This window comes from Acipenser ruthenus, chromosome 26 (assembly GCF_902713425.1).
Source record: "Acipenser ruthenus chromosome 26, fAciRut3.2 maternal haplotype, whole genome shotgun sequence".
In the NCBI taxonomy this organism is placed as follows: domain Eukaryota; kingdom Metazoa; phylum Chordata; class Actinopteri; order Acipenseriformes; family Acipenseridae; genus Acipenser; species Acipenser ruthenus.
Genome location: NC_081214.1, coordinates 15097657 through 15169745, shown reverse-complemented (window position 1 = coordinate 15169745; position 72089 = coordinate 15097657). Strand labels below are relative to the sequence as shown.

Sequence of the window (72089 nt, the reverse complement as noted above, 5' to 3'; positions counted from 1 at the left end):
TTGTATTTGTACAAAAGCACAACTTCAATGTCAATTTAATTCCAGAAGATGCCAATATCACATAAATTACAAAAAGCCTACCGTGCAAAGTGTCTCAGTAGCACTTCATTTTACTGGGAGAAAAGGGAGAAAACTTACTTTTCCTTGTAAACTGTCTTCTAGCATTTTCCTCTGTCTGTCAAATAAAAACACAGAATATTAACAGTTCTTTTATGCATCTGTTGCTCTATTGCTGTATTTCTGCATTTAGCCTGAAACCGTACAAGTCAATTATCAGGTTGTGTGTGGGGTGTCTTTTATGTACACATTCATATTCTACACAGTCTACTTTTTAATGAGTGAGCTGAAGAGAAAGATAGACATGTACAGTACTTACAAATCAGAAAGCTGACGAGTAAGCAATATCTTGTTCACTGTCACCCCTCCTATGGATGTGCATGAAGATGTTACTATCCCTAGAAAATACAAAAATGCATTAGTTTAGTATCCAGATGCTTTCTCTGACAGATATTGAGGGTGGGCATGAATGTAATAATGTGTCTCCCTTTGGTTTACAAAGGCCACTTATGACTTCACATTATCTCAAGTTTAATACAGTCTGAATTTCGCTTATTTATAGACTGACACATTTCTTATTTCTACAGTTCCTACTGAAATAGTATTTGGTTCAATTTGGACTTCAGTGTTGTTAAGTGCAGAAATGAGATATTAAAATGGTATAGTTGTGTATTGTACATGGCTCTTTATCCTTCTTACCTGATGCACAAATTTTAACAGCAGAGGCTTCCTTTCGTTTTTCCACTGCTATCTCCTTGTATGCATGTCTCTGTATGAAGGAAAAAGGATCAACTACTATTATAAAATACCCAACTGAAAACAGCTCAGTGACTAGCAAAGTACAGTGTGTTCCATGGAAACCTCCCACAGTAGCACGGTAAACTTGCGGTACCTCGAGGCACGTCACAGCATACCACGGTTATCGTGCAGGGCACCTTGACGTGTAAAACCAATATTTTTCTTTCTCCAGCAGAGTGTGCCAGAGTGCTTTTAGGAATTTAATGGGCTGCACTTTTGTTCCTTAACAAGATGATTTCTGCTTTAGATTTGTTACTCTCAAGGGTATCGTGTGAGTGTGGCAATGTGCCCCGCCCCTGTGTGCATATTATGTGTTGTATGTTGCGTGCGTGTGTTAATGTTGGTGTATAGTCATTGGTACACGGGATATAAACGGGTCTGTGTTTCACGTGTAGTTAAAAATGTAGATTTATATTTAGGCACGAGGAGGGCACAAATCACTTCACGTGCTGGTTAAATGTAATATGTGAGCACGGGGTTGCACAGAATTAATTCACGTGCTGGGATTCAAGTGAATAATTAATTAGTAATTGAATCCCAGCACAACAGTATATAAAGATGCACATTTCTTTCACTCGGGGTTGGGTGTTCGAGAGTGGAGAATGGGTGAGGAGAAGGAGGAAAGTTTAAGTAGGAAAGGAAATTAAACTAAAATAACCATTTATTTTACTCACCGTGTTTGTTTGTCTCCGTGCACCGTATGTCTGTGTAGTCCGTTTTGTTTGTCTATTTATTTTGGCGTGAAGTGCCGTGTCCTGTTTTGTGCTTGTGTTTTTGTGTTTAAAACCTTTTATTTTCTGTTCTGTTTATTAAACGCGTGATCGCGCTCAGCTTAACCAAAACTCCAAGTCTCTGTGTGTTACTTCCTGGCTCTGGTCTGACGCCACCCACTCCGGCCGTCTTTGTGACAGTGAGTACTGTGTTAACAAGCGTACTACAATTTATTGATTGACAATTAAACTACAAAAGCAAAACAAAATAAAAATATTTAAAAAAAACCTTCTGCATACAAAAGCTATTTAAATGTAAAGGTTGTTAATAGGATTTTTTATTCAGAAAAAGATATACAAGAAAGGGGAAAAATCAATAGATGACGGTATGTTATTTATATGAATAACTACGTTTTCTTTCTGTCAACGATTGGTGCAACGTGATAACAACCCTAAATCTTACCATACTTTATACCATTTTTGCAAATATCCAAATCAATAGATGCAATTGTTTTGGCCAAGTTTCATACTACTTGTTAGTAAAGTGAAATGTACTACAATATGGATGAACATACATTTAAATGTTTTTAAAAACCATATGAGGCTTAGAATTTAACTGGAGATTAAATATAATTGATATATTTGCATGTTGTGCATTCATGCAAGCCCATGAATACACAACATGCAAATATATCAATTATATTTAATCTCCAGTTAAGTTCTAAGCCTCATACGGTTTTTAAAAACATTTAAATGTATGTTGCTTAGATGCCAATTTCTGTAAAATGCACTTTCAGTTTAAATTGTTATTATTTGTATTATTTCAGAGACAGGGTTGTGTGATTTTTAACAGTAATCTTACATGTGATTGTTGTGCAGTTCACGCACAATGATCTCAGATCAGACCTTGGGAAAAATCAATCTCAAGCTTACTATCTGTAAGTAACATCAAAGCATTGAGCCTTTAATTATCTGGCCTTGACTCGCATAAAGGAATTAACAGTTCTATGAAGAACTATGCCTTAATAAATACTATATACTACTCTTAGATACTGTATTAAATAATACTAAAACTGTATTTCTAAAAGTTACTTTTTATTGACAATGAGGCTAGTAATGTATAGGTTAGGCTGTATTGTTTAAAATTGTTATATTGTTACAAAATGTATTTTAAGAACAAGGTTTCTGATCGTATTAAATCTTTGTCTGTTGATTGATCGATCTGTCAAGCTTTTTTACAACAGTAAAGTGCTGCCTTTTTATTGAAATCTATGTGAATGTCAAGGTAACGAGGTGAAAACTGCTGATTTGTGGATTAGTAAGAGCATTACTACAGTATAAGCAGTGTGTTTGTTATTGAAATCTATGTGAATGACAAGAGGTGAAAATAGCTGATTTGTGGATTAATAAGAGCGATTACTACAGTATAAGCAGTGTGTTTGTTATTTACATGTATGTGAATGGCACATAACGAGATCCAAACAGCTGAGTTTGCCCGAAACATACGGCGTGCTTAGCACAGTAAAAACGATGCCTTTGTTATTCAAATCAATGGGAATGGCAAACAGCAAAGCTATTTGTCCGACATAAACGGCTGCCCGAAATAACCCTCTACGGTGTAAGTGGTGGTGAATGTACCAGCGGCTTCAGGCATTATAGTCCTGTCTGTAAATATAGTTCTTCCGTCGGGAGCTATAGTTTCCCACTATAAGCCTCCTCTTCAGTCTTTATTTACCATGTATGTGAGGGAGTTGTTAATTTCACCCTCACGAAAAACCATGAAAGCTAACACTGCCATTTCAGCGTAGTGTGTTTATTGCACTATTTAAGAAGGACTGAACGGTGTTACAAGGACTGATATGAACATTACTGTACTAACTGCTTGTATTTTTTATTTGTAAATGTACATTTAAACTATATGTCATTGGAACAGGGGGTCTTAGTACCTGCTACTTTTGTTGTGGGTGTCGCTGAATGATGAGAGAGACGCAGAGGGATGCAGTTGAGAACGCCACTCAGGCGTCCAGGCTTTATTCAAATACACAAAATTGCAGTGACAGGTGGCTGCCACTAGGGTACCAGCAATGACAGCCATAGTGCAGGAGGACATACACAGACATGGTGTAATCAAAATAATAACTCCGAAAATGAAAAACAAAACACAGTGAGAAAACAGCTAAAAACAAAAGATTGCCAAACACTGGCTTAGCGCTGCTCCCACTAAAAGGGAGGTCCCACTCCGGAACCTACTCTGTGACACACTAAAATAAACTGTTGTGGGATCAAATCCCCTAAATAAATCCCTACACAGTTCACTCACCCTGTCTCTCCACACAGTTGTGAGGCTGTACGTTTGCTAGGCTTAATTAATCATCAATTAGTCAATTAAGCGCCAGCCACATTCCGTAAATGGATTTGGCAGAAATGGATTTAACCCCATCCCTGCCAAACTTAAATTAAAAACTTTTCAACTTGATTTACAACTGCAAAAACCCACCATATCTAGCACGCACTTACTTTCAATATTTTTTAAACTATACATACACAACAATACATTATTTACACTTGTAGGGCTTTTGCTCTACCACAATCATGTTTTGCAAAAGTATGTAAATCAGTGTACTTACTGGTTGGAGGGGGGACTGGTGTTTTTGCCGGGAGACCTGTTAAAAGAAAAAGACAGAAAAGTTAGTAATCTGTGTAAAGACTGCGAAATGCGCATATTCTTTTAATGAAAGGGTGCACACTTTTATTAGACGAATATAGCAGAAGGGTTGTATTTTATAACAGAAAATACACAGTAAAAAGAAAATAACTTACCTTTTGAATTCGGCCATGGTATGTTTGTTTGGGCTGCAGCGAGTGATGCGGTGCGCATGCTGCAAGAGCGAGCGCGTAAGTAGGTGTGCACGCACTTAAAGCTTGTGCATTTATATTGTAGCTAGCAACAGTGAGCTCACTACTCCAATTTAAAGGGGGAGGGGTGCTAATTTAGTGGTTAGGAAAATACCTATGTTAGAAATAATATTAGTAAACGGAAAGAAAAGAAATGAAAAGCTAATGCACATTCTAATGTACGTTATTTGGTTTTATGTAAAGTATGCAAATAAAATGTTTTAGAAAATATTTTTAAATAATGACTCCCTTCTCAGTTGCATGAGCTTAGAGGTGGGGCTGATGATAGTCAAGCTGTATATAAGCTCACCTAGGCAGTAGTGGGGGTGGGTTTTGGTTATTGTAGTTGGCTATCCTGAAGTAGCAGTAGCAGCAGCAGCAGCAGCCAGTAGCTATAAATGTTTAGATGTTTAGAGAGGCTAGAGGCAAGCAAGTTAAAGCCAAGCGTAACTCTGTATTTGGGCTGACTATTAATTATCTATTTTATTTATTTTTTTACTTTTAAAGAGCTCAGTTTTTTTCCACGTTTATCCTTGTCCTTGTTTTTTGGGGTTGTTTTGGTTGCTTATATTTTTGCACCTTCCATCTCGGACTTCCTGTCTTGTTTTCTGTTCACCACTACTGCTGCTGTTCGGCAACCTCACTATAATTATATATATATATATATATATATATATATATATATATATATATATATTAGGGCTTGAGATTTAAAACAATAAACTCAGGTAATCCTGGTTTTAATTGCATATTTAATTGATACAATTACTGCACCCATCTCATTTAAGTGTGTTTTATTACTGATGCTATTATTATTATTATTATTATTATCATGATCCAAATTATCTTTATAGTTTTATATTTATTTACAATCCAGCATTGTTGTTAAATTGTTTGAACCAACTGCTAAGTCACACTGGAGTCAGTTTATTACTCACCTTACTGCATTTACAATTATCAGTTTCCTTTACAGTCTCCTTGACTCATAACCTGATGTTTTTCACTGCCATTTAAATAATAATAATAACAATAATAATTTAAAATTCTCTTTTATTAATAACTTGAAATTGCTTAAATAAAACAAAATATTCACTGAGCGGTAGCGGTTATAGCCTCCATAATTGTAAATAATATTGTTTAAAAATAAATGTGGTTATTGAAATAAAATAAAGCTACAATGTTAACAGGTCTGCAGTCGGTAGCTATCCAACAGCACTGGTTATAGTATCGTACTCAGCTTGATTCATGGGTTTGCAGCGATCCTGAATTTCTAAAAGAGTGCTCTGTCGAAACTGACGGGTTTCATTTGTTGTTGTATTGTTACTGTCTGTAGCAGAAAAACTACTAGAAAGTGTATTTTGTGACGTGAAAGCTACATAATGCGATTCCGTGACTAATTTTATATTCAAACAATGAATACACTCATTCAATCCTGGCATGCAGTAAAATGGTGTCACAGGAAATTAATTACTGTATGCTAAGAGGGACAAGACAGGAGTGTGATTAACGTGCGTTAAAAAAATGAATCTCCCAAAAAATGTACTTGTTAATCGTAGAAGTTAACTGCAATTAATTGACAGCACTAATGTATATATTTTGAGATTGAAATATATATATATATATATATATATATATATATTGTGAGCAAGAGTGCTCTATTTTGTAAGACTCTGACTGAATGTGCTATTCTAAAGACTGAGTTGGAGACAGAAATGGCGAACCAATAGGTGAGATTTTATTTACAAAGAAAACAAAAGTAGAGACAAAACTAAATATAAACACCAAAATAAAAACTAACCCAGGTCTGGGCACTAACTCACTTTTTGGAGCCCTGTCTATTGATTATGGAGTGGCTAATCCAAACCATAATAATAAAGAAGAACTGTACACACAAACATAAGGCAATTAAATCCCATAAAGATTTACTTTAAGTCCACTGGTACATGCACCTTTCCTTTTCAGTCTTTTAATTGTCCACACTTGGTGCACTTAGCCCAGTAAAAAAAAGAAACACAGTATCTCTTTCTTGTTCCCGGGTAACCACGTTGGCTTGCCAGCAACTCCACCAATTGAGTATAGGAATATGTATTCCGGTTGTAGTGCTTGTACTCACAGATTGTTGTAACGTTGCAGGCAAGTTTTTATCCAGTTTCAGAGCAGTTTCTTCAGTATTACTGTTCTGTCCTTTGCGTTGAATTGCGTACACCAAACGCTTATTTTTAAACAGCGCACCTTGCTGTATTTACGTATTTCACCGTCCTTTGAAGACCGTCCCTTACAGCCTCTGCTCGCTGTATAACCGTGCCACCGTTCAGTTTAGTACTAACAATATTTTCCACTCTTTGGTCTAAACAGGCACGCCCTGCTAGGGTTTTTGATAACGCTTAAAAAAACAATCCAACAGTCTTTTAAGCGGCGGCCATTTTAAAACAAACGAAAAAAGAAAATCCCACCTTTTAAAATCTTGTGATAAACAGTACAATTATCGCTGTCCTTTAAATAGAAATCCCTACTATTTCTATCGGGACTAACACCCGATAACCGTCTATTTATCACAATATATATATATATATATATATATATATATATATATATATATATATATATATATATAATGTATATATTTCAATATATATATATATATATACATTCAGTTACTGTTTAAAACATGATACAGTGTTACATGATTTGAAAAGACACCATCTGGTGTACAGTCAGCCAGGGAATTTTTTAAAAAGAAAGATTCTCCAACTCGCAGTTCTTTGGGGGATTTTTCACAAATGTAGTTGATGCATGAGTTTCTAAGGCATCTGACCGGTAACCCACGGCACACAGCAGCATCACATGCCGTGCCTACTGTGGTACAGGGGAAGTTTTCCATGGAACCCACTGTGTATCGAGCAAAATAAAGCAAAATTGTGCATGCAAACCTGACTGCTGTTTTTAAGCAATTGTTGTCGGTTACAAGCCATTGTGAAGCCTACATTTTACAAGTCATCATGAAAACGAATTTTGTATTAATATTGCCGTTAAGGTTTTAAGTTAAACAATACTCTGTTACAATACAATGTTGCTTAACTTTTACTACAGTAAACCCAACTCTTTTTGCACATATGAATAATAAAAATCAGCTTGCGATGCTTTTTTATTACTTACACTTGAAGTCTTCCTGCTGCTTAACTTTTTGTGTGCCTGCTTAACTTCAGGGGACGGTATCAAAGACTCTATAGATGGCTTCTCCCTTTTCCCTTCAAGTAATGCATGACGACTTGCAGGGCTGACAACACTATGTCCTGCAAAGAAAATTGAGGTTTGCATCACTTGTATACTCTACCATTAATCCTAATCCTGACCTGTGTGATGGGGTGCAGCCTATTTTGTGGTGGTTTTGTGGTTTTTGTATTGTTTAGAGTGAGTTTGGGGTGTGGTTCAGTGAGTTTGTGTGAGGAATGTGTGGAATGTGCCTGGGCTAATGAGGTGCGAACTGCCCAATTAGCCCAGGCACCTGTACAAAAGGGAGTGGTTGGGTATGTTAGTTGGTGAGTGTTTGTGAGAGTGAGAAGACCTGTATGAGAAAGTGAGTGGTTATGTTTGGTATAGTTTATTTAGAGCCTGTTTTTGTGTTTGTCTTTTTGGTTGGCCATTGTGCCTTTTGTTTTGTGTATTTTGTTTAATTAAAAGTCTTTTATTTTCCCTGCACATCCTGACTCTGAGTCTCCTTACCCCGGTCAGCCTGTCACATTTGGTGTCAGAAGTGGGATAGCGCCTCTGGAGACTTGGAGCAGGAGTGCAGGATTTTTTTGTTTGTTTTGTTTAAAAAAATTTTAAAAAATAAATAAATAAATAAAAGGAAAAAAAGGAAGAGAGGATGAGGTGGAAGAAGGACCGGGAAGCGAGGGACAGGGAGGAGGAGGAGTACATCAGGGCCAGCTACCCGAGGAGCTGTAGGTCACCACTGTTGTGCCCCCTCTGTAACCAGCAACATCAGTTTGCCGCCTGTCCCTTCCGGTACTATGAGGAGCCTGAACGTCCACAGCCCGAGTGGGAGGAGCCCGAACGTCCACAGCCTGAGTGGGAGGAGCCCGAACGTCCACAACCCGAGTGGGAGGAGTCGTGCGTCCATGGCCCAAGAGGGAGGAGTCGGTGCGTCCATGGCCTGAGAGGAAGGAGTCGGTGCGTCCACGGCCCGAGAGGGAGGATTCGGTGCCACCTCCACCAGCAGGGGAAGATTACCTGCTGTCTCTTCCTCCATTGCCGCCACCAGCAGAGGGAGCATGCCTTCTGGTTCACCTGCTGCTGCCGTCCCGAGAGCTAGAGGGGGAGGAGCCATCGCTGCCGTCCCAAGAGCCAGAAGGGGAGGAGCCATTACTGCCGTCTCCAGGGCCAGAAGGGGAGGAGTTACAGGCTCAACCCCCTGAATTTTTCTGGGGGGGAGAAGGGCAGGATGCTGGTGTCCCCCAGCAGCCTCTATTTTTGCTGCTGAAGGGAGCACGGCGCACACCAGCCCAGCCGCCACGACAGAGGGAGCCAGCACCGCCACAGCCTCCCTCTGAGTGGCCAGCATCAGCCCCATCACCACTGCCGAAGGAGTCGGCAGCCTATCCGCCACCTCCACTGCCAGGAGCAGAGCAGCAGGAGCTGCCTCTGTCTCCGACACCTCCACCGCCAGGAGCAGAGCAGCAGGAGCTGCCTCTGTCTCCGACACCACCACCGCTAGGAGCAAAGCAGCAGGAGCTGTCTCTGTCTCCACCACCGCCAGGAGCAGAGCAGCAGGAGCTGCCTCTGTCTCCACCACCGCCAGGAGCAGAGCAGCAGGAGCTGCCTCTGTCTCCACCACCGCTAGGAGCAGAGCAGCAGGAGCTGTCTCTGTCTCCACCACCGCTAGGAACAGAGCAGCAGGAGCTGTTCCCGCCTCCGCCACCAGAGGGAGACAAGCTGCTGTTCCCGCCTCCGCCCCCAGAGGGAGACGAGCTGCTGTTCCCGCCTCCGCCACCAGAGGGAGACGAGCTGCTGTTCCCGCCTCCGCCATCAGAGGAGCTGGAGCGGGCTCTACCTCCTGTAGCCAACAGGGAAGAGGAACTCTGGCCGCAGGTTCCTGCACTGTTGGCCACGCCCAAGGATGCCTGCCTCGCACCGCCCAAGGATGCCTGCCTCGCACCGCCCAAGGAGGCGTGCCTCGCACCGCCCAAGGAGGTGTGCCTCGCACCGCCCAGGGATGCCACAGCCACTCCGCTCAGGGATACCACGTCTGGATCGCCTGGGGTTGCCTGCTGCTCCGCATCGCCTGGGGTTGCCTGCTGCTCCGCATCGCTTGGGGTTGCCTGCTGCTCCGCATCGCCTGAGTTTTTTTTATTATTATTATTAGTTTATTTAGCAGAAGCCTTTATCCAAGGCGACTTACAGAGACTAGGGTGTGTGAACTATGCATCAGCTTCAGAGTCACTTACAATTATGTCTCACCCGAAAGACGGAGCACAAGGAGGTTAAGTGACTTGCTCAGGGTCACACAATGAGTCAGTGGCTGAGGTGGGATTTGAACCGGGGATCTCCTGGTTACAAGCCCTTTTCTTTAACCACTGGACCACACAGCCTCCTGTGTGGTTTTCGTGTTATATGTCAGGTAAACAGCTTAGCTGTCCTGCATGTTACACAGGGACCTGCATGTGTGTGGTGAGTGCTCAACTATTTCATATGTCCATAAATAATCTCTCTTTTTTAAAAATGTGAATTATATTTTGCAGGAAAAACTACTGTATCAAAGATTTTCTTTAAAAAAAACTGACCTCGAGAAAGTCTTGCCCACTTCTCAGAATTCACATTCCTGTTGTCCACTTTTCTTACTTTCTTGGTAAGTGCTGCAATACAGACATAGAAAAATTAACTAGCTGATATGACATTATTGTTACTGTAATTCAAAGGAGATAATTCCTATGGTCTGATGTCTGAGGAGTTATACTCAAACAGAGACCTACGTCAAAATACAGTCAAAAGCTGTATTTCAAAGTATAGAACAGCCTTGACGTGAGGAAAATGTCCATGGAAATAAACATTTGAAACTTTTCAAATGTCACCCAACATAAGTACAAATCTTGTCTATTGAGAATATAGAACAGAGCTTGAATGAATAAAAAATGCTTAGTTACTTAATGCACCGATGAGTATCAGTCTGTGACTGAATGTCAACCTAAACTGTAAGGTGTATTTTTTTTAACATGAACTGTCCCTTGTATGAGGGGCTGCCATACAAGGAGTTCCAGTGTAAGTATGCGCCCCTGTATAAATATATTTTTAATAAATAAAATGTACCGTATTCCTTCTAATTTAAAATGCACTTTTTAAACCTATTTTTTCTTCTCAAAAATTTGAGTAAAGTGATGCGTGTATTAACATCGCCAACAAAAGACGTGACTGCCCGAATACACAAACGACAAACAAAAACGTTGCTGCCTGATTTTGAGTCACACATGACATCCATGCAGCCATTTTTAAAGAAGCGGGAGTCATTGTCTGGGAGATGTCAAGTAATAAATAGGACTCCTCCAACTCAGAGGATGATGACTAGGAGAGATTTGTTATTGTTACAGGCTTGTTAATTTTCCAGTATACAATATGCTTTACCAGTATGCCTAATAGACCATTTTGTAGCATGTCATTGCAAAAAATGTAATATTCCTTTGTATAAATGGCTCTTAAATGAGTAATCAAGGTTGTCTCTTTTATCAAATTGTGGGTGGGAAATTTGGGCTGCATCTTAAATTCGATGGTGTCTTAAATCCAAAGGATTACGGTAATTTATACAAATATTTCCACTTACCCGTTTTTTTGATCTGTTTAAGCACATGATTAAAAAAAAGGTGTTTTCCAATACTCTCCATCTTTGGTTGTTCAAACTCTACTCTTTGATGTAAAAAGTCTTTGATTTTCTGTTGATGGACGGCAGCTTTCCGTTCAAACATATCGTGACTCTTGACAGAGAATGAGAAGTCTCAATTACAGAACAATTAACCAGTTAATTATAGAATAATACATGAGCTGCAGTGAATTACAAGGTTATAAATTCATCGAAGGGTTCATAGATGTAATTATAACCTGAAGTAATTCACTTCATGCCATTTCTTATTTTTTATAATATATGGATTCCACAACCTTTCATTTTAAAACACAGTAAAACATCACTAAAGATTTGTACTGTGACCCCCTTGTTAAACATACAATACTATCCAAACAGGCTTTGCATTATTTTTCTGGAGGTGGTAGTTCATTCTCTTTTCCGGTGGTGCTGTTGAAATTAAATAGTGGTTTACACTCCCAAGGATACCTCTCACAGTCCTGTCTTATATATTTTTTTGTATAGAGAATACAAATTTGGTTAAACGAACATCGAGCTTCCTAATGCCAATGTCATGTGAGTCTCTAGTCTCTCCTACCTGTTGCATGTATGTTTTCACAAGGTTTATATCGAAGGCAGCTTTCTCTGTTGTGTTTTTGTTTTCTTGGTCTCTGATGCATGATTCTCTGGCTTCTACTGTGAGAATTTCAAAATGGGCTGACATTTTCAGTGCTTGGGATTTTTTAAATAAAAATGACAGCCAGCAGCTTAAAAGACACACAGTGAATTCCAAGAAAAGTAGTTGAGTAAGTCATAAATAGGCAATGTATCGTTAAATCGATTAATTATGACTTTTTGACGTTACCTCGATTATATCTGACCTGTTTTTTGAATAGGGGTTAGAGGTAATTACAGCACTTATCCATATATTATAAAACAATAATATTCTACTGTCACGGAGCTGAGTGGCGTTGTCCCACAGACAACTTCCAATATTTATGAAGGCTAAAAGTTACTTCCTATGGCAGTTTCATGCACAGAGCAGTAGTAATTCAGTCACAAGCTGTATTCAGCTTTGAGTGCTAGTATTGAAAATAAATTCCAGCAAAATAAAGTGCCATAGTGCCATGTTGAAACAAATACATTAGTGTAGAGATTTAAAACAATAAAAAAATCATTAAAAAGTTCTGGGGTTGTCAGCATACTAGACATAAAAGCAAAGAATAGCCTGTTTATGAAACAGATTAATTCCTTTGCTTTTCACATGGTCCACTTTTGTGTGCAGCAGCGGCCATCTTGCCCTCTGACCTCTTAGTTTTATATTTCAGCTCATAATTACACTTGGTTATACACATTAACAAAAATAAACACACAATAAAAATGTGTAAAACAAGTGTGCCAGATATCTATTGCTAAAGACGGGTAAATCCGTTACATCTACATTACTTACCTGTATTAAGGGTGGAATCCTGGATTTAGCAGGAGGTCTGATTTCAATAATTCCAGCACAATCGTTAACTTAAAAGGCTATACAACAAGTCTTGAGAGTTCTAGCTTTGAATAACTTTTTCGTATTCAATGCTACAGAGTGCTTTTTTCTTAAGGGTTCTCGTTTTGGAATCTGTCTTGTAATTATTCAAATCCAAATCATATCATGTTGCTACACAGATGCAGAGTTTGATTCAAGGAAAGAAATTCAACTTAAACATACATTCTTTACTATACATTGTATCTGCTATATCAGAAGAATATTCCATGAATGTCCATGGTGTGCTGTGCTAGTTTCACTCATGAGGATGGCTGTAAACAACTCACCTGGCCTATTTGAGGGATTGTTGTTTATTTGGTCATCCTCATTCGAGGAATAAGTATTGTACTCTATTCAGAGTACCCTCTACCATTTGCATTTTTAGAAAACCTAATTGCACACCTATGAAATCCTATTATGTGTGCTTCTCTATTGCTGTTTCTGCTTAGATCATTACATACTGAAAATTAACTATGGTCTAATACCTTTCTGGCTCTCTCTTCTCTAGCTTCTTTCCTTCTTACTTCCAGTCGAATTTCACGCCTCACATCCGCCTCTATTTTCATCAGAAGGGACCTCTCCTTCGTTTTCCACTCCTGATGGTAGAACATCAAGTTATTTTATATTTTTTTTATTTTATCTTACTGTGCAGAAAACAAATTGTTGTCAGGACCCATCACAGATGGATTGTATATATTAATTCTAAATGATTTTTGTATAATTATTATGGATCCCTGCTGAACGGTGTGTTGTACAGTATGGCAAGATTCGATTTAAAGAGTAATATAATAAGGTCAAATGCTACTGCATTTTTTGCCCTGTACTGAAGGGTAGACTCTTTCCACTGAGTTTAAGTACAGATATCAGTCCTCACCTCTTCCTGTCTGTTACACAGCATGAGCTTCTTTCTCTGCATTTCATGCCTCCTTATCTCCTCCTCTGTGAGTCGCTGGCTGTGCTGCTCTTTTCTTTTTTGTCCTTTCTTTTTTAAATCTTCTTGAGACCCACTAAAGTAACTACATATAGATAGATAGATAGATAGATAGATAGATAGATAGATAGATAGATAGATAGATAGATGGAAAGACAAAGAATACGTGTGTGATTTTCATTTTTTTGGATAAATATGTTTATTGTTTTGTTTTTTTGTTGTTTTTTTTGTTGCAAAAGCGGTATAATACAACATGAAAAGGAAAAGAAAATCTTACACACAAATAAAAATCAAATCAAGTTAAAATAATACAAATACAATACAAATGGTACCCATACATACACATATATACAAATAAACATATGGATTTTATGATACACTATGTAGAAGCTTGGCAAAATGTCTAAAGTAGAAAATTGACAAGACCTGAAACACAAATTAATTTTAAGACTGGTTAATGTATATTACTTATCTAATACATTCAAGGCTTGAGATGGAAGTTCCCAAGAGAGCCTATTTTAAATTCCATACATCAATTTTGTGATTAAGGTACAGTATAACACCACAATATAATATTATAGATCACTCTATGTATTGAAGGTAATTTGGGCTTTTTATCTTGTAGTTTTTCTGTAAGAGTGTGGTTAAACTGTAGACTATGCCCAGTAGTCATTCGTCACAATTTGTTGAAGTTTACTGCAGCCGAAATGTAGCTGTATTCCCTATAAACCACAATAAATCATATATCTTACATCTATGCTAATATAATATATGCTTTGTGTTGTCCTTCACTATCTGTAATGAAGAATCTTTGAGAACAGTGTCTTGAACTATCAGATGATGAGTTGGGCCCCTACAACATCTAAAACTGGAAAAACTAAAAAGGAAAATCGTAGGTCTTTCTTTGTTGCAAGGAAAACACTTTCCTACTTAAAATCAGTTATATGGCTTTCCTATTTATCTTTGTCTTCTGCAGACTGTTCTGCTTTTATTTGTTTTTTTATTTTAGCTATGCTGCACTTGTACCCTAATGGCAATGAGTAGTTTCAAGACAATAATGCCCCCTAGGTGGACTCTATACCATGTCATCTCAAGGGTGTGATCAGGGCAAATGGTGACCGACCCGATATTAATAAAGTGGTCAGACAGTGTACGTTCCGAGTATAAACTGTAAAATGTATTTTTGTAAAAAATGTACAAAGTTTCATGAAATTGTTGCAACCAGTTCCTATAGAACTAATAAACTGAAGAAATAGATCATCATTAACCAAACTTGTGTTTCATCACAATTTGATCGTAGGTAAAGTGAGACTGCACCTCCATTATATCCACGTCTCTAGATATACATCCCTATGAGGGATAATAAGAGGGATAAGACTTGGAGAAAATATACCTGTTTCTCCCAATCCTCTCCATGTCTCTGAGGTGTTTGCAGCCTTCCTCCAAAAGCCACTCTCTTAGCTCAGAGGTTCTGATCCCCTCAGGAAGCTGGTCTTGTTCCTGAAGCTCCAAAAGCTGTTTCACCAGGTTTCGCTGCACAGAAACATATTATTATTATTATTATTATTATTATTATTATTATTATTATTATTATTATTATATTTTATTTTAATGAGAATTGGAATTAGTACATAATACATAAGCAATGGCCCAATAAGGGTTAGAATTTATATAGAGAATAATAGGGCTGCAGTGAATTACAGTGTTGTAATTGCATCGAGGGTTCAATTGCAATTACAATCTAAAGTAATTCACATCCCATTTTCTATTTTTTAAACACAGTAAAATATCACAAAAGATTTGTACTGTGACCCCCTTGTTAAGCATACAATGCAATCCAAACAGGCTTTGCATGTATTTTCCTGGAGGTGGTAGTTCATTCTCTTTTCTAGTGTGCTGTTGAAATTAAATACCGGTAGTGGTCTACACTCCCAAGGAAACCTCTCACAGACCTGTTTTTTTTTTTTTTTTAAATACAAAGTTGGCTAAATGAACATTGAGCTCCCTAATGCCAATGTCATGCAAGTCTCTAGTCTCTTCTCCCTGTTGTAGGGATGTTTTCACAAGGTTTATAACAAAGGGAGTTTGCAGGACCCTCCTTTTAGCGGAGGTAGCGCACGGCCACATGTTTTATTTAGCTGTGTTTCAAACAGTGTTTTGTTTTGCATTTTTGTGATTTATTTTCATGTACACTTGTGTGTATGTCCTCCCACACTAGGACTACCATTGCTGGTACTCTAGTGGTGGCAACCAACCATTGCAACTTAAAATCTTGTCAAAATACTTGGACGGCTGACCGGCATTTCAACGTCAACCTGTGTCTCTCTTGTCAGTCAGAGGATATCCACACAAGTAACACAACACTCCTGTTACAGTCTCCAATTAATAATTATCTGGCTTCTATGGACCAACATTTTCAGTGCTTGGAATTTTTTTTTTATAAAAAACGACAGCCAGCAGTTTTAAATACTTAAAGAGAATTCCAAGAAAAGTAGTTTGGAAAGTCATAAATAGGCAATGTATCGTTGCTTTGATTAATTATGTTGTTGAACGCACCCTAGACTCTGTAAGTTGCCTTGGATAAAGGCATCTGCTAAATAATAATAATAATACAGTATATGGCTAGTTATACAACATGCAAGATTGTTCAGGCCAGTCCCAGCACAGAAAGACATGTGTGTATTATTATGTTATGCTGTACAGTTAGTTGGAACTTACTTGCTCCCTCATATAGTTTTTTTCAAAGTCCAGTTTGATGGTGGTGAGGTATTGTCTGTATTCATTAAAATCTTTTAAAGTGCAGATAATCTGTAAACAATATATCAATATTAAAATACAATTATAAAGCAGATAAACAGTGTATTAATTAATTTTGTCCAAGGGACAAAGTGCTAAAGTAAAAACACTTGACTTGAATAAGTATGGGTCCTTTAAGCCGAACAATCAAAAACCAGAAATCCTAAAATAATAGATAATCATAAGGGATCAATGATACACTCAAGGGATCAATGATACGCTGTTTGAAAAATAAGGCTAGTTTTCAACTAAGCAAATTGTTTTAAAATGTTTCTCTTGCAGTTGCTACAGAAAATTACATGAAAGGTGCCTCCATGTTTCTTGGTCTAAGGGCTTATGTAACACATACAAATAGACCTACACGTGCCTCCACTATATTCCTGTTTTTGAGGATATTCATGCACAGCAAAGGATGAAGAACAACTAAAAAGTCAATACAATTTATTGTTTTAAAATTATAATTTCATGTGTAAATTACTGGACTTTTTCTTATTGTTGCATATTTTAAAACTCAAAAGAGCCTGCTGCACAATGCTTCTGTATGTTTCATACCTTTGTCAGGGGAGCATGTACTTGAAAACAATCAGTGGAGGCATTTATAGGATCTTGATGGCAGCAGCTATTTGAATTTATGTTTATTTTTAATAATAAAATTAAAATATTAATGAATAATGCAAAGTAAACCACAGCATGGTAGTTAACCTTGCTAAATCAAGTTATTGTTACTTGTATTATGGCATGCATCTATAATGAAAAGTAATCTTCCTCAACAGGTATTCATGTTTTTTTTTATGCATGCTATTCTTCTCACATATTTACACTTTAAAAAGTGTCATCAAGGCACGGTCTTACTTTTTTATGTTCAGTGATGAAACCTCCCTTCCTCAGTCTCTTTAGTACATCTTTACGATTATAATATCCACTTAAATGTGGATCATGTAGGCTTTTGTACTTCGACTCCAGCAGGGGACATTTGGAATCGGTGACGGTAAAATCACTGGATGGCTGAAACAGCTGAAACAAGATTTAAAAAAATATATAAATAGATATTGGGCAAGCAAAAAAACTATTTAATGTTCTAACAATAATGAGACACATACTGTTTTTTTTTTTATCTTGATCTTAATTGTATTAATACTTGTACTGTGATTCTTGAAATGTATTTTTGTTTACGACTATAAGAAATAAATTATATATATATATACTGTATATATATATATATATATATATATATATATATATATATATATATATATATATATATATATTTTAGCTCAAATATATTATTATATATTATGGCATGAATATAGAATGTGAATGAAATTGGAAAGTCGTCTTGTCTGCCATCCAAGAGTTAACATATGATGTTATCCAAGTATGATAAAGTAGAACATATTAATAACCTATTCTATATGTATGTCTAAGTTTGCTCAATATTTAAATGAATACAAAGAAAGCTGATTGCCCTTTAAACTAATGTTGATGACTGTGAACATTTATATTACAGCATATATATTACATTCTGGGATCAACATGAATTTTGGAATTTCTCTATTGTGTGCTGCTCTGTACAATATTATGGCTGAGTGAATTGTCTGAATTGTCCAATGAGGAAAGCAAGTATAGACAAAAGACGAAATATGGCCAATAGATATCTTGTTACATCTGCTTTTACCATACATATAAATTTAATCTAAAACTTTACCTTTTCGCCGAGGTTTGTTGTATAGAACATGGCACTGGAGCACTGGTTTGTAGGAAGCTTCGTCCCCAAAGGCATATCAAGGAGCTGATGAGCCCCTGGTGATGAATCTAGACCATATGGGATATCCTATAACAAAGAATAAATAGAAGATGTGGCTACCATTGTTCTCTTTGTAAAAGTGTGTGATCTAGCCTAAATCAGGACTGTGCTCAATTATGAAAAGCATTAAAAACATTTATGCAGCTGAACCCTGCCCAAATTGGTAGCTTTTCCATAATAGTAATATTATCAATTGTATTATGGGGCGGGGGGTTGGCAAGGAGACAAAGGCATGACTATTTTTATTCTGTTGTAAAAGCAGCCATTAACTGAACTTTATGCAAGTACAACCTCTTGGTCTCTTCCATTTGGTGATAATTCTGTATTGGAAAATACATAAGTAGCCTGTTAGTTACATTTTACATTGCTCTATCAACACCTCTTAAACCATCTTTCTGTTTCTGGACTTTTTTTACATTTTAACCCCAAATATCTTGGTTTTTGTTTGTTTGTTTGTTTGTTTTTTTGGAAAATAGCCGTGTAATTGATACTACAAAGTTATATATTTAATTTCAATGTACAAAAATTAGTCTGGGTTGGCAAGTTTTCATAGGCTGATCTGAGAAATTCAGAGACCATTGTCTGCCCCACTTAACCATTAAAGCATAGGCAGCAGAATTGGACTCAGTTAAAAAATATCGTCTAATATATTAATAACTCGATTTAGTAAATACGCAAACATATAAAATTACTCAATACTGTCACTGTAATAGCTTCATATTAGTCCAAAAACTTTGGCATTAATTAAATGTTTTAATTTGTTAACAAGCATAAAAGTTAGTGGGTATAAAAATATAAAATAATGTATTAAAAAAACAAGTCTGTATCTCAAAACAGGCGACAAATGCATTCAAATCAAATTACAACACATAACTGAAAACAACATTTCTATGAACACACATCATACAACCTATCCACTAATTAATATTATTAATAATAATGTATTATTTGTAAATAATAATAATAATAATAATAATAATAATAATAATAATAATAATAATAAAAACATTTCTTACATATTTGTTTTCCATTTTCTCGTTTTTTAAAGGTCAACTCGGCGGACTTCAACTGAAATGTTTCTCGCGCTAGTAGTAACCATTGTGACCAGTGTTGGCGTCACAGTGGGGTGCAATGACGTAACTGCGCGCGGGCACTGCGATTTGTGGCGGCTCATTCGTTTTAGCCGCAGGACGACGTCTCAGTAACACGAACCCCGAGGACATCCTCTCCTAAAGCGAATAAAAACCGTATACCACGATGGATCATTCGATATTATGTTGATACCACAAGCATTACATTTGTAAACGTTTTATGTATTTTACCTGGTGGTTATTTTTACTTTCATTTTTAACAGACTATGCTTCGACGCGGATTAATTTCGGCCGCTGTTTATGGCCTCCGCAGCTGTCTTTTTATACCGAACCGAGCTCAGTCTGTTAGTATGCAGCCAATCTTTTGTTTCCAAAGTTACCGTTACGGTGTTAATGAAGGCCAGGAGCTACGGACTTGGGTAAGTCAGACCCAGGCAGAACAAGCTCTCAAGGAAATAATAATAATAATAATAATAATAATAATAATAATAATAATAATAATAATAATAATAATGTGTTTTATGAATTTCTGTTTATAAAAAAATTAAATAAGGTTTACCAATGTTCAAAATGGATATGGTGAATAACTGAAACAGACTTGATGTGGGCAATTTTGGTAGTCATAGTTACTGCATTAATATCAGTTGTTACAGGTGTTCCAACTTTTATTTTTAGAGCAGCTCAGTGCATGACAGTAAATGCATGCACATGTGTAAATTAATAAGACTTATTTTGTACTGTATGTAGATCCCTGTGTGTCTGCAAACGGAACATACCTTATACTTTCTTGCCTACCGCCTACATGTATTTCATAGTTGCATGAGGGACTTCATAAACGGAACAGTATCTGAATGTACCCCTGCTAGCATGATGGGTTTTTAGGCGGAATTTATTTCAACAGCTCGCTGGACCACTTCTATGGGCCAACCCTAACAATAGTAACTGTAAAATCGTGCTGTTTACATGGAGCAACAGTGCCACCCAGTGGTCACAAAGAATATTTTCATCTGTACTCATTCCATTGTGATCATTCCACCCTATTCTACAGTTTACTTAGTAATAAGCTGAAAAGCTCTTAATTAGTATGTAAGTTACTAAATAAGGTGCAATGCTGGTTAGTATGCATGGTACTGAATTATACGCAACATCATTGTGTGTTTTTTAGTACAAATATACCAAATAAATCGGTAATAAAATCCTCCAATGCCTCAGCCCTATTTTCTGGTAAGATAAAAAAACAACAAAAAAAAGATGGCTAAATTTAAGAAAGCAATTAAATTTGTTGCAGATTTTATGGATCGGACATTTAATGTCCAGAATATTTGTGACTGTAACAAGTGCAAGTGCACTAAAAGATACAGAACCTATTCATGTCCATAGACGTGACTAAGAAGCAAACGGGAAGTGACCATGGCTGCGCATTGCTCTACAGAACCTGTGCTCCAACTGCACACAATGTGTCGTAATGGACTGCGTTCCAATTCCCAGTATGCCGTCCCCCAGGACTTGCACTCATTGCTTTTACTGTAAATAGGGAGAATTTTTATATTGATTATGTTCTCGTTAAATATTACAGAACTAAAGGCAAAGCATTTCAAGTAAAATATTCAGTGCCAAGTCTTTTGTATTGAATGGCACGTTTTCATTTTGTTGATATTGTTAACCCTTTGTTTGTTATTTTTTATTTTTTAAATTTAGTCCTCGCCAATGGATTTTTTGACTCCCTTTTTCCAGGTTTGGAATCGGCAATTGTATGTATTGATCTCGGTCCACCGCTGCAACCCCCGCGCCAACTTTGTGAAACGGAGGCAGACACACGCGTCCTCAAAATCGTGCCTATTGTGCCGGAGGACAACACAGAATGTGCGGTGAATGCGCAGTGAACCGAGGATTACTCTGCCGATCTGAACTACCAGGGCAGCGCGCGGCCAATTGTGCGCCGCCCTTTGGGGTCTCCCGGTCACGGTCGGCAAATGACATAGTCTGGATACGAACTAGTGATGTCCAGGCTATAGGGCGCATCCTGCACTCCACGCGGAGTGCCTTTACTGGATGTGCCACTTGGGAGCCCCCCTTGGTTTGCTTATATTTTCCAAAGGTATGCATGTAAAGTCACATCGGAAAGCACTATTGAAGATATTTTGGCTTATGATTTTTGGCCTTTACATCCGCAATTGGCACCAGGTAATGAGAACCCATCAGAATACGGCTGTGTTCTCAGCTCAGACAGAGTGCTCACTGCTGGTGTGGTGCAGTTCATATGTGGAGGTGGAGCACTATGGTGAGCTTTATGTCATATGCTTGTCTGGTCACTTAGATCACAGGATTTCCTTTCTTCACATACTTCAGTTGAGTAGTATGAAATGTAACCACTATGCTCCTTAATGTAGCTTCATTGACTTTTAACCCTTTAAGGTTTGATGCTTTAACATTGCTTTAACATTGATGCTCCCTTGTGTAAAACTCACTGAAAAACATCATGGATTTTATTTTTGCACAACAGTCAACTTATCAGTTTGATATGGGGATAGGTATTGTGAGCTTTTAATGGTATATGTGTGTGGATAACAGAATATTAAAGTATTTTAATTTTCTTTCTTTTTTTTTAAAGCTGCACATCTTTATAACACATCACTTTTAAATCTGTACCAGTGCTTGTCTGAGGAATCACCAGGGCTAAGCACACAATCTTTCCTGACCAGTTTCTCCAAGGCCTCTGTTGCAAGGGGAAGAGGATGTTTTCTTTATATTCAGTGCTCTGTTTTATTTTGCATAATTCGCTTCTATCTACCTACTAATTCATATGCAACTGGCCTAAACAATGTTTCATTTATAATCAATACAATCCCATTGATTCCTTTTTGTAATACTTTTGAAAATGCATTTCCTTATTATTTTTCACTTTTAGTATGAAATACTGGTCAAAGGTCTGAGCTAGCACCAACAAATCCTTCAACTGACCAGCTTGTGGATAACCCAAAAACACTACAAGCATTCCGAATATATGAAGTAATCAAGTGGTGTACCTGCAAACGCTTTGAGCTTGTCTGAGCTATTTATTGTTCATAATATAGTCATTCCTACACATTTTTTCCTTTGTAGCAGGTATTTGTTGGAAAGCTTTTGTCAAAGGAATGTTTCCGAGAGACTAAACATTTCTGGGGGTGCAGTGCGACAGACGTGATCTTCAGGCAAATAAAGGGACAGTGGTGTAGAGGGCTTTAATAAGCAGTAAGGAAAGCCAGTGCTGTAAAATGTTCAGATAAAATCCGTCCCACTGAGACTGATGAAACCGATCCCTGGTCACCCATGCATCTTTGAAACAACTGAAATGTGCATCCTAAGAGACTATTTCTTTTTTGAAAAAAACATTTAATGGCAACAATACATTGACAATACATGACATGTACATACCGTGGAAGTGATCTACTTTTCATGTTACTGATGGCTCTAATTTTGTATTTAGAGCTGTGGAAGAGTTGAATGTCACTTACATAATTAAAACTGAAATCTCTGATACTGAGTTTAACTATGTCTCAGATTGCAGTATTACTGTCCAAAAAAACATGCGCAAAAAAGGGTTACAACTGCTATATGTGCAGATTGGTTACAAATTTATTTTTGATAGTCACTGAACCTCCTATTGGAATTACTCAGTAGTAAACTGTGCCAAAGCACCTTCAGATTTTGAGAGAAATTGTCATTTCTTTATTCTAACACACAGCACAACATCCCCTCCTCCATTGGTTATTTGATGTAGTGTTTGTGTGTGTTTATTGGTTGATGTGGTAGAAAAAATAAAATCTGATATGCCAAGGAACACCGTGTAGTGGATGGGATTAGTATAATCTCCAGGTCACAGTGTAGGTCGCTAGTAAATTCTGTCACCCACCTGCTATCAGTTTAAAGGATTTCACACGTCACTGCAGGATTAGAATCTGATCGAGTTGCTGTCCAGGGTGCTGAATCTTAACTTTAACGGGTTGTCCCACCTCCCCACCTATTTTAATACAATTATAACATTTCTTTATTCTGAAAACACGTTTTTTTTAAACCACTGGTACATTTGAACGTGAAGTGTACACGTTTTGTATTCTTATTTTCGGGAGTTATACGAGTTCTTTTGGTAACAGCCTTGATTACATTATGAGATTTTCAGGGATTATTTTCTGAAACCCAACACGTCATTAAAGTAAGGAAGAGAAAGCGAATTGCGCGTCTCTCTCGACGAAAATATGGTAAGTAAAACATTATATTCGTTTCTTTAAACGACTATACAAGGCATATTTTTTGTAATAAATTACCTCACAGCTATGGGGAAAAAAGGAAGTGACAGCGAGTATTTAAGATGTTAGATAGTACAGCGTTTTCCAAGTGTTGATTTTAAACAAACAAACAAAAAAAATACAAAATACATAAAAAAAAAACGCCTATATTAAAATATTATTTGGGATATGAACAGTAGCCTATACTAAACTTTTAGTACAGAAAGTGTTTAAAAGATTATCACATAATTTCAGTAAATATAGTGCTAAATTAGTTTTAAGCACAGTTCATTGCAGTTAAGCCGTTCACAACAGTGCATTAGTAGTTAACAAGGCATTTATTATTATTATTATTATTATTATTATTATTATTATTATTATTATTATTATTATTATTATTATTATTAATCCCTTACGTGTAGTATATGTATCTTGATGAACATGCCAATCCCGAGGTTTTGAAGACCCTGCTCACCTCGTCTGTTATTTCCGACTACAATTGATCATGGTATGGACAGGCTCATTATGAAGTCTCCAAATTAAAAAAGAAAAAAAGACCAAGGTCAAAAAAGGTAATAGGACACCAAGGCCTGGGTGTTTCCAGGTAAATTCCAGCGTTAGAATGTAAGGAGTTTTAAAATTCTATCCTCTGCATTGGTCACAGTCCAGCTCCTTTTGTTTTCAGCATACCTGCTCTTTAAATGATACCACTACTGGAGTCCCCCCATTCACCCGCCCCGTGGCTCACACACAATAATGTGCATTTTAACATCGATTCACTTAGCCTAACCCGTTTTCTTCTTTTTGCCAGGGACTTGGTACAGCCGGGGTATGATCATTTGAAGAACACTGAATTGTGAATACATACACTGTATTACACTGCTGGGCTGCGATGCTACATCAGCTTTGTCAGTTTCATGGCTTTGCACTGAGATGGACGAAGAGCAGCCCGCGATGGAGTAAGTCTAAGCACCAGAGGTCCCCAGTCCCGTCATTAATCTCACTGCTGTGCTGGTCTCTATTCGCTGTTCTGTCGCGTCCTTATTTGGTTCATGCGGCAGTTTATAAAGTGGGGGTGGTGGGACCTTGGACGTGTGATCCACTCTTTTCTAAAGCACGCCCGAGAGAGGCGGCCCAGTTAGCTGTTGATCGCATCAACAAAGATCATTCATTAGACCAAGTGGACACTTTTGACTATGTTATACTCAACGAAGACTGCCAAACATCCAAGGCCTTAACGGGATTCCTTGGGTACCACAGACAGGTATCTGGGTTCATTGGACCCACCAATCCCGGGTACTGCGATGCCGCTGCCCTTTTGGGTAAAAACTGGAACAAGGCTGTTTTCTCTTGGGCCTGTATCAATACTGGGCTGGATAATGTGAGGAGCTACCCAACATTCGCAAGGACCTTGCCCTCGCCAGCAAGAGTTCTCCTCAGCGTCATGAAACACTTCCGGTGGGCGCACGCTGGCATTGTCTCCTCTGAGGAGGATGTTTGGGTGGACACGGCTGGCAAAGTGGCCAGTGCTCTTCGGAACCGTGGGCTCCCTGTCGGCATCGTCATCTCCATTGGCCGAGATGATCCAAGTATCAAGGAAGCACTGCGAAAAGTGAAAAAGGTGGAGAACCTGCGCAGTAAGTGCACCTTGTATTGTTCAATGCATGATAAGACTGCTGCCAGCTGTTTATTATCACGGCTCAAGAAAGTTACATATTTCATTGGCCTTAAGTTCTTTGTTTTCGTTGTTTTATTCTCGCGTCAGGGTTAAAGCAAGTTTAGAAGATTATAATTCTGAGCAAATATGATTGGTGGAGTCATGGTTTTTAATGCTCTTAATGCTTTAGTTACCTGCGGCGAGTCCTTATTGATTAGACGGTGTTTGGGGCTTGGCTAAGATATTGGGCATTCTGCCCCCAACACCGTTTTCCTATGACAAGACACATTATACAAGTTAAGAAGGAAAAACTATTACGTGTATAACTCCAAGTGTTTTATAGTTTATTCTAAATTTATTTTACATTCCTCAGAAGACATTGCCTTTAGATGCCAGGGTACGTTCTTGGTTGGCTTTCTAAATAGTTTCCGTCTTATATAGGGGATCTTCTAACTGATGTTCTCATATTTCATGCTCGTAGGGATTTTAAATTGAGATGATGTGAAACCATTCCGAATTGTTTAGTTTGCTGTGGCTTATTCCTATATAAGCAGTAACTTGTAATTCGTGCTACCTCCACAAGGGGTCGTCTTTTGCCTACTCTGATTAGAGATCACTAGCTGGGGAATCTCTGTTCTGTTTGATGTCAGTCTACCTTTGATTGTTGGGTATAGAAATACCGTCGTTCAAGTCTGCATTTGTTCCAGTGGAGGTGTTACTGTGAGATAGGTATCACCAGACCAAGCGTCTCTCTCAGCATGTGACCTTTCTTTATTAGTTAAAGGAATGTAGAGATATTTATTTATTAGTTAACGGAATGTAGAGATATTTATTTATTAGTTAAAGGAATGTAGAGCTCTTTCTTTATTAGTTAAATGAACGTAGTGCTCTTTCTTTATTAGTTAAATGAATGTAGAGATCTTAAGTAAATTCCTGCTAAATAAAGCTGTATGATCTACAGCTTGTAAGCACTTTATTTTGCAGGGGTCTGAAGTCTTGGTTATGATCAATGAGAACTTTATTTCGCAGGAGTCTGAAGTCTTGGTTATGATCAATGAGAACTATTTTGCAGGGGTCTGAAGTCTTGGTTATGATCAATGAGAACTTTATTTTGCAGGGGTCTGAAGTCTTGGTTATGATCAATGAGAACTTTATTTTGCAGGGGTCTGAAGTCTTGGTTATGATCAATGAGAACTTTATTTTGCAGGAGTCTGAAGTCTTGGTTATGATCAATGAGAACTTTATTTTGCAGGGGTCTGAAGTCTTGGTTATGACCAATGAGGGAATGTTATGCAAAGAAACATGTGACTTGTCTCATTTGTTACACTGTGTATTTTTTTTAAGTCTTTGAGCAGTTAGCTTTAGGGATAATATACTTTGGTAATTTGTGTATTAACCTATGTGAGTATAGATAGATAGATAGATAGGTAGATAGATAGATAGATAGATAGATAGATAGATAGATAGACAGATAGATAGATAGATAGATAGATAGATAGATAGATAGATAGATAGATAGATAAACAGATTCATAGTTAAATTCATCCGATTATTAATCATCATGGTTTAATTAGGATTTTAGCACTTATGAATATTGCCATAACATCTCCAGTAAATATTACCTGTCTGTCAGCAAGCTTCAGAAAGGTGGAATTTCTGTAATTAGGACAGTATAAAAATGACCACTAGAGGTGCACTTCTTCTCTTCTGAGCAAGTCTGAGCAGTGTTTACAGTAGCAACAAACACACTGTTACCGGTGCACAACCCCTAGCGCACCTGGTCATGTATACCTTGCTCATGCTTGAGAGTGCATCAGAGTTAAAATATACTGATGGTATTATACCAAATAGCCACGTGTGCAGAAATAGTAATAAATAATGATCAATAACTCATATCATGGCATATAAAACAATACAAATATCATGCAAATTCAGGGGGTATAAAATATTCTTTAAATTGTTTCCTGAGTAGACACAACATCCGGACACCCTTATAAATGTTTACCATGATTAATACCCTTATAAAAGTTTCCCATAGTAAAAGCATAGCAAAGTGTAATAAAGCATGATAAAGCATAGGTGGGTAAAGCATATTAATAAACATGGAAAACCAAGGTAAACTATGGTAAATGCATAGTATAGCCATGGAGAAAGCATGGTAAAGCTGCAAAAGTACAATGCAAAAATAGCATGGTAAACTTTTATAAGGGTATGCACAGTAAGTTTGCAGTTTTCCCATGCTTTTCTTAGTTTACCATGATTATTATTAATATACCTCCCTGGGCTTTTATAATAACCTACCTTTGCATTAGCATGCTTTCACTATGCTTTATTTCCCATTGCTCTGGTACACTCTTCCCAGGGCAATGCGCAGTAACGCAGTGTGCTTGTTGTGTTGCCTGTGTTCAGTGGTGATCATGTGCATGCACTCTGTGCTGATCGGGGGACAGGCGCAGGGCAGACTCCTGGAGGCGGCCCACGACCTGCAGATGACGGACGGCTCCTTGGTGTTCGTCCCCTACGACACCCTCCTGTACAGCCTCCCCTATGAGCACGTCCTCTACCCGGCCCTGAGGACCAGCAGCAAACTGCGCGAGGCCTACGACGCAGTGCTCACCATCACAGTGGAGTCCGAGGAGGCTACCTTCCACCAGGCCTACCAGGAGGCTGTGGACAGAGGGGAGCTGGCAGACCCAGCCAAGCCAGAGCAGGTACAATTAAAGCACAACACCAGCATTGGAAAGAGCTTTGACAGAGGGCTGGGAATACAGTTAAAACGTTTAAACCCTGTGTTACACCTTAAGAGTTCTGTCTGAACCTTTCACCATTGTCAGAAATAGGCAAGCCAAATAGTCTTACAGCGTTTTATTTCAGTATTTCTTATGAGTCTTTTCCATATACTGTTAAATGCTGTAGACATAGTCTATGCACAGATGAAGTGTAAACAGAAACTAATATCCCTACCTTAAAACAATACCTAGTTTATAAAGACAAATAATAATAAAGTAATAAAGATAAATAATAATGAAATAATACAAAGAGGTGATTTTAAAGGGGGCTACAGTGTGACAATAATAATAGAGAACTGTGTTTATACAGTTATCACACTTCCATGTTTACATTTATCCAGAGAGGCGCTTATCCAAGTGTGATGAAGCTTGATCTTGACATACTTTAGCACAAGCTATTGAGGGTATCAGAATCAGGAATTATATAAGGGCATCTGTCTGTATGTCAAACTTACATTTTGACATGGGAATATAGGTCATGATATTTCTTGTAACTGCTAGCTAGAGCGGCACAAAAGCATTATTCGATTATGAAACACCTGAATAAACAGCTGCTTGGATTTGGGGTGATCGCTGCCTTTCCTAGACTCTCTGGAGAACAGTACAATATCTCTATCTCTTCATTTGTCTGTCTATCTATCGGTCTGTCTGTGTGTCTGTCTGTCTCTATTAGCTTTTGTTTGATATTTGTATGAACTGGTTTGCTTGACAGGTATCCCCCTTATTTGGAACCATATACAATTCTATCTACTTCCTTGCTCATGCCCTGAATATCAACAGAAGGAATGGAGGCTGGGTGTCAGGCACCCACATAGCAGAGTCCTCCCGGAACATGGAGTTCCCCGGCTTCAACCACAAGATCAAGACGAACGGCAGCGGGGCCGGCTTCGTGGACTACGTCATCCTGGACACAGACGGGAGGTCCCAGGAGATCTACCGCACGCACACGGTCAACATGGAAACCGACATGGTGCGTTTCCTGGCCCGAAGCATTCATTTCCCCCGGGGCGTGTCACCAAAGTCAGATTCGAGATGCTGGTTCACTCACGGAAAAATTTGTACCGGAGGTAAAGGCATACTACAGATATCGTATTAATAGATATTATTTACAGGTAAAGGCATACTACAGATATCGTATTAGATATTACCTGCAGGTAAAGGCACACAGATATCGTATTATTAGATATTATTTACAGGTAAAGGCATACTACAGATATCGTATTAGATATTACCTGCAGGTAAAGGCATACTACAGATATCGTATTAGATATTACCTGCAGGTAAAGGCACACAGATATAGTATTATTAGATATTATTTACAGGTAAAGGCATACTACAGATATCGTATTAGATATTACCTGCAGGTAAAGGCGTACTACACATATCGTATTAGATATTACCTGCAGGTAAAGGCACACAGATATCGTATTATTAGATATTATTTACAGGTAAAGGCATACTACAGATATCGTATTAGATATTACCTGCAGGTAAAGGCATACAGATATCGTATTATTAGATAGTATTTACAGGTAAAGGCATACTACAGATATCGTATTAGATATTACCTGCAGGTAAAGGCACACAGATATCGTAGTATTAGATAGTATTTACAGGGCTCTAACACTGTAATAAACACAACGCTTTGGGAATATCTGTTTTGCTCAGCCTCAGGTTCCCCGTTCCCCTGTGCATTGTCAGGTTTTGACACTTACAGGTGTATCCATGTAAGCAATAGGAAAGTGAATGAGCTGGATGGAAATATCTTATCAATTTTCAAATGTAACCCTTGAGTAATAATTCCATTATATATTTATCTTTTACAGAAAATCTAAAAATAAGTTACAAATGTTACAATTACAGAACTGTTTTAATTTTCTTCGGTGTCCCTCACACAATTTTCCAATAAGGAATGGGGAGGGGTTCCTACACGTCTTTCTGATTCGCTGCAAGCCTGAGGGGGCGGGGGACATGATTGACAGTTTCTTCAAAATTCTAAATGTTACAATAACTACCGTAATTTTTACACTATAACCAGCACCCCTTGTAAAACACTCACACCATGTATTGACGCATATTCGTTTAACTTCCTTTTTCCTTGCATCTTGAAGAAAAATAGGTTATTATTCAAGTAGGTTTTGACTTACGATACACATGTAAACTGCACTTAAGTATACTGCACACCTGGTCTATAACCTTTGTCTAGTGCGCCGCTGTGCTTCTGAAAAATGTAAAATGCTGTGCGTTCTATTAAAAAAATTCCAGTATAAGCCACGCCCAGCCATGTGACCTAATATCTCGATCTAAGCCTCGCATGCGATGTCATTCTGTATGCACACATTTGTTGTTCTGATCATTGTATTGCTTTGTTGTATTTTTCCTTTTTTTTGTTTGTTTTAGGTGTTGATCCCTTCTTTGCTCTAATGGTTTGTGTCTCTGTCTTCTTCGCCATTATCTGCTTTGTGGGGCTTTCTTATTTAATAAGGTATAACAAATGGTACTGCTTCATTGCAAGGTTTCAATAGAAATTGTACTAATAGTGTTATAAGTGCAATTAGAAACTAGAGAAAAAGTCATATTCTTTCCCGCATGTGGTAAGGTATCCATAAACACTTTATTTCTGGCACTTAGATTTGCAGCCACTTTCATATTAATATAAGAGACCGTGGGTTAGGGAGGCAAAACTGGCAGGGACTGTTTCTCCTCATGGCGCTACAGTGAACCCTGCTGGCCAGGCGCTCAGCGAGCTCAAAAGCAGATACCTGCAGGGCTGGCCTTTGTCCTCCAGAGGTCGGTAGCTCGCTGACATCCGCTCTCAAGTTCCTGGGTGTAAAAGAGGAAGCTGGCTTGGTCATGGGATCGGAGGACACCCACTGAACCTTCAGGTCTCCTGAGCTGTGTGGGGAATTGCTGCGGTGAGGGGAATTTTTTTTTGGACATTCCAAATTGGGGAGAAAATCGGGGGTAAAATAATTGGAAGGTCAGTCATTGGAACAGCACCAGGTTTTACTACCCATTCTCCACACTGAGACCTGAATGAACCTGCTGGCAGAGGGAGGGGAGGGCAGTCATTGGAACAGCACAGGGCTTTACTACCCATTCTCCACACTGAGACCTGAATGAACCTGCTGGCAGAGGGAGGGGAGGGCAGTCATTGGAACAGCACAGGGCTTTACTACCCATTCTCCACACTGAGACCTGAATGAACCTGCTGGCAGAGGGAGGGGAGAGCAGTCATTGGAACAGCACAGGGCTTTACTACCCATTCTCCACACTGAGACCTGAATGAACCTGCTTGCAGACGGAGGGGAGGGTATCACTGGAACAGCACAGGGCTTTATTACCCATTCTCCACACTGAGACCTGAATAAACCAGCTTGCAGAGGGAGGGGAGGGCAGTCATTGGAACAGCACAGGGCTTTACTACACACTCTCCACACTGAGACCTGAATGAACCAGCTTGCAGAGGGAGGGGAGGGCAGTCATTGGAACAGCACAGGGCTTTACTACACATTCTCCACACTGAGACCTGAATGAACCAGCTTGCAAAGGGAGGGGAGGGCAGTCATTGGAACAGCACAGGGCTTTACTACACACTCTCCACACTGAGACCTGAATGAACCAGCTTGCAGAGGGAGGGGAGGGCAGTCATTGGAACAGCACAGGGCTTTACTACACATTCTCCACACTGAGACCTGAATGAACCAGCTTGCAAAGGGAGGGGAGGGCAGTCATTGGAACAGCACAGGGCTTTACTACACATTCTCCACACTGAGACCTGAATGAACCAGCTTGCAAAGGGAGGGCAGTCATTTGTTTTTTAAAAGGAAAAAAACGTACACTGAAACCTTAAAATGAAGTATGGAAACCATAAAATAAAGTGGAGATGTATTTATTTCTCACTTTATTTTTCTTTTTGTTCATGTCTTCTGTCTTTTTTTTACCAGTCCTTGCTTCCTTTTTAAAGAGCAAGCGACACAAACATGACATTTGCTTGTTTTTTAAACAGTATACCTACAGTATCTCTTTTTTCTCTCTGTTTTCACAATTTCGTTGTGTTTGCTTTTCAAACATTCCAACCCCCTGTCATCTCAATAACTCCTTAAATCAGGATGGCAAGAAAAATATTAATTTGGAATTACACAACTCAAAACACCCTGACCAACATCACTAAGAAGTAATGATGGTTAAAAAAAAAAAAAGTTACTTTCTTTTAAATTAAAACAATGCTTACTTCTCTTTAGCAAGAATTCTTAGAAATCACTTTTCGGGTTGCTGATAATCGTTTTTGTTCTTTTCTGGTATCACAAGCAATGGGACCCCCTACCTCAGTCTTACACTTGAGGTCCATGTTTCACAGGGTGTCCTATTGCCTGTAACACAGGACATGAATGGGGAGAGGACTTCCACCAAACTTGTATAGTTGCGGCAGGATATAGTAAATAGGTTTCACCTGAGTGACAAACAGTCTGGAAAACCAAAAGGTGAACAGCACAGCAACCAGGGAATGAAGTTACTCTGAAAGGCAAGAAGCATTTTCTTAGTTATTCCATCTTTGGAATCAATGGCAGCCATGGATTTGCTTGAAAAACTTTTGACTGTGTCGACAACTGCCTATATACACATGCCTAACATTCTCATCTTTTGTTGAACTAAAAACAGTTTACAATCCAAACTATTCCTACAGGCCCTAACTGGGCCTTGCAGCTTTTTATATCCACCCGGATTAATTTGCCAAAATTAATATTTGATTGGCTGATTAGCCAACCAATCACAGTTTGCAGTTTCCCCCATTCCAGCTACATTCTCACGTTGCCAGAATGGAGGGAGCCAGCAACCATTTTTAACCCTCTCCCGGCCAAACTACAATAAAATAAAACAACAAATCAATAAAATTGCCACAGCAGGCCCCTCGCCTTGTCACGCGTCTATGAGCAGCAGTCCACATACACACTGGGTAATATAACTTTTGTTTTCTTTTTTTCCATTCAAGGCGTCGAATAAACCTAATTAAACTACTTAGAGGGCCTAACAAAATTCTGCTTACCTTGGCTGATGTGACGTTTATCAATCCCCAGCTAAGCATGAAGGTAAGAATCATAAATCCCCTTCCTGAAGTATGAGATTATAAATTTAATATAGCAATATAATTAATGTGACCCACACAAAACAAAATCCTACACTAAAGCCAGTGAATCATTTATTGGTGAACAAGCCAACCAAAACTGCCACTGAGATCTGAAACTGGTATGCTGGAGATTATTTTTGATGCTTTTTCTGTGTTAAAAACTATTCATTTTTGAACAAGAGATGTTCCAGTGATAGGAATTGGAACTTTTCAGTCTTCTAACGAGTGTCCAAGATGCCATAAAACGTAATTTCCCTTTTAGAGGAATGTATTTGAGTTGGTTTTTCATTGAAACATCATGATATGTCTACATTGCATCACAATTTTCACTGGCTTTGCCACCTAATGTGAGATCTTAAAATGTCTGCTTGTTTTCCAATCCTCTGCACTGAACACCGTGGCTGACTGAGTGGTCAGAGGAAATGAGCCCCAGATGTCATTACTGGAGAATTGTGCGGGCATTCGTAGCGTATGATCTCAGCTTGGTTAACCCCTGCCCTCGCAGTCAGGCACAATGTTTTATGCAGCTGATCTTTAAGTGGGGAAGCTTCTGAAACTCGTTGCACAGTTTCATAATGTATCAACGAAGAGTCAGCTTAAAGCAAATATGTTTCTTTAAAACATTTTATTACGGTATGTTGAGCATCAAAAATGAACCCGATTTCAAACCCTAGTTATAATTGTCATCTGGTGACAGGTACCCTATCCACACTGCCTAAAAGATTCTTGATTAACACATGTTAAAACCAAGTGAATACCATTCATTCGCTTCCAAAAAGTGATGATCACACATTATGAATAGGGTAAAAATCATAAAGCATGTCGGTTCCACTGCTGAGAACCTTGTAATTCACTTTCTACATACATATTTGAAATACAAATAAGATGTTTCTCTGTTAACTGTTTTGCAGAAACTGAGTACTGATGCTAGTGATGGTGCAAAGAGCCTCTCGGAGACATATCAAAGCCAGAAGTCCCACGTGAGGTCCAACGCATCCAGCATGACTCCCGCCACTTACGAGAACTCAAACGTGGCCATTTACGAGGTGAGAGACGGGAGACCACAGCCACCCACCTACTTATCAGGAGGACTGAAGATCAACGGATGAGCTCCATTCCCGCTGTCAAGCCAATCGCTTTTTCACCTGCAGAACCAAAGCAATGGATGTTCCCTAGCTTCAGAACCCTTGAGGCAAGGACCCAGCCTGGAAAGTCTCTTCCTGGACTTGGGGTTTCTGACCAGTTGGGGTTGTTGAAGCACAATGAGGTGAACTATCCCCAGACAAGTCCCACAAAGGCCAATGCAGTGCTCCTTGTGGGCCCCCAGCCAAGATCGGCAACTCCACTCAACCTGGATTTGAGCCTCTGGTCATGTGACTCACACTGCACTCCATCTATTCAAGATTGAAGGGCCTTGTCTTGATGGTGTGAATTGGAACTACTAGAAATGATTCTGTATTCAACTCGTGAAGTACCAGATAAACTATCCTGGGAGTACTTTCATACACTGGTGTTCTTTGATATAATCTGTTGTGATATGATGCAGTAATATACCGTGTTTTCATTTGAATTTCTCAGGGAGATTGGGTTTGGATGAAGAAATTACCCAGTGGAGATTTTGGAAGAATATCACCGAGCACCAGTATTGTTTTTCAGATGGTAAGTGTGTCTTCTACAAAGTATAGTCTACATATAACTGGCCGAGTCATCCCCAGGTTACAGATCTGAGCTGGAACCCACATCAATTGATGCAGTAGCACAGGGCACCTGGCGGGGCACTACAGTTGTCTGGCACCAAAGACTTGGACTGACAAAGCCATTGGCCAAAAGGTTTGCCTTCCTGACTGTCCCCACAGGATAAGTCACAGCTGGATTTTTAGAGCATTTTACAGTACCAGAGAATCTAATTGGATTGCATCAGCCACTTATCTTTATGGTTAATCTCAGGATGACCACAGAAAAGTATTTGATGCAATCCAGGATGATGTCTAGTGCTGTAAAATGCTCTGGTAAAATCCAGCTGTGGTTTATCCCTTTGGGGTATCACTAAATCAAATCACCTCCTCAGTTTTGCATGTGATTTTATAATTCCAATTGATATTATATTTTATAATTCCAACTTTTGTTTTTTAAATCATCATTAGCCAGTGTCATTGTGCAAGCTTTATCTCAACATTGTACAAAACCACACAGGTCCTCCAGATTGAAATTTGTTTTCTAGTTTAAACTCAAAATTCCAAAACAACATCAACATAAACCTAAATTTAGATGCAGATTTATTTTAGCTTTCCACATGCTTTTTTAAAAACTTGTTTTATATTAATATTTTGTTTCTGTTGCTGAAGCCAGAGGTATAAACTTCTATTTTGAAGTGCTTGATAAGGCTGTCTGAGTTGAAGATGTTGTTTTCATTGCTGTTATCATCAGATGAAGGACATGCGCCATGAGAATGTGAATCTTTTCCTGGGTTTTTTCCTCGACTGCGGAGTGTTTGCCATCGTGACGGAGTTCTGTTCCCGAGGGAGCCTAGAAGACCTTCTCCGGAACGATGATGTAAAGCTGGACTGGATGTTTAAGTCTTCCCTGCTTCTCGACCTCATCAAGGTAGGGTCACCTGGTAAAAGCACCACCTTGTGGATGTCCAGGGCCAGCTTTGTGAATGCGATTCCAATCCTCATTTTGCCAGGTGGATTATCTTGTCTGCGGAACCACAGGTAGTGCTGCTTTGGTCTTTTGAGCTTGTGCTTGGTTACATTGAAAAATCAGCTGGGAATAGTTTTCTTGTGTGCCTCCTGCTGGTCAGACTACCAACGAGGCCAGGTTCAGCAGCTTGGTAGCATTCACTGCTTAGGTGTAAGAAATTAAATTGAAAGCTGATTGATCTCCAGTTCTACTGATTGGAAAGTGGGTGGCAGCGGTGAGGAAATTCCAATTTGGGTAGAAAAACAAGGGGAAAAATTCAAGGTAGGGGGAGTCCGCGATACAATAATATGCAGTTTAGACTGGTACAACATTTAGATGTTTTTTAGTATGGAGTTGTGGGGTCTCAAGACGTAACTGTAAAATGATTTAAATGTACCGTATATTTTAGCCAATCAATAAAAAAAAAACATTGATAGACACTAGAGTATTGCTGTTGTTCCAATTCAGTGAAGGTGGAAATGTGAGCAGATAAAACACATACGCTGACAGAAATATAGAAGTGGCAAACATGTAGATTATCCTCAATAACACGTGTGTTTGGGCAAAGCCACACATGTAAACCCGGGGGAGTGTTACCTTTTTTACTGTATATATAAACAAAATGCTTTTCTGTCTACAGGGTATGAAGTATTTTCACCATCGGGACTTCATCCACGGGAGGCTGAAATCCCGGAACTGTGTGGTAGACGGGCGATTTGTACTGAAAATAACTGACTATGGATACAATGAGGTGCTAGAGTCTCAGAAGTTCCCATATAAAGAACCTGCTGCAGAAGGTAGTGCTTAGCCCCATGTAACCTCAATACCATGATAATAGTTGTATTAATAAGCATCCCTGTGACGAGGGCTGCTATCATTGCAAATCCACTGCCAGTATTATACCTGCTTTTTCAGCAGGCAAATTCATTTTTTCAGTGTTATGAAAATGTAAAGGCACCCTTAACTTTGATCTGTGACTTAAAATGGCTGCCACAATGTCTTCCTTATATAACTGAATAACATGTATACAGTCTATTTCTACGTTGCCCTTGTCTCCATTTCAGAGTTATTTTGGACAGCCCCAGAAATCCTTCGGCTGCCTCATGCAACGCTGAACAGCTCTTCCAAGGGGGATGTGTACAGTTTTGCCATCATTATGCAGGAAGTGGTGATGAGGGGCCCACCATACTGCATGCTGGAGCAGTCAGCAGAGGGTACAGTATGTCTTCTACCTTCTGGGAAAAAACCTGGAAACTGTTATAAGCACTCAGGAACATTGTGTGGGTGTGTTTATAAGCACTCAGGAACATCGTGTGGGTGTGTTTATAAGCACTCAGGAACATCGTGTGGGTGTGTTTATAAGCACTCATGAATATCATGTGGGTGTGTTTATAAGCATTTGAACATCGTGTGGGTGTGTTTATAAGCACCCAGGAACATCGTGTGGATGTGTTTATAAGCATTTGAACATTGTGTGGGTGTGTTTATAAGCACAGGAACATCGTGTGGGTGTGTTTATAAGCACTCAGGAACATTGTGTGGGTGTGTTTATAAGCACAGGAACATCGTGTGGGTGTGTTTATATGCACTCAGGAACATCGTGTGGGTGTGTTTATAAGCACAGGAACATCGTGTGGGTGTGTTTATAAGCACTCATGAATATCATGTGGGTGTGTTTATAAGCATTCGAACATCGTGTGGGTGTGTTTATAAGCACTCAGGAACATCGTGTGGGTGCGTTTATAAGCACTCAGGAACATCGTGTGGGTGTGTTTATAAGCACTCAGGAACATTGTGTGGGTGTGTTTATAAGCATTCATCTTTTTTCTTTTCTTAGTTCATGGGATGTGCTCTTTGCCCAGTGTTGCTACCTGCTGTGTTCGGGCAGTTTTCTAATTGCTTTTCTTTTGTTTTCTCATGTTGTTTGGGCCTCTTCAGATATCATTGTGAGGCTGAAGAAGCCCCCTCCTTTGTGCCGGCCCCTCGTGTCTCCAGACCACGCCCCCATGGAGTGCATCCAGCTGATGAAACAGTGCTGGAACGAGCAGCCAGACAGACGACCCACCTTCGAAGAGATATTCAACCAGGTCTCTGCTCAGGGGCATTCATAAAGAAGCACTGTTGTCCAGGGCCTGTTTTGATATATGAAAATGACTTTATTTTGACAGTGTTCATTTATTCCTCCAGTGTACAGTACTTTATTGTATATACCATGTGTGAAAAACAATTTTAATGAGAACGGCTTGACTGTAATTTAGTCCTTCAGCCAACAAATGTCAGATGACTTTGGTGAGGTGGTCTTTTTACTGATAAAGTTTGTTGAACACCATAAATAACTTTGCCCTCGTAGTTTAGAGTAAATAATATTCAAGTTCTTATTTTACTGGTACAATATGGGAGTATTCCGTTAATGTACTTATTCCTAATACAGTCCTTTAGAAACAAGTACCTGAATCAAAAGTTGCTCCTGCTCCTAGTTGATATTCGTTTGAAGCACTGAAATTGTGATTGACTAAAATTCAACTGGTTTGGACAAAATTGGACAACATTTTATTTTTAAATGTATTATAAACGCGCAACACTAACACGTGACGTTCTGAATTTACCTTATTCCATAACCTCCCTAGACTTGTTTTCCATACTTTGGGCTTACCTTTTCCACTTTTATTTTAGTTTAAGAACATTAACAAGGGAAAGAAGACGAACATCATCGACTCAATGCTGCGAATGCTGGAGCAGTACTCTAGCAACCTGGAGGACCTGATACGAGAGCGGACAGAGGAGCTGGAGATAGAGAAGCAGAAGACAGAGAAGCTGCTCACACAGATGCTACCTCCGTGAGTAGGAGTCTGGTCGAAGTCTGCTTCCTTCATAGATTATTCATAATTTTATTACTTTTTGTTTTTGTAACAAAGCACCCTGCTTTGATTTTGCAGCAACAAAACATAAAATCCCTTCCCCTTACAAATAATTCCCAACCTGTGCTGGCTTGTGGCACTAGCTTGAGGGGCAGTTATTGCCCATTTTACCCCGCAGAGTGTTTGATTACTGACTGAACCACTGAATAGGTTGTCGTTTTTTCCATGAAGAATTTATTTTAACATACCGGTAATATTTTCAGATACATACAAACAGATGACAAAACTATGTGCAAAGATACCAGAATTATAATACTATAAAGTCTGCTTTTTAAATGATTGATTGTAATAATCAATCAAGTTCTTTCACTGTTGTACCATACCCCAATTGTTGTCCATTTACCGTTGAAAGATATCAGTGGGATAGACTTCTACAAAGACTATTATTACATGTCGCTACTGGTAGACTCCAGTTTTTTGGGTTTATAAAGATCCAATACACATGGCAGTCAATGGATAACTTTAGAATTATAAACTAACTACTTTGATAACCTTAATTTACTTGATGAAGAAAAAAATTAATACAACCATGGCTGTAATCACAATACAAATTGTGCAGAGTGACTTACTTTGTCTCTCCTACACTGAGTTTAGATAAACCCCTGATTTCTGTTCCAGGTCTGTGGCAGAGGCCCTGAAGATGGGCTGCACTGTAGAACCAGAGCATTTCGAAGAGGTCACCTTGTATTTCAGCGACATCGTCGGGTTCACCACGATATCGGCGATGAGCGAGCCCATTGAGGTGGTGGACCTTCTGAACGACCTCTACACAATATTTGATGCTATAATAGAGAACCATGATGTTTATAAGGTGAAGTTCCCTTCCACATACCTTTTCAGTAACGCTGTAATGGTTTAAACGAAAATAAAAATGCTAAATAAATTCCCTGCTGTGACAGTCTTGTGGGTGCAGCTCCATGTTCCAATTCTTCTGCCACTCCTGTAACAATGAACTCGTTATCCAGGCTTCACCAGAGTTCCTGTAGATCACGGGCAGCTTCAAGTGATCTTTGGGGAAACAGCGAGGGCTCTTGCTCTTTCTGATCATGTTTGCACAACAGAACACTGTAATGCGCTCCATAGAGCTTTTGCCTCCTGCAAACCCTTTCCTCAGAAAACCAAAGCCTCTGCACGGAAATCCCCGGCAGAAGAGAGCAGTGTCGTAAGCACTGAAGATATCACACGGCTGGAGCTCGACCTGTTCCTTACTCTGAACCACATTGTGACGGGTTTCCCGCGCCTGAGCCAGCCGTCTGAAGGGTGAAAAACATTCTGTCTTTTCCCGACGCAGGTGGAGACTATAGGAGATGCCTACATGGTGGCGTCCGGCCTGCCCAAGTGCAATGGAAACCGTCACACAGCAGAGATCGCCAACATGTCTCTGGACATCCTCAGCGCCGTGGGGACCTTCAAGATGAGACACATGCCAGACGTACCGGTCCGGATCCGAATCGGACTGCACTCAGGTAAGAAACACAGCAGTCCAGACAGGAGTGGCATCTGAAACAGCCTGAAAACATGCAACATGTTGACTTTGCCCATTATTAATTGTTAGTGAAACCAATGAACAGATGTTTAAACTAGTGATTCTTTATAGTGTTCCAGTAATCAGGTTTCGTTTTACATAACTGTATAATATAATTCAAGGTCTCTTTGGCAGTCTTGGCACTGGGGATATTATATGTTGGTCCCTGGGCACAGTATTTCTCTGCTGTTTTTCAGGGCCTGTGGTTGCAGGAGTGGTAGGCCTCACTATGCCACGGTACTGTCTGTTTGGAGGCACGGTGAATACAGCCTCACGCATGGAGGCCACAGGGATGCGTGAGTAACTCTCTCAGGGGGTGTAGCTACGGGCTGTGGACTTCCATGTGTAGATATGTAGATCTCAAATGTGCACTTTAAAAAAAAAAAATGATATCTGGTCCCACACAAGCTTATAGAAATCTATTTACTATCTTGCTATGTGGTACACTTGGGAGGGATTAAGCTGTTTTGCACACAGATACCCAAACTGTTCAATTAAAATGGGTATGACACTGGAAAGCATCCACAAACATTACTGCACTGTGAAAACTGCTTAGTATAAATGTATCAACTGCTTTCCAGTTTCCAGTTTTCCCATTTTTTCAGGGCTATAAACAGTACATATGAATGTATAACCAACACAATGTTCCTGTCCACCTCCTTCTGTTTTACAGCCTACCGCATTCATGTCAGTAGCAGTACTGTTAAAATTCTAGTGGGCTTAAAAGAAGGATATAAGGTAGAGCTAAGAGGAAGAACAGAACTGGAGGTATGTGTCACTTTCTGCGGTTTCTTTAGACAGCATTCATTAGAAACACACCAGCTCCATGCAGAGGTTACTCCCTGGAATCTTAATTGTGAAATCTAACTAGAATCATTCAGTGTGAGTAACATAACTAATTGAGCACAGGATTCCAGGTAGTGACATGCCAAATCACTACCACATGGTTATCTTAGAATGTATCATTGTGTTATGCATTACAGTGACACCTTGATTAATGATCACCTTGGTACACCCTGCAATTAAGGCCATATTTGTACAGTCCTAATTTGCTTCCATTGACTTTTATGCTAATAGATCTTAATTTTTAAGGTCATCCTGCTATTGCAGATTACGGCTACCATGTGCAGCCCCAAACTATAAATTGGTGGTCCTTCTAAAAAGGTGTTTTTTAATAATGATTTGACTGTTTTTTATATGGCCAGTAGGGTGTCCTCTTTGTACAGACATAGGCTCTGTTGCACACATACTACCAGTCCTATGGTTATCTTAAAGTGTTCCGCTTGAGCTTAGCCTGAAAATATGACCAGTATTTTGGAGGTATTTTTTATTAAGCTATTTGGATGTGTTTGTGTTCTAAAGACAACGTTCATTTAAAAACAAAAAACGTGTTCCGTTCATTCTTACAATTTGGTTTTCTTAGGGTCACATAAGTACTTTATGGTTAGTTTTTTCCACTGTTTAAAATGGCAGTTAAGGATAGCGATTGACTCGGGACATTCTAAGGATTTGTAGCTGTTCAAATTTTCTATAATTTCCTGGTGAATTTAAACGGCTGTGATTACCACTAATCTGGGCCTACCTTACCTTAAAGAGTAAGTAGCGGGGTTCTGAAAAATATAGTGTTGCACGTCCCCACGTGTTGCTACAAGTGCTTAAATAAGGTAGCTGTCATTTTTCACTTCATTGTTAACATACTTTTTGCACTTATAACTTTCAAGTCTGTTTCAAAGCTCTTTTCAAAATGTCTGCTCTAGTGCACTGATAGTGTAAGGATTATCGCCCACTTTGTCAAACAGGTAGCACAGCAATAATGATCCATGATGGGGTACACAACAGAAAAGCCAGAGAACTTGTTTTTTGTTTGTTTTTAAATCGCTCTTCCTGCACTGATTTAGAGGACAGATTTCAAACCCCAGTGCACTAGAGCAGCCGTTTTGAAAATAGCTTTGAAACAAACTTTAAAGTTATATGTGTAAAAAGGTTGTTAGGATGTTAACAATGGAAAGAAAAATTACCGGTGCGTTATTCAAACAGTTGTAGCCACAGGTGGGGACGTGTAACGCTATAAATTTTTCAGAACCCCGCTACTTACTCTTTAAGGTGCAGTGCAGGATACAGTTTTAAAAAATGTTGTCAGAATTCTTACCGTTTAACACCAGGCTAATATTTTATACATTTCAACTATTCAACTATTAACACTCCTGATGTCCGGTTTGTGTTATTCTACAGGGCAAAGGCGTGGAGGAGACTTACTGGCTGATTGGGAAGGAGGGGTTCAGCAAACCACTGCCCATTCCTCCAGTGATCAAATCAAAGTAAGCAGACTGATGAACACATCTTTAGATGCCACTTGTGACTACCTCTATGTATTTTCTTTGTTTACAGTGTTTCTTTTTTTGTGATCAATTGTTTTTATTTGAGAACACCCAGAACACATTCGGAATCATACAGATGTACAAAACTATATACAGAGAAATCAGAACTTGCGCACAGTGACTACATACATAAATAATAAAAGAGGAAATGATATAAACCAGTCATGCCATGAAAAGGTCAGCCAGGGCAGCAGAGACTAAACTCCACACCTCTACCCTAGCTAGTCTCGCTCCATTCAGTCTGGCTGTGGTCCCCTCTGAATGAATCATATCCCTAAACATGCAGAGCCAAGAGCGGGCCAGAGTTTTATCTGGTGATATCCAAAGGTGCAAAATTGACTTTTTATAAGCTGTTAGCTCTACACTGAATCAAAGAGATTAACCAGTGAGTCATCAGTAAGTAAAAATAAGCAAGGTTCAGCTATTAACTGCAAACCAGTCAATTTAGAAACACTGAAGCTACATAGCTCCAAAAAGTGGCAATGACGGGACAGTCCCAGAACATATGCATACTGGTGCCAGATGTGCCAAGTTTACAGATGTTACATGCATTTTCATATGGAAGCGTCTGTATGGGAAGGGAGCAGGGAAGGGAGTAGGTCTCCTCAAGGTCCTCCATCACCAAAGATGCCACCAAAAGTAAAAATGCCTGTAGATGACCAGGCTGGATAAACAGAGGGTTAAAATGGCAGTTGTTCCAAACTGAAAAGGTTTTATAAAACTTATAAGGGCCACCCATGGATTTGTCAATGCTATTCTATGTCCTTAATGAGTTAGCTGTAATAGGGCCCCATTTTAAAGCAATATTGCCAGTGAAAAGGAGGTCTTGTAGCCCGTGAGGCAGCACCAACGCCTCCTCCACATACCGCCAAGGAACCTGAGAATCATGTTCCAGCCCCGTTCTCAATGCTTTCAGTTGGAATGCCCATTTGTAGAATATTATGGTGCTTCTTTAATGTTGTTTGCAGGCAAATGGCTCATGGCTTGCAGATGGAGGAAATAACTGCGTCCAAGCGACGGAAAGCAGAAATGCAGCTTGCACAGAAGAATAACTGAGGTAATGTTATGCATGGAAAATGTATAACATTACGTATTTGGGTCTAGTGATGTCATGGTTTTGTCGGTCCCCCTCCCTGCATTTCTAGTTCGCGTGTACCTTTGTAATCATGGAAAGGAATTATTTTACCATTACCATCAGTCACACAACTACTGTGCATGAACATAGTCCAGTTGTTCCTATAGAAATGTGTAGGTATACTGGGGAAATAACAAAACACATTTTTATTTTGAAAGTGCAGCCAGCTCTCATTGACAGGAATTTCAAAGGACCTGCAATAATCAGGAATTCTTATTTTCAGGAGTCTACAGCAATGCCTTACAGTAAACCAGCAAACTGAATGTATGTTGCTATTGTATGCCCAATTCTACTAACCAAATAATCTGTCATTATTTCCTACATAGTGGGGCTCCTAGAATAATTTGCTCGCTAAGCAGACGCGGAGATTGATATTCGGGAAGCAATTCTCTGTATTTGGCCGTTTAAATGAAGTTTATTGCATCATAACAGACTTTAAAAGCTTTGTGAGGAGGTGTTGGTGTCACTAGTCCTCTGCTGTATTACCGGTGGGGGTGACTATCCTGTGACATCTCTTTTCACCAATTCTTCTCTTTGTTAGTGAAAAATGGGAAAAGGACCTCTGTAACTGACACGTTTTCACTGGACAGTCACTCCTGTGTCGCTGCTCTTTCTTAGCCTGGAAAGCAGGCAGTGAACAGAGACGTCACTCAAGAGAATGTGTTTCATAGAACCCTTCCACCAATCAGAGCTGTGGATAGTTATGCCTTTAATCTGACCAGGAGACCTGTATTTAACCAGAGCAATGTTTTTGACAGATACTCAAAGTTTTGCTCCAGTTAAAAAAAAACATATAATACAATGTATAAAAGTTTACAATGGTCTTTTTGCATTTTTACCATGCTGATGTGCTTAGCTTGCTTTCACCATGATTTAGTACACCTTGCTATGCTTTTACTATGGGATACCCCAGTCAAATTGTATAATAGAGAGATGCAGGGTTCAGCTTTGGAAATGGGTGGCATCACATTTTTTTAAAAATAGGTGGAAAAACATGAGTGGGTGTGAACACAACAAAAGAGGGCAGGGACAACAAAACAGAAGTTGTGTATTCACAATGTGACCACACCCACTTCAGGTAGGCAATCCCAACTTCCAATTTAAGAGGTAACTGCTCAGAACTATTAATATATATACTTTCACTTAAGGGGCCTAACATCCATGGTAAATTTGCAGTTCCCTTTGCTTATGCTTTTGCCAAGATCGTTGAGATGCTTGCCATTTCTCTGTGCTTTACCATGCTTTCACGATGCTTATAGTAAGGTACACACGAACTACACATAGTTACTTAAGAAAACTTTTATAAGGGGTAAATGTTTAGCTACTAACTTGTAAACATGCAAGGTTTCAAACTATTTTCCACTGAAAAACCACGTTTTTTCACAAAGCTTTAAGTTTAGTATATTGGATTTAGTCATATGAACCACTTTTGGAGACTTAACGTTTTATGAATGGCATGAAATGTCTGTTTTCATAATTTCACTTACATTCAAAAGAAAAAGACCGCGCAACACAAATGAATTTGCCACTGAAAACTGTTAGAGGGTGTCATTCATAAGAGGTGAGCCTCACTTCATTACATCACCTGGCTTCTGAACGAAACCACCAAAACCTAGCACGATGGAGCGAGACGGGCGCTGACCAGCCAGAGATGCTGTTAAATGAAAGAGAGTTTCTTTAAAACATGTTTATTAACAGCAAGGCAACATAACTGTAAAGAAGCACGTCTTCCCCTTCAGTGTACTAACTTTGTTAATATAAAACGAGGAGTATCAGACTGTCAGAGTTCATGCACTGTAACATGTTACTGCAACCTTGTGTCAGGTCAGAATATTCCTGCATGTATATGGGTTTTTGTCAGATTTTAAAATATTGCAGTGGCCACATGTCCTGCACATTTAAAATATAAAATGGAACTTGCCTGTACAGTAAAAAGCAACAGGCCAACAGAAACCTCAGTTTAGAGAGTGGGTGGTACTCTTATCCACAGTCTTGCTTGTGGAGGCATAAGTAAGGCTGCAGGTAAGACACACACACACCACAGGGTTTGACTGTTTGGACTGCAGTTTAGTAATGGGATAGTGAATGTTTTTCTACTACAGTAAAAACAGAATTCAGTAGATTTATAAAAAAAAACTGCAACAGCTGAAAGTAGTTTTGGTTAGTTTATAATGCCGTTTCCATCATTGGCTATCAAGATTTATTTATGATGTAACTGTGTAATTTCTCAGTTGTGCTGTAGAACAGGTGAACTGGTTTACAGCACCTGGATTAAAGATCCTTCAACCAGTATGAAGTCCCTTGAGCCAGTATAAACTGTTGAGACCCAGTAAGTTTCTGATAGGGCTTGCAGTTTCCGTGTTGACGTTTGATTTCATTTATTTCAGACCTGAGATGGCGAAGGACTACAAACAGTTGCTTAAAAATGCAGTAAAGAAGATAAGTCACGTTCGCCAGGTAGCTCCTACAATCTAAAGAGGGTCCCGTCAGCATGTGCCACCACTGAGGACCGTTGCACTGTAACAAACTGTCACACGCCCAGCCTGGTGAGGGATGGACGATCTCCAACCGCCCAGTAACATTAAAGAGGACTGTCTGGAGGGGAACAGGGTTAGCAGCAGCATCTTGCTTTTAGCTGTCTTTGATTCTGAATGCTGTTCTGCTATGCAAAGCCTACCAAGGAAGACAACAGCATTTACAACAAGCCTTCGACTGCTTTCATAGCTCGAACATCACTTCCCTGTCGCTGATTTGCATGTGTCGCGGCAATACGCTGACTTTACCAAAGAATTATAGAATGTAAGTAAAATGAGAATAAGGAAGCATTGACAATTCAACATCTCAAGTGAAGAATGGTCTCTATTACACCATCAGGGGTCTACAGTAAAGAGACGCCCCCTACTTAGACTACCATCACTTTCTGCAACACCTTATTTTCCATGGAGTCCTCCCATCCAAGGACAATACTAACCAGGCCCAACCTTGCTTAGTCTCAGATCTAACGGGTATATCTTTTTATTTAAGGGGTAGCAGTGAAACCTGGCGAATCTAGACCCCAAAGGATGAGCAAGAAGATTACAGGTCTACCCCCACCTCACTCATAGTGGGTGCTGTAGTGTAGTGTATTAATGGCAACACATTGTAAAAACTGGAGAAACAAGCATTGTAAGACAGGTACAGAACACGCAACGTGACGGATGTCATCCTCCGCTTCACTTTTAAAATGTTTTATCCGCAGCAGTACTGTGTGTGACTTGTAAATATAGAGACACTTTGTGTGTTGGAGTTGTCCATTCCCCAGTTCATAACTGCTCTTCTCTCTTGTAATGAGCTGAGGTATTGTCGGCCGTTAGGGGCTTACAGGTTTTTTTTAGACAGCACCCTGATAAATACAGTCGAATGTGGTGTTAAAAATAGCCCATGCTAAGCGCAACGAGGATCAAACCTGTCATTCAGAATCTGCTAGGGGGGGGACTTCTGTTTTTTCTTCCCAACAGACTGCCCTTGAAAGCAAACAGACCTGCTTCAGCAAGAGTGAACATTCGGGAGGCACAGTTCCATTGCTAAACCTCAAGACACTATTAATTCAAGTGACTGTTACATATAGCCCACTTTTTATCAATAGCTCCTGTATCATTTGTGATGCTCTGTGAAAACTGTAAAATCACTTATAGTGTAGAATGAATGTAAGTTTGATTTATATGAAGGTGTTTATATGAATTAGGCATATGATATGTGCCTAATATCAGACACTATGTCACATACATTTATTTCACAGTATATTGCATGTTACATTGTAATATATGGTAATCGATAATATACATGAATAAAATGGGCCATTGCAAAGTAATATAAAGCAGAATAAAAAAAAAATTAAACAGGTCTCTGGCACGTAGATTGCATTTGGTGATATATAAAAGTGAATCTCTCTGTTACCCGTTATAAAAGTTTGACACAGTAAATTTGTATAGTAGTGGTTATGCTATGAACTTACCATAGTTTTCTTGCTTTGCCATGTTTTCTAATATGCTTTACCATACCTCTGGTCTTTACAATGCTTACCTCTGCTTTACCATGCTTTCACTGTGCTTTATTACACTTTGCTATGCTTTTACTATGGGAAACTTCAATAAGGGGTAGTGAAGGGCTGGCAGTAGGTGTTCGATTGGCAGGTGCTTCCATATCCAAGACAATACAAATGATGCTTCACTTGGAACAAAAGAGATGACTCTCTCTCTCTGTCTCTACGGGCCGATCTAGAGTCTTTGCTGAAGATTTCCACCCTAATATTGCTACTAGAAGACTCATCATGTAGAAAACAAAACATCCTTGCAGCCCATGATTGCCCTGCATCATATAAAGCAACTTTTACATGCATGTTTTCAAGGAACCACTTTCATACAGGCACATATAATGCAGAGTTATACAAAGGAATGTCCACCGTTTCTCGTCCGGTACAGAATATCAGAAGACAACAGCAGCCCCTGGAGGAGAGGTGACGTACACAGTGACCCCAATACTCCCTGGATTATCTGTACCGTGGATCACTTAAGAAGGACACGGACAGTGAGGTCACCCTTAACAAGATTAAAATTATCCCAAACTGATCCGGCAACAGAGATGGATTAATATGAACCGTGGAAAGATGCTGTGATGCAACTTCCAATGCTGTCTGGGATGACTGGGATATCCATGCGATGACATGCACTTCATTTCACCTGCACTACTAAATCATGTGCAGTAGGTCATAATTAGTACAACTCAAACACGCTCTGTTTTGATTAATTTTTTGTCATTTTTCCAACTTGCTGGAAAATGATTAATTATGCCAAGGATTTGGATCACATAATAAAGAAATTTAGGGTTTTTCCAACACAATGCAAGTTTTTCTTATTGAATCTTGGTATACTTTGTGAAAATGGTTACAGTGGTATAAATGTGTGCAGGTTCATCTAATGATCTAGGATTCAATTGTAATTATTGCATTGATTTCTTTGTATCAGCTTTTAAAACGTACCAAATACAATACAATACAACGTCATTGTTATATAGCTCCCTTCACACCATGGCATCCCAGAGCGCTGTACAGAGTTAAAAACTAAACAAACAACTCATATGTACAATACACCAGCTACAACCAAATAGGTATGGAGTCAGAATGGCCATAATCCATGAAGGACACAACTATGCTGTCTGCAGTTATTTGGTACTTTTCAAAAGCTGCTAAATGGTTGCAGCACCAATGTAATCACTGGGTAAACCTGAGCAGGGTTAGCGGCTTGTATCCCTTCATGTACACAGTGAGGCTTTATATATATTAAACAAACACAAATCTTTATTAAACGTAACATTTATCAAGGTCTTTATGCCATTGTGCAACGTGTGTCATTTTGGTGAGAGGGTAAATATAGCTGTAATTGGCCCTATTCAAAGAACTGTAACTCATAAGATAAAGTTTGATATTGATGAAACTGTTCTAGCCAGCAACAGTGTAAACCATTATGATGAAAATGTGTTTTATTAATAGAAAGTGTTACAGTCCACCCTGCAGCGTCACACAAAGTGTGTTTCTTTACCTTTGCTGTATGTTTGTATGGCAGCAATATAGTTCTCAAATTAATCCCAATTGTTCTGATATTTTTGTTCCCACGTCGTGGGATATAAATCACCTGGGGCACACATTTCTCAACTTTCACTCTGGGGCGTAAATACAGTGTTTAGCTGCAATACAGGGTACAGGATACAGCAAAGGTACAGTAATGCATTTCCTACACTGCAGGGCATTCTGTAACAGTTCCAAACTTTGTGAACACAAAACCAATGACAAACTGCTCAGAAGATTCAAAGTGGTGCCCAGAGTGGCTTGTAACTAGTTCTGTATCATTAAAAGAGTGCTGATCAATGATTTCAAAATCATTTTCTTACTTCTAATTTGTTATATTGTTACTGCCCCCCTTTTTATTGTGTAGAGATGTTTGGTTCTTGGTTTATTTACGTTCATTCAGGATATGCAAATGTTTAAAATACGCTATAGATAAACTGCTGCATCCTGACACCTTTGCTGTAGATCACATGATCTGATTGCAGCTAGACCATTGGAGTGACATTAAACCACACAGGAAGTGATCAGGTACCAGGAAGCAGCAGCAGCGTTATATTTGAAATATCTGCATATTCCATATTGAAGAGTGAAATGCAAGCAAAGAATCAAAAGATATTTGGAGTAAAAGGGGGTCAGTGACAATATTGTTAATGCCCCTTATGGTTGTTTTGCAGTTTTCCCACAGTTATATTATGCATTTACCATAGTTTACCATAGTTTGCCATGTTTTCAATATGCTTTACCATACCTCTCTGTGTGTTACAATGCTTGCTTATGCTTTCCAATGAGTTCACTATGCATTATTACACTTTGCTATGCTTTTATTATGAGAAAATTAATGCAAGGTAAAGGGTGATTTTCTGAGACAATTGAAACAAACAGTATGAAACTTTCTGGAATTCATGTTCTGGGTAATGTATAGCTTTTATAATTTTTTTTTTTTTTTACTGCAAACGTTAAAATTCCTCTGAAAATATATATTTTTCTTTTTCTTTCACAAAAACGGTTCCTTTTGCTCTGCAGGGCAAACGTCTTGTTGAATCTGGACTAATGATTGCTCACTTTTAAATGTGCAAGGGGTCAGCCTTGTTCCTTGCAAACAAGTAGAATGTTGAACACCAGAAGCAACACCTGACTGATTCTTAAACTAGGACCTAAAAACAAGGAAAGACCATACACTTATAACAGCCAGGACTAGAGCACCCATCGAGTGTGCTTGGAGACCACAGCTTCCATCGCTACTATGCCATCCTCAGCTCTGTCCTGGGCTTTACTCACTCGCACTCCTTGTAAACTCCATGCGCCCTGTGGTTATTGCACAATTGAAAGTATTTTAAATATTTACATATCCTGATTTAACGTAAATCCTTGGTTAGCACTCCTTCAAGAAGTAATAGGCATTAACAGACAGCTTGATGGTTGATTGAATAGCTCACTACACTGACAGGCCCTGACACAAGAGGGCTCCATTTCGACATACTAGTAGATAATAGTAGATGGTTTTGTCAGAATAGTGTGGTCTATCGCAGCTGCAAATTCACCTTGGAGAAATGCACATTTTGGAATTTGACAAAATAAAAGAAAGTGTTATCATGCAGCTTTGGGGATGCAGGGATAATATATTGTAACAACAACCTAATAAAAATCATTACCTTAGTAGCATAATCGTATTTCTACAGTAGTTCTGTAGTTCTGCTCTTAATATTTTTGTTTTCATATTAAGTTCTGGCAGGAAAAAAAGGTGAAAATAAAGTCTGGAAAACAAAAAGATTGACAGCAATACATGTGGGACTGTGGGATGAGAGTAACGAATAGTGCGTTATTAAAATTCACTGTTTTAATAGACAGTGCTTCCATGTTACTATCTGACAAATAATACAGAAACAATATACAGATGTATTTTTGATACACAATATATTAAGAGTTTTATATAATATGTATTTATTTAATTAGTTGTGCCAATACTTTTGACAGCTTTACCTTATATATATAATCACTTTGTAATTATATAGCGAAATATAGTGGAATACATGGGACAAAATAATACAGAATTTGCCATTTTGTAATATATTTATATTCTGTACTGTTCTGAAATATATTGACATACATATATTGCACAATATTTGTGGTGATCCACAATATAGTGAATATGCTATTAATGTAACCACAAAGATATCTGCCTAAAGAAATGAGCAATGAGCAATAAAGCAGATTTTAAAAAGTTGCATCAAACACCTATAATTGGTTTAGAAATGATCAATGATTTTAATGACACAGCTGCGATGGATCTGGATTATAGCCTCTAATTTCAATGGCAAGGTAACTGAATGTTTTAGGCACAATATTGCTATCATTCCAGGTGATATGGGGCTGATACGATGTGTGATTAATCATGTTATCATTCACAGGCTCTGATTGATTGAGCATAATATCAAGGACTGCTTGAATCCACCTGCTCTCACAGCAGATTGTAATATTAATATACACCACTAGAGGGCACCAGTGAATCAATTACACCGTGTAACAAATTTTTTTTTTTTTTTTTTTGGTTCCTGGGTAGTAAGTGTTATTTCCTAATTGCTTATGCCTCAAAAGTATAGAAAATGGCTATTATTCCCCACAAACTTTGCTTTTGTGACCAGGACAGTGATATTTTGAAATTTACCTATTTTCCAGAACATTCCAGATAGATTCAGTGCTGAGTAAACTTGGAGTAACTTTTAGAACTTTCTAGAACTTTCCAGTAATATAAATAGTAGTATAAATACAGGGGCCTTAAGCCCACCAGTTCAGTTTAGTTCCAGCTGCCTAAGTGGATACATATCTGCATTTTTCTGAGATGGCATCAAAGTCATAGGAGACTTCAAAATGGTGGCATTCCTGATGGGTCTCCAAGGCGGTTTTACCAAGTTTCCCTGCTATCTTTGCCTTTGGGACAGCAGGGACACCAAGGCGCACTACCACAGGCGGGACTGGCCACAGCGGACCGAGTTCTCTGTGGGGAGGAACAACGTCAAGTGGGAGCCACTGGTGGACCCCCGGAAGGTGCTGATGCCACCACTGCACATCAAATTAGGCCTTATGAAACAATTTGTCGGAGCTCTAGATAAGGAGTCGGCAGCCTTCAAGTACCTTCAAGACTTCTTCCCTAAGCTGCCTGAGGCAAAGGTCAAAGCCGGTGTCTTCGTCGGACCACAGATAAAGAAGATCCTGGAGTGCAATGAATTCCCCAAGAAGCTGACTAGTAAGGAGAAAGCGGCTTGGAACAGCTTTGTCGCAGTGGTTCGGGGCTTCCTGGGCAATCACAAGGCTGAAAACTATGTGGAGCTGGTTGAGACTCTGGTGAAGAACTACGGCACAATGGGCTGTAGGATGTCCCTCAAAGTCCATATCCTTGATGCTCATCTTGATAAATTCAAGGAGAACATGGGAGCGTACTCGGAGGAGCAAGGCGAGCGCTTCCACCAGGATATACTGGACTTTGAACGCCGCTACCAAGGACAGTATGATGGGAGATTTGGGGGCTGATTCGTGAAAGTGATTTACAGTATAATCGTAAATCTCGAAAAACTACTCACTTCTAAATCTTTTGCAGTCATTTTTGTATTGCTTTAATATAAATACATGTTAATTTGGATTCATATGTTGTTTTTTTCTGACTTTATGTGAACGAAAAGACACATTCGCCCGTTTTCTCATTGGAAATAGGTAAATTTCAAAATATCACTGTCCTGGTCACAGAAGCAAAGTTTGTGGGTAATAATAGCCATTTTCTATACTTTTGAGGCATAAGCAATTAGGAAATAACACTTACTACCCAGGAACAAAAATTGTGTTACATAGTGTTATTGGGTTGTCAAGACATACGAAACAGTACTTTCAAAATGTCACACAATATCAGAGAGTGTAGGATTTGGTTGTGTAATGCAGTGAATGTAGTCATAATAGGAAATCCTGGTAAAGTACACAAGCGCGCACACACACACACACACACACAGGTTCATGATATTTGCTCCAGTGCTAAAGCAAGTAAATACGTTGCTGACAAGTGTCTTGTTATCTGAAACAAAAACACATTGGAGATGTGAAAAAAACGCCAAGTTATCAAAAGTGCCCAGCCATTTAAAGTAGAGATATCAAAAACACAAGCCAAGTTTCAAGAAACCATTGGGACAACCCTGGCCAGCACCAAGCAAATAGGCACAACTGTAAAACCGGTGGAGGCCAAGGTTGCCCCAATTGTTTCTACTAACTTGGCTTGTGTTTTTCATGTGTTTGATCTGCTTTTATTGTGCCTGAAAAACACAAGCCAAGTTAGTAGAAACAATATACATATGCGTGGATAAAAGTGCTTGGGGTCTGCACAAAAATACGTTGAGAGAAAAAGGAGAAGCACATTTTTTACCATACTTTGGCGATTTATTTATCTTACTGTATGACAGGTATTTACTTTTTTTCTACATTTCAACTAAGAGTGTTGGGAACTACACATTTAAAGTGGAATGGTGCTTTTGGCTGATTTAGTTTCGCTGCGCCAGTACTCTGAAAACACGTAAAGTATCCATGCTGTACAGAGAGTCACTGGCAGTTTTCGCGGTTGGCTGTAAACTTGGCGAGGAACTACCGTTCCTCTCGGTGAGTTGCGGCACTACTTAATACTGTAGTCCCACATCTGTCCAACAGATGTCACTGTTAAGCAAAAAATGGATCTTAACCAAGCAAGCGTGATCAAAGCACTGCAGAGATTTTAAAAAGCTGTTTTAGGCACATTGTTTTAGTTCAATAACGTTGTTTACATTGGTTTCAATGTACCAGACAATACAGTGTGTACTCCATTCTTTAATAACTCTTAGGAAGAATTATACTAGTTTGTTCTTTTGTTTATATAAAATAGGTCTCAGGTGATGTCACAGTAAAACTATTTTAATGACCTCAATTACCCTCATCTGCTGCCTTCACCTTCTGATCCCCTGTGCCTGAAGACTGCTGGCTCTTCTCTTCCAATCAGCAAGGCTGCCTCTACATGATATATCACCCCGTAAGAAAAGAGAAGGCTGGCCGTGTTGCCAGTAGGTTTTTACAATATAGCCACACAAAAGGCAGGAAGGAAAATAAAGAGAGACTTTATCACTGCAGTGAAAAGGCAGATAATTGCATCATTAGATTCCAGTTGTGAGGGGGTTGTATTTTACATTTCTGATATGCAGGGGTTGGATAACAAATAATACACAAAATAAAACATATACAGTACTGTGCAAAAGTTTTAGGCAGGTGTGAAAAAATGCTGTAAAGTAAGAATGCTTTCAAAAATAGACATGTTAATAGATTATATTTATCAATTAACTAAATGCAAAGTGAGTGAACAGAAGAAAAATCTAAATCAAATCCATATTTGGTGTGACCACCCTTTGCCTTCAAAACAGCATCAATTCTTCTAGGTACACTTGCACAAAGTGGCATATAGTCAGGTGTATGATTAAACAATTATACCAAACAGGTGCTAATGATCATCAATTCAATATGTAGGTTGAAACACAATCATTAACTGAAACAGAAACAGCTGTGTAGGAGGAATAAAACTGGGTGAGGAACAGCCAAACTCAGCTAACGAGGTGAGGTTGCTGAAGACAGTTTACTGTCAAAAGTCATACACCATGGCAAGACTGAGCACAGCAACAAGACACAAGGTAGTTATACTGCATCAGCAAGGTCTCTCCCAGGCAGAAATTTCAAGGCAGACAGGGGTTTCCAGATGTGCTGTCCAAGCTCTTTTGAAGAAGCACAAAGAAACGGGCAACGTTGAGGACCGTAGACGCAGTGGTCGGCCAAGGAAACTTACTGCAGCAGATGAAAGACACATCATGCTTACTTCCCTTCGCAATCGGAATATGTCCAGCAGTGCCATCAGCTCAGAATTGGCAGAAAACAGTGGGACCCTGGTACACCCATCTACTGTCCGGAGAAGTCTGGTCAGAAGTGGCCTTCATGGAAGACTTGCGGCCAAAAAGCCATACCTCTGACGTGGAAACAAGGCCAAGCGACTCAACTATGCACAAAAACACAGGAACTGGGGTGCAGAAAAATGGCAGCAGGTGCTCTGGACTGATGAGTCAAAATTTGAAATATTTGGCTGTAGCAGAAGGCAGTTTGTTCGCCGAAGGGCTGGAGAGCGGTACACGAATGAGTGTCTGCAGGCAACAGTGAAGCATGGTGGAGGTTCCTTGCAAGTTTGGGGCTGCATTTCTGCAAATGGAGTTGGGGATTTGGTCAGAATTAATGGTCTCCTCAATGCTGATAAGTACAGGCAGATACTTATCCATCATGCAATACCATCAGGGAGGCATCTGATTGGCCCCAAATTTATTCTGCAGCATGACAACGACCCCAAACATACAGTGAAAGTCATTAAGAACTATCTTCAGCATAAAGAAGAACAAGGAGTCCTGGAAGTGATGGTATGGCCCCCACTTTCACTCACTTTGCATTTTGTTAATTGATAAATATAAACTATTAACATGTCTATTTTTGAAAGCATTCTTACTTTACAGCATTTTTTCACACCTGCCTAAAACTTTTGCACAGTACTGTATATGTAGCACACACGTAGTGTATCTACCTGTACACTGTCCTTCGCATGACTGATTCATTTGTTTTACAAACAGGATTCCTGACATGTATTCTGCACTATAGAAAAGCTGCATATCTTGCAGCTTCACTCATGATAGGGAAAACCCCAGTTGTGATAAATTTGATAGACTCTTCTAAAGGTTTATAGCGATATATTTGCATGGTCATTTTGCAGTTCTCTCTTTCCCATTGTTATACCTCTCTGTGCTGTATAATGCTTACCTATGTGTTGCCATGCTTTTGCTTCACTTTATTACACTTTGCTATGCTTTTACTATGGTCAGGTTTTAATATTGATATTACGAAAGGAACAGGGTCAATGTGATACTCAACTGGCCATTCTGGAGAACAGACTGCAGCTGCAGAGGGACGGTCACGTATCCCTCCGGTCCAATTTAAACACCTTGCAGACTGGCGGTGTCCAATCTGTGCAGCTCTACAACCAGTCAGAGGGTAATGGCATTCCGCTGCAGTTTCAGCAGAAAACTCTTTTTATTAAATGAGTATTGATTTCCGACAAGAATAAACAGAAAACATGACGGGTTTGCTTGGGTAATGAAGCAGTAGAGAGGGAAGACGAGACCATCATGCTTTCTGTTTATTTTAATTAAAAAATCAATAGTCATTTTAAAACGTTCCCATAGTAAAGCATGGTCAAGTGCAGTAACGTGTGTTATAAAACATGGTTACCCATGGTAACGGCATAGTATAACAAATGGCAAAACTGCAAGCTTTACCATGCACATTTACTGTGGTAACTTGTGTGGGTAGCTACAGATCAGAACTTTTGATACCTTATGCCCCCTGGGTCCAGCTCAGATTATCCAGTGCTTGGATTTACCATCGCAGCAGCTAGGGGGCACTCTACTCTGAGAGGCTGCTCTATTACCCTCATCCCTCAAAATATAGGCATGTTAATTACCCTGTATTTGCACTGTACTTACACAGTAATTACCCTGTAGTTACAGTTTACAATACATGGAATTACAGCAGAATAAAAGAATGTAGTCCTAGAATTTTGTGGTAATTACATATATGGGAATCTGTGTCATTGCTTTGTATTTACTTTGTAATTAATAATTTCCATTACACAAGAGTAGATGTTAAAACTTCATGCTGATTTGAACTCGGCTCTCGTCAAGATAAGCACCAACTAAGACGTAGCTTTACAGTAAACTAACGTGATCCATTTGTGTCTCCATCCATTTGCGTTTCCTTCCATATGATGATGTAGATATCCTTCTGCCTGGTGTTGATGGCTGAAGTGTAATGCTGGCTCCAGGGATTAGCTTATTTTGCCTCCCTAGCGCTTCAGCACACACTACAGCTGCGATGCTGGCTCCGGGGATCAACCACAGTGCGGTCTCCCCAGCCGTCTGGATTGAGCTAAGTAGGGTACATCTCTGGGGTCTTCAAGTGAGCACCTTCCATCCTTGGTGTTTCGTCGACTAGCCCACAACACCTCAAGAGGGCTCGACGGTGATTCTGGCATCCCAGCATCACCCCCTTCCGTCCCCCACTCAACTCAGCTTACTTACCCGTACATCAGCGTTTCTTTCTTTCTACTGTGCTTGAGATCCCCAACCAGAATCTTTCCGTCTCAACCACAGCCAGTTGCTGCTCCTCTCTGCTGCTTCAGATAAGTTCTTCACTGTGCGACGCAACTCTTGGCCACTGAATCCGACGTTTAGTGAAATTTTAGTGAAATGAATGTATTTTGAAGTGAAAGATTTTCAAGACTAAATGAAAGACTTTACCTTCCTACCTAATTATTGTTTTCTCCAAACAAGGCTGATTTGTAAGTAGGTTATAAAGTGGATGATCTGTGACTTTGTAACTTAACTTGTGTATTTCTGTCTGGAAAGTTGAGATGTCCAATCATTTAGTCACGGCAGTACTTCTTTTAGGTTTGGTATTCTGCTGTAAGGTTCCTTGGCATATCTTGACATGTTATAGCCCACGATAAGTTTAAACGATATTGTAATTGCCTTGTAAGTATGTTACAGCCAAACGCCCCAGTGTCTCTGAGCTCACAAAGTAAGCTGAAGCTAGAAGCAACCCTAACATGCTGCTTCCTGCTGAGCAGACCAGGGCCTTGGTAAACACTGGCCAGATGAACAGCCCCAGGCTATATTAACCCCATCGCCTCCCACAGGAATATCCACAAAGCAGAGAAACGTGTTCATAGTTAGGAAACGCCTGATGAATATAACCAGGCCGCGTTGGCTCATACTCTTTTATTGGAAACAAATGAGTCTTTTTTCTGTTGAGCGATCTGCTTGCATTCACTAACATCAATTTACATTGGATCCCATCTTTCCATTGATAAATACGAGTATTTAAACAGTGAAATCATTCAAGTAATTTAAACATTCAGATCGTTACAAGCCTGAGACAACCAGAAAGAAGCAAAGCTGTCATGCATTTAAACAAATGGCTATTCAGGCCAGTTTTAAAACACACACAAACATGATCAATTATTATATTGAGGATACAGTAGCACCAACAATAATTCAGTTTCCCTAGGTTTCAGTACAAGATATAGTATAGTTGGGTTAAATTGTGTAAAAAAGGTTGCTAGTACCTCATTAGTACATAATTATAGTATTATGGTAAATTATATCCAATTATAACTATAGTAAAACATAGTTGTTCACACCTTTGATTTTGGGTCAGTCCTAATAAAAGTTTTCCCACAGTAAAAGCATAGCAAGTAATAAAGCATAGTGGAAGCATGTTAAAGTATTATAAAGCCCAGAGAGGTAGAGTAACGCATATTAAAACACATTGCAAACCATGGTAAACTATGATAAATGTATAGTATAACCATGGGGAAAGTAGGTAGTAGTAGTACATACCATCCTATACTCAAAGTGCATTGAGAAAGGCTTCAGGGCCATTCCTGACTCCAGTGTCTGCATGTAACCTGAACCACCCCAGGGTTCTGTCACTGATGTGAGCCTCTAATAGCACAGGGGGCAACTCCCTGGACTCCCACTAACAGAACAGGCTTCACGTCTGGATTGGGAAGATGCAATCTTGTATTTCTTTACTTAAAAGCAGTAAAACGACACGATTCCTTGTCCAGAACCAAACCTGTCCTGCACTGACAGTATGACTCAAACTGTGGCCATGCTTTTTACCAGGCCAGCCACTCTAGAGCCCTAAACATTCAGATGTTTGGTTAGTTTAGAGAAAGGGAAACAGTTAGGTTAATGAAATACTTCAATGGAACACCCTGTACGTGTGTTACAACTACTTTGCTTAAAAGGAATATACTCCAGGAGGAAAGAGCACTCAGCTTGTCTGAAGGTACTCCTGGAGCTGCAGATGATGACTTGCATTTCAGATCCTCTCCCTGGGTTCAAATTATAAACATGCTGCCGTCATCCTTATAGCATCTTTTAAAAAGCACCAAATACTAATAAATACAACTGTGATAAAGTTGAGTATGCCATGTTAGAGTTTGCAAACATTTATTATAGTTTATGAACTTTTTCTATAAGGATTGTGCTGCCATAATTAAGACTTCATCTCAGGATATAAATACCATAATATCATAAAGTTTATGATGGTTTGCCATGTTTTTAATATGCTTTCTGGGCTCTCCAATCCTTATCTATGCTACGTCAGGCTTTTACTATGCTTTATTATAGTTTGTCATGCTTTTACTGTGGGAAACTTTGATAAGGGACACAAAGAGCCCTTATTTTAATTGTCTAAACTGTGTTCATATTTAGATCTGACACTACTTATATTAAGTGAATAGGCTTCAGTACCGAGATGAAAATAAGATTGCTTAGCAGTTTCCTCCATTCCAGGTTTTACTACCAGCTCGATTAACCACAGTGTGTATAGGTAACAAGCTCATGTGTGTCTTATTAAAGTAAAACCAGGAATGGATCAAACCGCTAGGCAATGGGAGTCTTATTTCCATCCCTGAAGTATAGGGTATATTGCTAAGACTCAAATACAGCCAACCAGACATACTGACCAACGATTCAAATTGGAGTTCATTACGGACTGATGAACAACATGCTTTCCATGCCAAGATATATGCTGCAGTGAAATCAATAGGCCTTTTTTTCTGCTGCATTAAGTACCAAATGATGATAAATGGTGCTTTCCAACTGCTGTTACTTACTGTTCTGTAATTTTCATCTGCTGTGAGGTAGCATTACGAATTTCTAGGTTCGCAAGAAATCTGACACTCCCAAAAAAAAGTTGAAATCCACGTTTTGATAAAGAATATTCTTCCCAAACCATGTGACTTCATTCTAAACAGACCAGGGCGCCTGGGGGAACTGTCTCCTACATGAACACGCAAAGGGTACAAATTTGAAACCAAATAGTCATTAAATGGAAAGGTTACCTAATGCAGGTGTATAGGTTGCTGTCGGGATCGTCTTATCAAAATGAATTGCTAACATGAATGCAATTTCAAGCAGCGAGATGAACGGGGGGTTGTAGCTGTTTAATGAGGAGAGCCCTTGTCAAGCAGTTTCAAAGCACTGCAGCCGAACAGATAATTGGGGTTTTGTAATCACGCACTACTTGAAATTGCAACGCCAAAGCAACTCATTCATTAAGCATACTGCTCATGAATATCGCATAACCTTACATTTCCCTGTAATGCTGTACGTATTTCTATTCCCATATGACAACAGCCCTGTATGTTAAATAGTGACTTGCTTCCAATTATATTGTCATGGTTTGTTTTCTGTCCCTTTTACTTTTTATGATGAGTGGTTCTTATTTTTATAAGTGTGTTTAAGGTGATTTTTTTCAGAAGTTGTTCTTCAGTTCTAGTTGACAGCCCTACCCTTCCCCACAGTAAAAGCCAAGTGTAATAAAGCATAGTGAGAGAATGGAAAAGCACAGGTAATGATAACGCACCTTAAAAACAGACAATAAGAGCCACTCACAGAGGTTATGAAGGGACAGTACTTTGAAACTACTGACTCTTTAAATATGGTTGAACTCATAAGCAGGATATACATGTGATTACATTCTGTTTAGACACAGCATTGAGCTAAACTGCTTTCATCGTTTGATACATGCCATGTCTGCACTGTTTTACTATTTATAAAACTGGTGAGGAATGGCAACCAATGAAGTACAATCAGATGCAGTATTCAAGGCCACACATCAATTGTGAACTGGCACCTGTTGCCATGGACAGGTGTAGTTTCCATGGCGACTGCAATACCTCCTTCAGACGCTGAACACCGGCAAAGGAAACCATTGAGAACTGCTACAACTTCCACTCACGCAACAGGAAACAGATCAACAATGCCGTTTTATCATCTAAATATTTCACTTCCTAATGAGTCCTGGCGGCTAGCACACGTCTTCTTATCTGCTTTCATACACTGAGGACTTGAAGGTCACTTAAAGTTCACAGTGTACATTTCATCCAGTATGCATAGCTATTGGATTTGTATAATAAACATTAGCTGGTCAGACAAAAACATGTGAAAAATAAACACACGCTTTCTTTGAATCGATTAATCAGAACTTGCGGAACAACCAATTCATTCGATTCTCACAGTCCTGTATGATATGTAATATTAACCAGTATGTCAGTACCATACACCCCGGCCACAGCTGTAAATTTAAAATTAGAGCCCCTGATATGATGAAGAAAGGTGATGACGGTGACATTTGTCATCAGTATGTACACAATGATAAGCGGGTTTTCAGATATATTCATATATGTGCCATACAGAAGGGTGGCTGAAAGGACAGACAGACACCTACAATATCCCCAGAATAGGATACTCTCAATAACGTCTGCTAATGTTAATATCATGGTTCATGATAATTGGAAAAACTCAATTTATATGTACAAATGCAATTATGACATACATACAGAGAGATGAATAAACAGACAGACATCTCCTTGCTGGATTTTTACTCAGGGTAGGTTCATAAATATTGCATTCATATTTTAAAACTGATTTAAGGTGTTTGGAGCAATAATGACACGGCTGCAACTAAGTTATCTCTTTCTACCATTGCAATATTGTTCTGTGATTATTTCCCTAACACAAGGGCTAACTCACAGTTTCTATTACAACATCCACACTACCTAAAAAATGCACAAGCAACTTGAGCTGAAAACATTTCCAGGACTGCTTTTATGGTTCAGATGGAAATGTGTTATTCTGGTTCAGTAAGAAAGCCATGCGGTAGACTACAGATAGGGCAGCAGTGTGGAGTAGTGGTTAGGGCACTGGACTCTTGACCGGAGGGTTGTGGGTTCAATCCCCAGTGGGGGACACTGCTGTTGTACCCTTGAGCAAGGTACTTTACCTAGATTTCTCCAGTAAAAACCCAACTGTATAAATGGGCAATTGTATGTAAAAATAATGTGATAACTGTATAATGTGAAATAATGTATAATGTGATATCTTGTAACAATTGTAAGTCGCCCTGGATAAGGGCGTCTGCTAAGAAATGAATAATAATAATAATAATAATAATAATAATAATAATAGTTATTAAACAGATTAGACAACACCACGACAATGCACATGATTTATGCTACATTCTTCAGGCTTTGGCCTCACCTTTCCAGGTACCTCTGCCCATGAATTAGGGAGAGGCTGGCCGTAGGGAGTCATGGGCAGGGGGGCAAGATAGTTGCCCAAGCCTGTTAGACAAAGCCAAAAAAGCAGGTGGAAGCTGGGGTGGAGCAGGAGGCAAACTCTGGCACACAGCAGGGACGTAGTGGATTGAGGTATGATATAAATCCCTTCTTTGCCCATCATTGGACATGTTGTTTATTGAAGGACGAATAAGGAACCAGCTATCTGAATGACAATTTAGTCTGGTATTGGAAGCACCTAACATATCCTTGATATTTGCGTGATTGGAACTAAGGTTAAAGTGAGTTTTCTGCCAGAACCATGGCTTTGCTTGGTTCTATCCTAGCGCAGTGTGGAGTTTCTAAGAGAAGAGGATGCAGCGGCTGTTGAATCTTTGTCCTGGCTGAGGACCAGTTCTAACACAAGACAGCAGCAGAGTAACAATACCCTTGCGTTCTGTCAATAGCACAGCTTCCGCTGCTTCCTGAATTAGTGCAGCAGGCTCCCCCAGGGGCTATTTGTTTTCTCACATTTTCCAGATATATCACAAAGTATTTTCTTGAGCTAAGAGAAGAGGAAGAGCAGGAGTCACAGAATACTTCCTCTAAAGGGGGGCCTGGAGAGCAGTCGCTTAAGAGCCAGACAGAAATACAGACTCTGAGGCAGCAGAACAGCTCACTAACACACTCTTAGCAGACTCACTCACACACTCACTCACACTCACTCACACACACACTCACACACTCACTCACCTCACACACTCACAGTCACTCACTCACTCACCTCATTCACTCACCTCACTCACTCACTCACTCACCTCACTCACTCACTCACTCACACTCACTCACTCACTCACTCACCTCACTCACTCACTGTCACTCACTCACTCACTCACACACTCACTCACACTCACTCACTCACTCACCTCACTCACTCACTCACTCACTCACACTCACTCACTCACTCACTCACCTCACTCACACTCACTCACTCACTCACTCACTCACTCACACTCACTCACTCACCTCACTCACTCACTCACTGTCACTCACTCACTCACTCACACACTCACTCACACTCACTCACTCACTCGCCTCACTGACTCACTCACTCACACTCACTCACTCACTCACTCACCTCACTCACTCACTCGCTCACACACTCAACTCACACTCTTTCAAATGCATTTGGAAAACCAAAAAGGTAACACTTTACATAAAGTGCCTCTAATTACTGTGTATTTTCATAGTAGTTACTTAGTAGCTGCATATGTTCTTACATATTACAATATTAATCATTTTCTGATACAATTGCATACGAGTTATTTTGCCCATTGACTGACACTCACTGTAAAGGGCCGCCCTGCTGCTCAGTCAATAAAGTGAATCCCCAATTGCATCCTCAATCTCCAATCCCTTTGATTCCTAGCTAATCCCAGTGCAGGGGGTTAGTCAATAGACACAGGAAACCTCTGTTGTACTGCCGGCTGCTGTGGGGAACGATGGATTGGAATTACCTACCTGTGGAGCTGGAAAAGGGCAGTAGGGAGGGGGGATGGTGCTTTCTGATCTCTGCCATCTTGATCCGTTGAAGGGCTGCCATTTACTTAAAGGTGGGATTACCGTGGTTTTAAAATACATTCTCTCACTTCATGTTAGTACGTCACAGTATATTGTAATTGAGGAGGTTTGAGAGGGGTAAAAAAGGCAGTAAATGCCCCAGCCCAGTCTTTGTCCCAAAACTTGTTGGGGGGCAATGTTTGTTTGAGATGACCTTACAGCAATGCTGTTTAACTTCACTAGAACATGTTCTAGGCTGCAGTGTGATACAAGCTGGTATCCGCTCCATGAGGTCAGAGCCGCTCTGCTTTATGAGGTTGCAAGCCAGTTCTGCCGCCCTGTGGCATTGTTCCCAGTGTGTCTTGTCCAGTGTTGAAGGTTTCTGTGGTGTGGGCCACAGTAGCATGTCTGTTGCTTGACACAGTATGCTGTATTCATCTTGATCTGGTGGAGGTTTTATCCTAACAATGCCATTCCAGCAGACTGCCTTGATGGACACGGTGAGAGACGAGACAGTTTCACAGAATCCCACCACAGATATTCACTAAGATGAGCCTTGTGGAGTTACTGAGAGCCTTTTGCTTTTCTTTGACAGTTGCTGAATAGTTGCACACATTTTACATTTTCTTCTTTTTTTCACTTCATGTTTTTGACTGCTTTATAAACAAGAGAAAATGATACATTTTTATAAGACCCCACTTTTAAAAAGGTCTTTCAGTGTCTATATGTAAATACATGTGTTACTTCATTATATTCCCAAAGGGATTCCTACCGGTTTTACATAAGGGACGGCGGGAACAAAGGATGTGTTTTCCTGGCTGTTTAAAGTAACCTACACTTTTTATTTCTTTGTCACTTCTATCTCTTTCTAACCCCTGCATTGAAGCCGTCAAGAACCTCAAACTGCTCAGTAACATACACCTCCCACATGGCAGTCAACAAAGTTAGAGCTATCCGTGTGATGAAGGCAGAACAGCAACCTTATGTACAGGTAACAATGTGACAAACAGGTGCCGCCTTATATCCACAGATTCTGATAATAAATAGTAGCTAAATATTGTCTTAACTGAGGTTCATCCCAATTGTACATAAGTCACCAACCATGACAGTAAACGTTTTGGTGTGACGGACAGACAGACAAACCGGATGCCTCCATATAACCCAAAATTCATCGCAGTGCTCTAGATAAAAATGGAACGGTACGTATAAGCATCCTTATAAAAGTGTCTCAGAGAAAAGCAAAGTGTAATGAAGAACAGCATGGGAAAAAGGAAAACATTCAGTGCAAAAATATTGTGGTAAACTTTTATAAAGATGCTCCTCCACTACATCCCTGTTGCCATTCATCTGCATCCCAAGAGACTGACAAGTATGCCTTCCCAGAGATATGGGTATTTTAACTGGACGATTTGACATGCTCAGCAGGATGCAAGGAAGTAATGTCAGATTCCATAATACAATAATTCACCGGACAACAATCTTGTACAGCTGGTTTAAGTCTGTATCCTTTGTAGTTAAATTATATTTCATTCTATTTTATCTTCTTTAATATTGGCCAAATGTTTATTTTCCTTAAGAATTAAAGTTACTTTTTAAACTTTTTTATATGTAATATATACACTGTAATATAAACATTGTCTAGGGTAATATATACACTGTAATATATACATTGTATCGGGTAATATATATATACACTGTATAGGGTAATATATACACTGTAATATATACATTGTATAGGGTAACATAAACACTGTATAGGGTAATATATACACTGTAATATATACATTGTATAGGGTAATATATACACTGTAATATATACATTGTATAGGGTAATATATACACTGTAATATATACATTGTATAGGGTAATATACACTGTAATATAAACATTGTATAGGGTAATATATACACTGTAATATATACATTGTATAGGGTAATATATACACTGTAATATATACATTGTATAGGGTAATATATACGGTATATCCACTCCACAGGAGGTGGTGAAAATCATCTTGTATCTTATATTAGATATTCTTTAAAGTAAACAGTTAAATTAAATGAATTAAACAGTTTAGCCATATTTAACATGACATCATTTCTATCTGATATAAATGATCTGATACAAGTCATCTCATACTTTCCAAAGCAATTTCAGATAGTTATATCACATCGATATCAGGGTCTACTTTATATTATCTAAAACTTTGGATTATTGAAACTTCAATAACTTGAATAGGTAATCAATAAACTGACCATATGAACTCAGTGTGTATGCAGTTACTGTAATGTTAGTGTCCTTTTTAATCTTCACAATGACAGCATTGTAACTGAAGGAAAACAGCAGAGAGAGAGAGAGAGAGAGAGAGAGAGAGAGAGAGAGAGAGAGAGAGAGAGAGAGAGAGAGAGAGAGATCATCCGGCTGTTTCACAGTATCTGATTACTATTCTCCGGAAATAATAACACATTAATAAAAGCTTGTATGCTCGTAACAGTGAGGTCACCGAGGATTTATCATTTAAATACACAAGTGCCCGTCTCCTTTAATGAGCTGTTTTCCTCAGTTTCACAACACAAAATGAGGCAACTTTTTATTGGATCAGATTTTGAATGGAACACTAGTACATATAGTACTTATGAAATACATCTAATAAAAACATGAAAGTGATGTTGTTTTCCTCGTAATCTAAGCAGTGGAATGATTCACTTTTCCATCTGCAGTTTTGTATTTAAAGTTCTGCAATGTTTTGGCACTGACATGGTGAGGGACAATGGCACAGGATACACCCCAGTCTGCCATTTTGTGCTGGGCCTACGTTTTGTATCATTAACTGGAATGAAACAGTTTGTGTCATTATCTAAAAAAAGCCTGAATTGTTGACTGATGAGAACTATCAATTAGGCGTTGCACTGGGTGTTTTTTTGTGTGCATTTGTAAAAGACTGACTGTGTTAAAGAAGAAACATACGTTGACGTTGTTGTTTTGTAAAATTGTAACTGAACTGTATCCCATTAAGACCCACACAGCATTTGACAAGCTGCACAAAATGTCAGTTTATCAACCGAGATGATTATTGGTTGTTAGCTGCGTTGAAAATTAATTATATACTGTGGTTACTCAGTAAAGCCCGGCCACGCAGCATTTGACAGGCTGCACACAACGTGACAATAAGCAGGTTTGTGAGATTAGGTAATTTTTCAAAGATCCTGTGGTGCATGGCGAGTGGTGTCATACAGGGAACCCGCCATGACAGCCCCCTTGCGGAAATATGAAAATGAAGTTCCACTCTCGCCCAGCCCTTGATACACCCTGCCAAGGAGGCTTCCGTGTGCCAGACACATGTCCACGTGCCGGATTTGGCCCGCGAGCCTCCATTTGCCGACCACTGATTTAGACCAATGTATGAACCAAGTTTAATCACAATTAAATCAGTGCTTCTGTAGATATACTAAAAATGAAAGACAGACATTCCCCACTACCAGATTATGATACACTCAATGTCCTTAGCGAGTTTTATCAGAATTGTACAAGGGGTTCTCTAGATAAATGAAAAGCATGCTAGTGTAACGTACAGACAGACATGCAGCCTCCATACACCCTCAGCTTATCTTTGTTGTTTGTTGTTAGTTTCTTACGCTTCCTTTGTGAAATAGAGTTTATAATGTTATACAGCCTGGTAAACAAATTCAACACTTCAACAATGGAAATGCTGATGGACTGTTGAACTGTTAATGGGGTCAGAGAACTCAGCTTGGGTTTAGTATGTACTTCTATAATGATTGACAGAGTACACAGCCATTATTCTTCTTCAAACAATTTGCAAGTGTGTTAAAACCAGGTAGTGCAGGTAATTACATGAACAGAGATATTACGTGTGTAACGCAATACTGGGCAGTGCTGTCAGTGGGACAATGCGTTGCCGTGGGTACCTGCCTGCTACTTTGTGTTCCTCAGAATCTAAGGTTTGCCCTGAGGGTTTGACCTCCATTTTGTAAAGGGGTACAAAACCAGCATAGCCTTTTCCCAGCACAACACAGCAAATCACATTTACTGCCTTTCAATAAATAGAACTGATAGATGTGACCCAGCATCTCAGCTTTCAGCATGAAAGGAGCCCTCCTTCTTAAGAGATGAGCCTCCTGACAACCACCAAAGCTCCACCACCAGGCCCAGAGATGGTGCAGCTGTGGAGAGGAGGAGGAGGAAGGAAACACACGTCACAATCACAACAGATTGAAATGTAGGTAGGTCCCAATTTGAGTCTATTGAGGCAGACCATAAGTAAAAGAGTAGCTTTTTTTATAGAATAGCAGCAAATCTATAAAACTAAATTCTGTTCCGAGAAGCAGGCTAAATAGTAAAGACACAGATTATCAACGCAAGTGGTTATAAGAGTCATTTTTTTCCTGTAAGGAAAATGCACCACGATTTTTACCACAGTAAATTTGCACAATCATTTTGCAGATTTTCTATGCATTTCCCTTGCTTTCACTTTGCTTTATTACACATTGCTGCCATTTTACTATAGGAAACTTTTATAAGGGAAAACCCAATAAGAAAAAACTTTTCTTTACTGGTTTTGCTACTTTTTTAGGTGTATTTTTACTATCTGGAAAATTTGGAGTAAATAGCTGTGAGAACCTACAGTAGTTTCTGCAAGAATAATGCACAGCATAAATATGCATTACCTTGCTTCTCAGGCCTTTGATCTCTTGAGGTCCAGGTACAGATGAATTACTGTACTTGGTCTCAGTGCACACACCAGTCCTCTTCCCAACACCATCACACAATCGGTCTCTGGTTGGCAGGTTGTTCTGGTTTGGATTGAGGTGTGCTTGCTGAATGGAAGCTCTCATGCTTCTCAAGCTGAGAGTAAATGAAAGTCCTATTGATCTGCAATGGCGACACAGTTATCTTATGTACAGTATGGCAAAAACGAAATGGTCTGGGGCCATCTTTTTCAATGACTACGTTTTGCAATTTAGATTGCAAATACTCACGTTTTTCTCCCCAATTTAGAATGCCCAGTTATGTTCCCTGACTGCAGAAAATCCGATCTCACTGCCAAGCCAATGGCTTGTTTACATCCAGGAGCTTGACAGCCTGCAGTGTGTGAGGTGTCTGCACAAGCTTACTGGATACCTGGCCAGTAGGGGGCGCTATAGCACGGGGAGCTGATTTTGCCTCTCCAGCTCACAGGAGTGCCACATCTAATATCTGTAGGATCCCCAGTGAAGATCGGCAACTTTGCACAGCCAGGAAACAAACATGGGCTTGCCTGACTGTATGACCCGCATCCTGAATGGGTGAAAATCAGTTTGTATCTTAAACAGAATCCTGTACTATATATAGATATTGCAAATGGCTGTATCACATCAATATCAGGGTCAAATCTTCAGTTTTCACAGCCATAGACTGATTATTTAGGGCATAGAGGTGAAAGTGTGTCTGAGGCATTGTAAGCTGTAACCAAGGGAATCGCTGCACTCCTCCAGTTTCCCTCGACAAAATAATTAATTTGTGTGGCGACAGTAATGAGTGTGCTCTGCCTGTACGTTCTGTTCTTTGAGACAGCACCATTGTCTGGCAGCTGACTCACACAAACACTTACACCGTCACTCTCAGCCCTATTACTGGAGCTCTGATTGCAGGAACACGCTGTACCTGAAAAAGGTCAATGAGGCCGGGGAAGAAACAGAGGAAAACAAGAAGAAAAGCAGGTCATAGGCAATCAAAAGGACAAGGCATCACCTTCAGTGCAGCTGTGTATAAAGGCAGCACCTGTGAAATTGCTGAAGACACTGGTATCTTGCAACAGGATATAGAGCATTGAGAAACACCTGCCATATGTAGCACACACTTTGTGTTATTGGGATGTCCTTCATATAATGACTGTTCATTTGACAGGAAAATAGAAACCTATTCTATTCAGTAATATTAAAAAAAATGCATCATCCCATTGAAAGTCCTATTCAGTCACTGGGGGTAAGATCTGATAGATACATGTAGAGGTGCTTGGTTGGCAGGTGCTTCCATATTCAAGAGGCTCAAATTGTTTCACAAGGATCAACCATGATGCAATGGACCATGTTTGATAAGTTTAGTGAATTAGCCCGCTGTGCCACGTAGCCTACAGCGCTGTCATTAACTACAATTTAATTAGGCAGCTGCTACTGCTTCGTGAATATTTTGGTCCCTTTCCGAAGTCCATCAGCCCCCGCTAATTACTGGGATAATTGGGGGAAAAAATAACCTGGTTACATTCCAGATAATTTGTATGTAAAAATAAATAAACACCTATGGCAGTAACCATGATGAGCAAGACTTATATCAACAGTACATGTAACATAATATAGAACAAGAAATGTAAATGAATGAAAATGGGATAAGTGGTATTTAAGATTTCATAAGCAAAGGTGTTAGTATCAAGCTGCTGTTTAAACTTTCTCGTAGCTTAAACGGTTCTTTGAAAAATGTGAATACACTATTGAACCCTCTAAAACAGTTAAACTTCATTAATCAAAATGGGCATAAAAAAAACCTCCTTAATGAAAGAGGCCTGCTTCACAACCCATATCCAGTCAATTCTCATTGATATGAATAAGGTCCCTATCTGAATATAATAGCATGTTATTGTAGTTCTCTGACAGTAGCAGTAGACAGATGTCATTTTAGTTTGAATTATTACTGGGGCAATTGAATTATATTTGGACAAGAGGAAGTGCCATAGCTTTTAGCTAGAGAACAATAAATATGGTGTTTTGGAAGCGATATGCAATCACAGTATTTATTTTAAAATACAGTGCATGTAATATAATCAGGTTTGTTTTTTGTGACCTTCTGGTAATACATATTCTGTACATGTAAGTACCAGTTCAATGGATGTGGTATGCACAGTAATGTCAATGTACAATATGGTTTCAATGTACAGTAATCAGCAGGACTGTTGAAATTAGTACTTACTAAAATTAAGTGTTGTATTTGAATGGAAAAACGAAATCTATGTATAGGAAGTTTTGTCCTCCAAAAAAACGCTCCCCGCCACTATTTGAGTTTTTCACAGCTCCAGACCTGATAAGAGACTCTAGGCCTTGTGCTTGGCAACCAGGCACATGCTGACACAGTTCATCTTTAGTAATAATGAACTCCCGGCTGCGGTATTAGTTCCTCAATGGCACAGGAAACCCCTCCACAGAACAATGAATAACATACAGTCGAGGGCTGCTTTTATTCCCTTTTTTATCTGCTGCTTTTCACAAAGGTGTTTGTGCTGCTTTTTGTTGCCATAACAACTACTATCAAGGATTTCTGACTCTGTAATGAACTCAGAGAAAGGTCCAGCAGTAGTGCCTTGTTATGTTCTATCTTGCTGCCTTTTTAAACTTCTAATTAACATCCATTATTACCATTAAGAGGCTAGCTGAATCGCACAATATATTTTAAATGTACTTTTTTGTGTGTAAAATCATTGAAACAAACCCATTTAAAAATGATTATAAAATATACATGTATAGAGAATGATAGATTGCAGGCAGTGTATTATAGTAGCGTAATTCCATTGAGGAAACCAGTGGAGAAATTTAAAAAAAAAAATAGAGCGGAAATTACTCTTCATTTGTTTGTTTTATTTTATGCATTTCTTGTGGTGGGTACAAATAGTACAGACAGAAAGATAATATAATATACAGCAATATCATACAGGGCAGCAGTGTGGAGCAGTGGTTAGGGCTCTGGACTCTTGACCGGAGGGTTGTGGGTTCAATCCCAGGTGGGGGACACTGCTGCTGTACCCTTG

General features: G+C 39.3%; 1 protein-coding gene across 2 annotated transcripts; it reads left to right on the top strand.

Annotated features, from left to right (window-relative positions):
• Nucleotides 1–23180: 23180 nt before the first annotated feature.
• LOC131701727 (retinal guanylyl cyclase 2-like) lies at nt 23181–51643 on the top strand. Of its 2 annotated transcripts, XM_059001420.1 has the most exons (20): nt 23181–23677; nt 24516–25341; nt 27771–28072; nt 28863–29217; nt 30551–30635; nt 33144–33240; nt 34190–34324; nt 34857–34937; nt 35706–35882; nt 36601–36757; nt 37025–37174; nt 37899–38047; nt 38634–38797; nt 39497–39689; nt 40170–40344; nt 40601–40699; nt 41077–41171; nt 42636–42721; nt 43750–43838; nt 46304–51643. In XM_059001420.1, exons 2-19 carry the CDS (start codon nt 24597–24599, stop codon nt 43835–43837), a joined length of 3333 nt encoding a protein of 1110 aa, XP_058857403.1. In that variant the 5' UTR covers nt 23181–23677; nt 24516–24596; the 3' UTR covers nt 43838; nt 46304–51643. The 2 variants fall into 2 exon arrangements, with proteins under 2 accessions (XP_058857403.1, XP_058857404.1); XM_059001421.1 differs by lacking the exon at nt 43750–43838.
• The last annotated feature ends 20446 nt before the right edge of the window (nt 51644–72089 follow it).

Excerpts from the sequence above, each read along its gene's own strand:
- LOC131701727 (XM_059001421.1), top strand. The coding sequence starts at position 24,597 with ATGCTACATCAGCTTTGTCAGTTTCATGGCTTTGCACTGAGATGGACG. Across the intron at positions 30,636-33,143 it reads GGGCTTTCTTATTTAATAAG|GCGTCGAATAAACCTAATTA; the intron begins GTATAACAAATG and ends TTTCCATTCAAG. Across the intron at positions 42,722-46,303 it reads CCTCCAGTGATCAAATCAAA|ACCTGAGATGGCGAAGGACT; the intron begins GTAAGCAGACTG and ends CATTTATTTCAG.